Source organism: Heloderma suspectum, chromosome 6 (assembly GCF_057233095.1).
Source record: "Heloderma suspectum isolate Gila_16-S chromosome 6, 16-S_ref, whole genome shotgun sequence".
In the NCBI taxonomy this organism is placed as follows: domain Eukaryota; kingdom Metazoa; phylum Chordata; class Lepidosauria; order Squamata; family Helodermatidae; genus Heloderma; species Heloderma suspectum.
Genome location: NC_139463.1, coordinates 62722900 through 62794463, shown reverse-complemented (window position 1 = coordinate 62794463; position 71564 = coordinate 62722900). Strand labels below are relative to the sequence as shown.

Sequence of the window (71564 nt, the reverse complement as noted above, 5' to 3'; positions counted from 1 at the left end):
AGCTCCTTCCTGTTCATTGGTCGACCTATGAAGATAACTTGTTTTCTCCAACAAACTGCTTTTGGCATTATTTTCTCTGTTGCCATTTCTTCCATTTTGGCAAAAACTGTCACAGTGGTTCTGGACTTCATGGCCACCAAGCCAGGAAACATGGCCAGAAAACTCTTGGGGAGACAAGTGACAAACTCCATAGTCCTGGCCTGTCCCTTCATCCAAGCTGTGATCTGTGCTGTCTGGCTGGTGACTTCTCCCCCATTCCCAAATCTGGACTTCCACTCCCTAACTGGAGAGATCATAGTGGAATGTAATGAAGGCTCAGTCGCCATGTTTTACACTGTCCTGGGCTACATGGGTTTCCTGTCTCTCATTAGTTTCATGGTGGCCTTTCTAGCAAGAAAATTGCCTGACAGTTTCAATGAAGCCATGTTTATCACCTTCAGCATGCTGGTGTTTTGTAGCATTTGGGTCTCCTTTGTGCCCACCTACCTGAGAACTAAGGGGAAGTCCATGGTGGCTGTGGAGGTCTTCTCCACCTTGGCCTCTGGTGCTAGTCTCCTGGGCTGCATCTTTCTCCCCAGATGCTACATTTTTGTGCTAAGACCTGATCTCAATTGCAGGCATAAGCTCATAAGGAAAAAATAATCTGTGAATTTTATGCTTTTGGAGAATTTCCTGACAATTCATTTGCCAGCCTGCCAGTCATAATTCCCTGCCCTATTTATCAAAGCAGAAGTTACTGTGATCTTGTCTGCTTCATTTAAAAATAAAACTATCCAATCAAATGCATTTTTCTCATGTGCTTCTTTTTTTGCCTGGTGTATTTACGTTAAAGGCAAAACTGAAGTACTTTGGCCACATAATGAGAAGACAGAATACCCTGGAGAAGATGCTGATGCTAGGGAAAGTGGAAGGAAAAACAAAGAGGGGCTGACCAAGGGCAAGATGGATGGATGATATTCTGTAGGTGACAGACTCGACCTTAGGGTAGGGATGTATGAAAATCACTTACCTTTCGGGGATTATGCTAATGGTTGGGGGGGAGGCGCTCCGTTCCTCCCCCTCTGGAATCCTGGCCGGCCGGCTCTGCTCTGCAGGGATTCTGCGGAGCTGCCGGCCAGCTCCGCCAGCGGCCAGACATCCGGCCACTGGCTAGCAGGGATGCAAATGGCGGCGGCCATAGCCGCCGCCGTTTGCGTCCCTGCAGTCAGCTGTGATAGGCTACATAAATGTTTACGTAGCCTATCACGGCTGATTTAAAAGAAAAAAACCCCCGCGTCTATGCTATTTGCGTTCCCCTTATTTTCGCCATCTTAGTCTACGTAAATGTTTACGTAGACTAAGACATGCCAAAATAAGGAATGCAAATGGCGGCGCCCATGGGTGCCGCCATTTGCGTACGCGTGTTTTCTTTTTTTAAAATCAGCCGTGATAGGCTACGTAAACATTTACGTAGCCTATCACGGTGTTTTTTAAAAATCTAGCCATGATAGGCTACGTAAATCTTTACGTAGCCTATCTCTCTCTCTCTTTTTTTTAAACTGGAAATGGCGGCGGCGGCCGCCGGTCGGAAGACTGGCCGCCACCGCCGCCGCACCGCCGCCGGAACCGCCGCCGGAGCTACCGCCGCCTGGAAGATCCGCCCAAGGTAAGTCCCGTCCCAGGGGGGGGCGGGGGGGCAGACCGTTCCGCCACCAATTTTGGGGGGCCGAATGCACTGGCATTTGGCCTCCCTGAGATCCATGGCGGAATTCTCTGACATCCCTACCTTGGGGGAGCTGGGGGTGGTGATGGCCGACAGGAAGCTGTGGCATGGGCTGGTCCATGAAGCCACGAAGAGTCGGAAGCGACTGAGCGAATAAACAACAACATTTACTTTAGGTGACGCAGTTCTAAAAATCCAGAGAAGGAGTTCTTTTGAAATGCTCTCATGTGTGTATTGGAAGTCATTATAAAGTAATAATTAGCCACAAATTTTAGATGAAAGAAGCAGTATAGCCGTTAGAAAAAAATATACCATTTGAAAATATTTCTTGGAAGTCTGTGGACAATCCCCTTCTTCTGTTATATCTTATGTTAAGTAGGGCTGTGCACAGACTCCCCATGTTGCTTTGGATGTTGCTGATTCTGACCTTCTGAAATGGCCCCACTTCACTTAGGACTAGGGGTGCACGAAAGTCACTTACCTTCGCTGCTCCCCCTGAAGTTCAGGCCGGGGGGGGAGGCTTCCCGCCTCGCCCGGCTGAAATTCAGGCTGGGGAGGAGGCGCCTCGCCTCGTCCGGCCGCGAAATAAAAAGTAAAAAAAAAAACGCCCCCGTGATAGGCTACGTGATAGGCTATTTGCGTTGTCCTTATTTTCGCTGTAGTCTACGTAAATCTTTACGTAGACTACAGGGACCAAATAAGGAACGCGAATGGCGGCTCCCTATGGGGGCCGCCATTAGCCGTACGCGCTTTTTTTTTTTCCTTTCAAAGTCACCCGTGATAGGCTACGTGACGATTAACGTAGCCTATCACGGCTGACTTTGCAAATCTAGCCGTGATAGGCTACGTTAATCGTTACGTAGCCTATCACAGGGGCGTTTTTTTTTTTTAACTTTCCTTGTAATGGCGGTGGCAGCCGGTCGAAAGACCGGCTGCTGTCCCTGCCCCTGACGAAGACCTGCCGAACCGCCGCCGGGACCTGCCGCTGGGAGGGACATTCGTGAAAGGTAAGTCCCATCCCGGGGGGGGCGGGGGGGGCGGAAAAGTTCTCCCCAAATAACCTTCGGAGGACCAAATGTGTTGGTGCTCGGCCCCCCCAAGTTTCGGGGAGAAATTCTCCCCCATCCCTACTTAGGACCAACTCGGACCCCCCAATTTGACTTGGATTTGAATACAAAGTGAGATTCGGATATCTGAATCACTTGTTCTTGGCGTTTTCCCATTGACTTGCATTAGAAAACACAAACAGCCACTACATTTTCAGTTTTCATGATAAATACATGTAATTTGGGAACCTGTCAGCCCCCATGGAGAGGATCCCAGTTGTCAAATTTCAGACAGTTTGGTCTAGTAGTTTTTGTGCTCAGCACAGGTGAAATGTGCTGTTCTCAGAAACTCAAACCAAACTCAGAAGGGATAATACAATCAGAGAAGTTAGGTGTTGAAGTGGAGGAGGTCACTATCCCTTATCTCTGCTGTAGGTTTTTTTTTTGAAGTGCAAATAACCACTCTCCCCTAGTACTAGTTTTCTATTCAGCTTCACAGTGGATAATCTCAGGCTCTCTTTGGCTGAATTTGGAATATACACATTACCTGGCAGGCAGGCTGGCAGAGTATTTTTTGTAGTAATGTGCTTTTTTTTTTTTTTAGGACACGCAAAATGAATATTTTATATATATTTATTTATAGCCACACCATACTTGCCAAGTTTCAAACAGTTTTAATTAAAGAAATGATGCAAGTGAACTGAAGGAACTGAGAGTATAGCAAAGTGTACATCATTGTCCAGTTTATATTTATATATGTAGCTGCTGATCTGGTTGGGTACTGGAAACCTCCACCTGGTGGACCCATACTTCCAGCACGCCATCTCCTCCATGGTGGCCTGCCTCAGCCTCTTGGGGGTGAGAGATGGAGAGCTTCCAGGAATTCCAGCACTACCAGCCTTCTGCTTGCCCCTGCTGCCTGCCTGCTGGGATGTGGGGGCTTCCTCCCCAAGCAAGACCAATTTGGTGCTGCTTCCTTAAGTACAGGAGTGGGCTGTTAGTGGTGCAGTGCCCTGGCTGTTTTCCTCTGCTCAGTGACACCTTGCCGCCTCAGTGGCGGCAGATGCAGTGCTGGGATCCACTCCCACCTCAAATGGTCCCACACAAGGCTGTGGAGATAGAGGTTGAGTCTCAGGGGTCACCACATGAGCAGGGGGAACAATGGAAGAGGGGTCAGGTGCTGGAGCCTCTGCCTGCTGCTCATCCTCCACCATACCTGGAGGATATTCTCATCTTGACCCTCCACCATTCTGAGGACATCAGACATTTCTGATGTAATGTCCATCAGAGGGTTCCCTCTCCCACTTCAGAAGAAGATGGTGCTCCTTTGGCAACAGTGCTACTTCTGCTGCCTGCACCAGCCTCCTCGAACAGTGACCTCCGGGCAATGCGACTTGCCTCTGCACTCTGCTTAGGGATGTCAGATAATTCCGCCATGGACCCCAATGAGGCCGTATTCTAAGAATCTGGCCCCATTGGGGTCCATGGCAGAATGGAGCACTCACCTCTGTGCCCCTCCGGAATTTGTCCAGGCTAGCTCCTCCATGTGGTGAACCTGCAGAGCTGGCTGCTGGCTCTGCAGCGCTGGCGATATGGCTGGCCACCATTGCCGTGCCGTATCGCTGTGCTAAGTCCGGACGCAAATGGCATCCACTACGCCATTTGCATCCCTGTTTTCACGCGATAGGCTACGCAAGTTATATTTACGTAGATATCTCTGTAGCCTATCACATGAAAAAAAAGAAAGACGGATCACCTCCCCCCCCCCCGTGGACCCCCCTACCCGGAATGGGGTAAGTGATCCGCCCATCCCTAACTCTGCTGCCCTACTACACCTGGACACACTATCCGGACTGGGGGAGAGCCAGCTTGTCTACCAGTGCAGCTAATCCCAGCGGCACCTCGTTCACCCCTGCCCCGCCAACAACTCCCTGAAGATGTCTCAGATTGGGCTTGCTTGCTTTGTCACACAGCATTGTATTATTTTATTTAAATAACAGCTGTTGTTAACTTAATGTGTGTGTGTGAAGTGCTTTGCCCACTATGTTTGGAAATGTGGCCTGTTCGCCACACACTGTTTGCTTGTCCACACGGCATGAGCACGAACACACACTGTTGTATAGGTGGAAGGAATGACTGCAGAATCAGCAGGCCTCAAACACAACTGTTCTTTAATTCAGCACACACAGAAGACAACTCAGCATAAGCTCCACCCGCTGTTGCTACTCTCAGCTCTATAGGGGCTGCCAAGGTTCAAAACAATAACTAAGTCACAGTACCCACCTACCCCCAGGATACGTAACACACACAGACACACAAGAGCAAAAGAAAAGCAAACAGTGAACTACCTACAAGCAAAAAAGAAAAAAGGGGGGGTAACTATAATCCTAATAAGATAACCCTAATAAGGGGCGGCGGTGGCTTACTGTTTAAGACGCTGAACTGCAGACCGGAAGGTCGGCAGGACAGCAGTTCGAGACCTGAGTGCCGCGTGACGGAGTGAGCTCCCATCTTCAGTCCCAGCTTCTGCCAACCTAGCAGTTCGAAAGCAAGAAATTGCAAGTAGATAAATAGGTACCGCCTCGGCGGGAAAGGTAACAGCGTTCCGTGCACCTCGGTGTTCAGTCATGCCGGCCACATGACCACGGAAGCGTCTTCGGACAGCGCTGGCTCTTCGGCTTAGAAATGGAGATGAGCACCACACCCTAGAGTTGGACACGACTGGTTGGGGACACCTTTACCTTTTAACTATAATCCTTCCTAACAGAAGAGAAAAGGATTTTATATTTATATATATCTATATCTATATTTTGAAAAGAGATCAAAAATGGGAAGGGAAGGAACATAGGAATTGAGAAGGGTGGGTGGAGGGGAGCCAAGAACAAGGGAAAATTATCCATCCATCCATCCATCCATCCATCCATCCATCCATCCATCCATCCATCCATCTATCTATCTATCTATCTATCTATCTATCTATCTATCTGCACTAGACAGAATCAAAGTAAGGGCAAACTTATGGTTGAGGGGGAATAGAGAAGGGCAGAGGGAGCTAAAGAATGAGGCAAAGTGAAATTTTCTGGTTTTTTAAATGAACAAACAAGAAGATTGAAAAGGTAAAACCTATTACAGAAGGGTGGGGTTAGGGGGAGACCCAGGGAGGGAACTCCAAGTAAGTACTAAATGTTTTTTTTTTTTAAATAAATAATCTAAAAAAGAAAGAAAGAGAATTGGGAAGGAAGAAGAGCACTAGTACAGCCAACCAACACACACATACACACACACGCGCGCACACACCTCTAGCCAAGTTCAGACAGAGTCCTCTCCAGTAACACCACCTCTCTCACAGTGAGCAAACGCAGCCATTCCTCCAGGTGTATTCAGTATTCCCCCCCTCCCACACTGCCACTGATTGGAGACTGCTGGGCTCCATTCAGCCCTAAATTGGCAACTAGAGTTGCCATTCACCAAGCTCCCTCCCTCCTCCTCCTCCACCCTTCCTCAGTCCCTCCTCCTCTTCTCCCCCTCCCTGATCTCTTTGAAATTGATACCTTTGGAACCAGCATGTCTGGGCTGCTCAGAAGGCATCAGAAGACCTACGAATCTCCGAGGCAGATGAGGCGCCTCATCGATGAGCTGCTTCACTTTGGGGAGCCTCGGTGCCATTCTAATCTGCCTTGTATAACACTGAGTCACCTCCGAATCAGCCTGCTTTGCCTCGTTATTTGGGCTTCGGACCGAAGCGGTGCACAGCCCTAATGTTTAGTACCAAGAGATGTTGAATTCTCTACTCCTCTTACTATCACCCACCCTCTCAGCTAATGGAGAATTCTCAGATCAAAAAACTTTGGTTTAACCTTAACTATTATTTATTTATTTATTTAATCTGTGGTATTTATATGAATATAATAAAATCTCTCAGCGGTTCACAAAATTAAAATGTAATATTAAAAGCACAACAGTAAAACACAGCATTAAAGAGCTACCAGCTACAGTAAAAAATCAAGGAGCAGTAAATAGGGATGTATGAAAGGTACTTACCTTTCGCGAATTATGTTTATGGTTGGGGGGGAGGCATTCCATCCCTCCCCCCGGAATCCTGGCCGGCTGGCTGTGCTCCGCAGGGATATGCGGAGCCGCCGGCCGGCTCCATCAGCAGCCAGACATCCGGCCGCTGGCTAGCAGGGACGCAAATGGCGGCGGCTATTTGCGTTCCCCTTATTTTCGCTGTCTTAGTCTACGTAAATGTTTACGTAGACTAAGACATGCCAAAATAAGGAACGCAAATGGCGGCGGCCGTGGCCGCCGCCATTTGCGTATGCATGTTTATTTTTTTTTTAAAGTCAGCCGTGATAGGCTACGTAAATCTTTACATAGCCTATCACGTTTTTTGTTTTTTTTTAAACTGGAAATGGCGCGGCGGCAGCCGGTTGGAAGATTGGCTGCCGCTGCTGCACCGCCTCCGGAGCCGCCGCCGGAGCCGCCGCCGCCAGGAAGATCCACTCAAGGTAAGTCTTGTCCCGGGGGGGGGGCGGGGGGGCGGCGGGCCATTCCGCCACTGATTTCGGGGGGCCAAATGCGCTGGCATTTGGCCTCCCTGAAATCCGTGGTGGAACTTTCGTACATCCCTAGCAGTAAAATGGAGTGGCATAACTCATTTACAGCCCAGAGTAAGCCTGGGTGAACAAGTGTTGTTTAGGAGGTGTTTAAAAGATGTCACATTTTCTGCCTTCTGAACTACAGGATGGAGGGCTTTCCCGATGGTGGGTTCCACTGCAGAGATGGGACAACCATGTGACTAGCATTTGTTTCAAATAAATATTTATTTCAAATAAATATTTCAAATCTTTATTTATTTCAAATAAATAGCAACCAGGGTGGGTGGTGGATCATGACCATGGTAGGGGGAGCAGAGTTATTATTTCATCCTTTGCCAGGTCTGGATTGAAAGTCCTGATAGCTGTTCTTTGCTGTGAAATGAAAGTTTCCATTTGTGTCTGAGGGCGCTTCCCTTCTGGTGCAAACTGCAGTTTCAAGGGGATGTAAGATGTGGGCCATGTCCCTTCTCACACACCACAGTCCCAGTCCTACTTGGCTCCCCCTCCCCTCATCAGCTGCTACCTGCGATGTCAGGTGTGGTCTGGCCCTGATACATCCATTTGATTACCAAAGCATTTTGGGGAGTGGTGATCGCATATTTTTCTCAACACACAACAAGACTAGTGGTGTTGCAATAATAATTTTAAATACAATGTTCTTGGGACCTCAAGGAACATTAAAATGAGGATGAAGGCAGGTATCTTTTGAACAATGATAAATTTTAAGTTAACCATGACAGCATCTGTCGAGGCTCCCAATCAAAGCCTCCCAAATTCTTTAAACAATTATTCACAGTAATAGGAGTCCTGCACAAAAATCCGTCAGGGTTTGCCCAGGTGACTGCTGGACTTTCCTGTCTGGAGCAGAATGGATTAGAGGCATGAACTCTCTTTGCCTCCTGTCTCCTTTAGATCTCTGGTGAGCACTTCTAATGCAGCAAAAGGGACCCCAAGGGACTCAGTTCTCATCTGACCAGCTGGAAAGGTGGGCCTTTTTTTTAGAAGTTATGGCATCAAACAGATATCCCCCAGCTCCACCTTCTGAGATCACCCGCCCAAGAAGGACTGGAGCCACCGTATAACAGTGCCTCCCAGCCCCATCAGAGGTAGACCCCTCAGAAAGATGCCATGGTCAATGGTATCAAAAGCCACCAAAAGGTCCAGCAGAACTAACAGGGGCACACTCCCTCTTTCCGGTTCCCAGGGTAGATCATCCGCCAAGGGAACCAAAGAGGTCTCTGTCCCATAACCAGACCTGCAGCCAGATTGAAATGGATGTAGATAATCTGTCTCATCCAGAAATCCCTGGAGCTGAGAAGCCAAGGTGCACTCCAGCACATTGCCCAAGAATGGAATATTGGAGTCCAGCCAGAAAGTGTCCAATACAGTGGCGTTCAGGGAGTTTAAACAAACAAAAAAAAGCAATCGAACGTCTTACCACTGCCTCTTATGGTCAAGACGGAATCACAACTCGCCATAAAGAGGTGCTCACCACTACCCTTACCTACTCAGCCCCCCTGCCTCTTTTGTGAGCCAAGAAGGGCGAGGGTCCAGCACACAATAGCAGGCCTCACTGTCCAAGGATCTTGTTCAGATCCTCAGACTGGAAAGACTGAAAAGTAACTGGACCAGCAGGGGCCAAAGTTACATCCACCAGATCTGCATCAACTATGGCATCCAAGTTGGCAGGGATATCATCAATTTTATCTGCAAAGTGTTCAAAGCAGAATACCCAGAGGTCCACCTCCTCTTCTTGCAGACCAGGTGGTAATAGGCTTCTGACCACCCAAAAAGTGCAGACACAGTGGTGGTGGAGCAGTGCAATTTCCTTGCTGCCCTCATTGCCACTGAGGAGCCTTTCAAATGAGCTCTAACCCATGTTCAATCGGACTTGTTCTGAGTTTTCCACCAGCATTGCTCTAGTTGATGTCCCAATTGTTTTATCACCCACAGCACCCTGGAAAACCAGGGGGCTCATTTGGATCCACTTCATCGGAGAGGACGCAAAGGAGCGATTGGGTCGACTGCCTGGGCCATCTCTCAATTCTAGAGAAAGTTAGTTTTGCTTCCTGCCCCCTTTGCTGTTAAAGAAATCCTAGTTCTTGTTTTTTATACCCCAGGTAGTTTTTCCCCAACCTGCTTTCTGGGAACAGGGATCCCGGGGTGCTGAAAGCACAACACACTAGGTTGTGGGTCAGCATTTTTCTCCCTCACCCATGCCACTATCCAGGTCCCATGGTTTCCACCAGCACACAGAGTTTCTGGTAAGAAAAATGGGGTTATATCCAGAACCATAAGATCTGGGATCTTACACTATTTTTAGAGAAAGGACCATAGCTCAATGTTAGAGCTTCTGCTTTGCATGCAGAAAGTTCCTCCTGCTTGCCACCCCGGATGCCACTCACCGAGCCACAGGGTGCTCGTGGATGTGCTCGTGAGCACCCCACAGAGCACCCCACAGCCTCCCGCTCCTCGATGCGAACTGCCATTTTTACGCAAGATGGCAGCTCCGTAATGTCCATATTTTTAATGTTGCGCAAAATGGCAGCTGTACAGGGCCATCTCGGCAACATCAGAGGCATGAAGAGGCAACTGTAGAGGCATTTACGCCTCTACAGTTGTGGAGATGGCCATGTATGGCTGTCATTTTGCACAAAATTAAAAATATGGAAATTACGGAGCTGCCATCTTGCACACAAATGGCAGCTTGCATTGAGGAGCCTCTAGGTCTTGTGCGGTCCGGTGAGTAGGGATGGGCAGCAGCGTCAACTTGGCAAGTGCCCGCCAAACGGGGGCATGGGTTAATCCAGCCATCCCTAGGAAAGACCCTCATCTGAGACCCTGCAGAGCCAGTTAGCATGGTCAGTGATGGGCTAGTCTGGTTGGGTATAAGGGAGCTTCCTTATCCATCATGTTACCTCAGAGGGCGCAACTGCCCAAGGTTCAGTTCTGTCTAGTTGAGGGAATTTTATCTTTGGAGACTTTCTTTCTTTCTTTCTTTCTTTCTTTCTTTCTTTCTTTCTTTCTTTCTTTCTCTCTCTCTCTCTCTCTCTCTCTCTCTCTCTCTTTCTTTCTTTCTTTCTTTCTTGTTTATATCTGTAGAAATACTGCAGGACTCAGATCTTTTTCAAGACTAATTTGAAGTGAGATTCCCACCTATCTGTCAGAATTTGGACTGTCTAGGGCACTGCAGAGGCTGCTGCCAGTCAGTGGAGTTAATACTGAGCTATATGAGTCGTTCTGACTGGATAGAAGGCACTTCCTTATCAGTCTTGTTACCTTAGAGGGAGCAACTGCCCAAGGTTCAGTTTCGTCCAGTTGGGGGAATTTTATCTGTGGCGGGGCTATACCACTCCTACCATGCTCCAGTTGTGATGGTGCCAAAGCACCATCTTTGGCTTTGGTGCCAAAGCCTGGTGGATTGGTCTGTGCCTTCACTGGGCAAAGTAGGTGTAGGAGAGGAGGGAATGTGGCCCCAAGCGGCCCCCCAGTGCACCTAAGCAGCCCACATTGTCTCCCTCAACGCACATCTTGAACAAGCCTCTTTCCGCCCTCCTCAATTTACTCTGCTATAAACCTCTGTTCACATTGGAGGGGAGACCAAAGGAGCTGAACTCTTGGGACAGGTGAGCAGGAAAAGGCCATAGTTCAGTGGCACAGCACACACTCGGTATGCAAAAGGTCCTGGGTTCAATCCCCACCATCTCCAGGTAGGTTTTAGAAAGGCTCTTGTTTGAAATCCTGGAGAGACACTGCCAGTCAGTGTAGATCAGCAGTATACCGCATGACACCCATTGGCACCACTGCACTCTTCGAAAGCTTTCCTGGCCCCCACTACGTTGTCCAACCCCTCTGGTTTTTAACCTTATTTTTCTTAAAATTGCAGGATTTCTTTGTGGCAGCTGGGATTCCTTCGAAGCCTAGTGAGGGCTTCCAGCTGCTCCCATCCTCTTTCCCCATGAACACCCCTGGGCCACACGTCAGGCTCAGAGACATTCTTATCAAATGAAGATGGCAGATGGCATCAGCCTTAGCAGTGGCAGCATCATGATTCTGCATGGTTGTGTGACTCTCCCCATCCCACTGGCCACTCAGGAACGTAAGGTCACTCGATTCTTTTTTTTCCCACGTGTCTATGGCAATTAACCCCCTAGGGTTCGATCCCTAGCTAGGGTAGGGAAAGGCCCTTGTCTGAAAACCTGCAGAGCCACTGCCAGTTTGTGTAGACCAGTGGCAGGCAACGTGGCACCCATAGGAACCGGTGTGCCTTCAGACACCTCAGGAAAGGAAAATGGCAGGTGTCTGCAGGCTGATGCTTTTGTCTGGTGGGTGCACATTCTGTGGTGGTGCCCAGAACGGTCTCTCAAATTGCCTAATGTCCCCATTGGTCAAAAAAATGTTGCCTAATCTTGGTGAAGACAATGCTGAGCTTGATGGATCCATGGTCCGACTCGGTCCAAGGCAGCTTCCTTCAAATCTTTTTCTCTCAGAGGGGGCAACTGCCTAAGTTTTATTGTCATCAAGTTGAGGGACTTTTCTCTGTGGAGATATTAAGAGGCCCAGTTCTTCTCTATAAAGACTTGTGTGAAACGGGCTTCCCATCTTCCAGTCATAATGTGGACCTCTAACTCTTCAGATATTGTGTTAGTCCAATACGCTAACAACTTCCAGAATCTTGTAATATCTGTAATCCTTCAGATATCATATTAATCCTGTACGCCATCAGATTCCAGAAACTTCCAATATCTTTCTCTAATATGATAGCTGCAAAGTATCTTTTTTTCAGATGCCTATGGCAATTAAACCTCCACCTCAGTCTGATTGGGGATTGGTGTCTTAATGGTGGTTCCCCATGTGGCCAGGAGGACTCCTCTGGTTTGAGGAATGGAGTGTTGGTGTGGATCATGGCCCAGCACCTAGAGCAGAACTTCTGAACCCAAGAGGTACCAAGTAACCATCTCAGAAGCTGCCAGTCCTGGGACAGGCACCTTGGAAGGCAGAAGACACTAAAGCCGATTATGAAGATACTTTCCTAGCCTGAGCCTGTTCAGGTCAGTCCTGACCTCAGTATGAACTGGTCTGTTGCAGAACCGCAATGATGGAGGAACCTTTTGAACAAGCAGCTATGGGCATGTAGTGGGGCCCATCTCTCTCACATACCAAGGCTATAGACTCACCCTAATGGTGATAGATGGCCTGGGGCCTTCTCCCTTCAGTTGTGAGTGCAGTCAGGGTGTCGTCTTGGGGATGTTCCCCCATGAACTGCTCACAGGGCAAGGGCCACTTCAGATCATATCACAGCTGTGCTGCTCTTTCCTGTAGTCATTGGGATTCAGGCCAAGATAACCTCTCCCTTACACAGATTGTCGCACTGGCTGCAAAACCCGCACCTTGAAAATGAAGCTGTGGAAAGTTACATGGTTGACTGCTGCATGGTGTCCTCCAGATGCACTATCTGAGGATGATGGTACATGTAGTCCAACATACTGTGGGTCATTCTGTTGGGGAAGGCTGAGCTAGTATGACATGTTGCCTGCCCTGGTATTCTCGGAAGTCCCAGAAGCCTGGAAGGTGTTTCATCCCATTGAACCATTTTCAATTCCTTTTGGGGTAAAAGGGGTGCAGAGCCTGTGTTAGGCTTAGGGATGTATGAAACACTTACCTGGTTTCGTCCAGGGACATCCGTGGTGGTGGGGAGGTGCTACGTCCCTCCCCCCAAAATCCTCGACGGGGGGGGAGGCGATCCGTTCCTCCCCCCTGGAATCCTGCCTGGCTGGCTTCACTCTGCAGCCAGGCTGCGGAGCTGCCGGCCAGGCCAACCAGCAGCGGGGCCTCCAGCCACTGCTGGGCTGCTGCGAATGCAAATGGCGTCCTGGGTAGTGGATGCCATTTGCGTCCCTATGGTAGCCCGTGATAGGCTACGTAAATATTTACGTAGCCTATCACGGCTAAAGCGGGAATGCAAATGGTGTCCCCTACGCCATTTGCGTTGCTGCTTTAGCCATGATAGGCTACGTAAATATTTACGTAGACTATCATGGGCTAGGGACACAAATGGTGTTCCCTACTCAGGACAGCATTTGCATCCGCAGCAGCCCGGCAGCAGCTGGAGCAGCCGGAGCCACAGCCAGGTAGGCTCTGTTTCACGGGGCTTTCGTGGGGTGGTGGGGCGGGTTGCTCCGTTCTGCCATGGATTCCGGGGGGCCGAATTTGCCCCGCCGGGATCCATGACGGAATTCTCTAACATCCCTAGTTAGGCTTTGCCCTCTCGCACCTTGGAGAAACCAGTCCCAGTGTTTCTGACCAGTCTGTTAGTTGCATGTCTGGACTGGGAAGTGTTATGGGAGGAGTCAGGAATTGGGAGCCAGGTCCAAGGAGCAGATAGGATCCACGAGCAATCAGGAGTCAGGACCAAGAGCAAAGCCAGAAATGCAAAACAGACCAAGGTAGGTCTTACTGCTCCAGCAAGGCTCAGCTGGAAAAGGAAGTCCTTTATACTCCTTCCTGCCCAGGAGGAGCCAATGGCTAGGCTGCATGGCTGGGGCCAGGTGAGATCCAGAAGTTTCTTCTCTGAGAGGCTGCAGTTACATGATGTCACCACGTGGGGTACTGGTCAATCATTATGTATTTAAAACATCTTTACCCTTCAGGTGTTTGGGAGATGTATCATTTGGGGCCTTAAAGGTAAGTGCCAGTACCTAGAACTGGGAAACAAAGAGGCCGGCCCTGGAACATTCTCCTAGGGCAGTGGTCTCACATAGGGCAATGGTCAGCAGTTCCCGTCTCCTCATTGCAGGCCCAAGGACATATTTCTCTCTCTCTCTCTCTCTCTCTCTCTCTCTCATCTATCTACCTATCTATCGGACCTTGATCTTTTAGGTATTTGGGACATGAACCACTGAGGTCTTGAAAGTTACGTAGCAGCTCCTAGAACATGGACCAGACGCAAGCCAGCCTGACGGTAGCAGCCAGATGGGCGGTTGCCTTTTTTAGCAATTCCACCAAGCAACCACCAGATGCCAGGCGTCCCCTACATCTCCGTCGGCCTTTGACTCATCATGTCCTGGGCTCCTTCCTTACACTCCACACGGTCGCATGAGGTGATGCAGCAGATCCGTGGTCAGGCCTGCTAACGTATGAAGAAAGGGGAGCTTCAAAGCATCCCCAGGAGTGGCGGGGAGGGCTGCCGTTGTCTTCCACGCAGAGGCAGTATGAGTGGAGGAGTTTCAAGCCCTTTGGCCTCCACCATTGTTCTGCTCTAAAGGCCCATCACAAAAGTTCTTATGAGCCCAAATGGGCAAACAAACACGTGCATGACAAATTGACGTGTTCTCACCACCACCACCACGACCGACTCTAATTGCAGCTTGGGGCACTGGGTGCTTCACATCTCTGACTGCTCAAGCCCAGTTGGCTGAGTGACCCACAGACACCCGAAGATATTTTGCTGCCTTAGCCAGAACAGCAAATGGCACACACAGCACACACACAAACAGAACCAGTGGTCTGGCCCATTTATTTGTGCAGCTGTGGCAGATGTCTGACCAACACCTTCCTGGAAACACAAGAATAACTGTCCTTTGAGAAGGAACGACTTGTTGCCTTTTCCTGACACCCCAAACGAGCAGCCTGAGGCGGCTGCCTCACTCTGCCTAGAGGCAGGACCAGCGCCTGGGGGACAGGGTCTTTTTAGTGGTGGCACCTAGGTTGTGGAAAATATTCCCCAGAATGCTTGATTGATCCTTCCTGGATTTAACTGGATTGTGGGGGATGATGATGATGAATAGCTTGCAACCTCAAATTTTCCTCAAGGACATGAGCAAGGACACACATACACACGGTGCCAGCTCCAGGTTTGGGAGGGCCCTTGGGCAAGACACCCTCCATGGGCCCCTCCCTCACTGAGTATCCGTTCTCTGCCCCATTGTCACCAGCTGCTCTTCCTCCTCCTCCTCCTCCTCCTCCTCCTCCTCCTCCTCCTCCTCTTCCTCCCCCTCCTGGCTCCCACTTGCTTGCTTGTCAAGCAGAGAGCCAGGGAGCAAGGAGGCCGTGGCATCTGCTTCTCCTCCTCTCCACCTCCCTTGTCTGGTCTGGAATGCTTGGCGGTGGTCAAGCAGATTGCAGCGGTGAAGAGGAGGAGAAACTCTGGGGGCCTCTTGTCAGTGGGCTGACCCTGCTTGGCTGTGGGCCCTCAGCCAGTGCCCAGCTATGCCTACGCTTGATGCCAGCCCTCCACTCACGCACACAGCCATCTCCGTTCTTCCGCCTGGAGCTTCTAGCTCTGCCTCGCTGCTGTTTGCGGGAGCTACAGAGTGCACTTCAACAGCATCTCCTTGTGGCTGGGGGCTCGGAAATCCTTGGCCATCATACCTGAGGCCAAGGACAACTTTGACTGTAACGCTCCTCTGGCCAATGTCGGGTGAGCAGAGAAGACTGAAGCCAGGCAGAGGCGCTGCCTTGGGAGTCATACTGGGGGATGGAGGAAGAGCAGAAGTCAAGCGACAAGCCAGCCATCCTCTTGGCATGGCTGTGTTGGAGGTGACACTGGGATACCATCTCATCCTGGCTCTGGAGACAACTCTTTTCCTACATGTCTTCTTCTGGTGGGGAAGAGGATGGACGCTCTGTTGGCTCTGCTTGGCAACCACTTGTAGCCACTGCAGTTGTTTGCAGGTTCTCCACCTTTGCCCTGGGCTCACAGGGGACCTCTTCCACTTCTGCTCCTGGAAATGCTGGGAGGGGAGTGCATCCTGAGGGTGGTGGGGGGCAGTGAGATGTGTGGACAGGAGGAATCCTACAGGACGTGGGCCAAGAAGGTCTTCATAGCAGCCTTCTTCCATGTGGCCTTTTGGGGGAGGAGGGGAGCTTTGAGGGAGGTATTTTGGCCTCAGGACCAGGACACTTGGGGGAAGTTGCACGGCTAGCACTGTGAGGCACGAGCTGCCTTCGGTATGGTGTGTGTGGACAGTACTGCCAAGCTGTCCTTCATAAAGCAAAGCGGTACCTCCCTTTCGGTGGTGAAGCAGGGCTGCAGTATCTATTGAGCTGATGATTCCGGTGGGGAGAAGGTGCTCGTGTCGAAACTGTGCAAAGCTAGTGAATCCTAAGGCCTGGTACTCACTCGGGAAAACCTGGGAGGAGAGTGTGCCTGAGACACTGTATTTGCCGGAACTAGGGAAAGTGGAAGGCAAAAGGAAGAGGGGCCGACCAAAGGCAAGATGGATGGATGATATTCTGGACGTGATGGACTTGACCTTGGGAGAGCTGGGGGTGGCGACGGCCGACAGGAAGCTCTGGCGTGGGCTGGTCCATGAAGTCACGAAGAGTCGGAAGCGACTGAACGAATAAACAACAAAAAGTCAAATAAGAATATACCAAGAACCTGGCTCAGAGAGAAGAAAGGTCAGTCCAGTGCAGTCATCTTTTTCCAGGGCTGTAGCTCAGAGGGAGAACATGTGCTTTGCCTGCCCAAGAAGCCAGGCTCAATCCCCAGCAGCTCCAGGAAGGGCTGGGAAACGCCCCCAGTGACCAGCCCTGGAGAACTGCTGCTGGTCAGTGTAGAGCAGTGCAGAACCTCAGCCCCAAGGGATAAATCCAGGCCTCCTGAGGGCCAAATCCAGGCCTCCTGGGGTCCCAATCCAGCCCTGTGGGGTTCCCCAGTTGCCTGTGCTCCCTCCCTGTGGCTGCAATGCCCTTCCCCTGAATGCCAATCATTTAGTGGTTTCTGCGTGCTTGTGCAGAGGGCCCCTCCCCACTCTAAATGGTTGAAAATGCATTGCCAGGACATTGCTGGCCATCAGCATCCCTTTGCCTGAGTCTCTTTGTGGTTGGAGATCCTGGGCTGGCAGGGACCCCCTGAAAGGTCATCACACCAATCCCCGGCTCAGAGCAGGATGGGACATGGACAGGAAGTGGCCCACCTGCTGCTCGGTTTGTGGCCAAGGTGGCAAGAGTGGCTTTGCACAAAGCGTCCCCCATGATGAACAGCCCCCCGTGGCTCTGCTTCTCAAAGGACAGCACTTCACAAAGGAAAGGCAGACCCTCCCTGTTTCACCCTTGTTCTCATACCAACAATTTCTGCCTAAGCCCTGCCCTCCCCAGATCACACATCGCTAGGCCTTTCCCCCCAAGCTCCGTTGGCACTGAATCTGCAATCCCCTGTCCACTGCTGTGATTTTTTAGAGCCAAGAAGGAGCTTGTTGCTTGAGTAAAAGATATGCTAGGAAAAAATGTCATTATCCATGTTTGAGGCCTACAGAAGCAAAGATCAAAAAAGTTCAAGCTTAGAGGCCTGGAGTTTTCTGTGGGGAAGGGATAAACCTGAGAGGAGTCACTTCAGTTCTCCAGTAAAATGTCAGTTTCATTTCTCCACTTAAGTTTTATATCTTCAGGTCTTTTGGTTTTGAGGGAGGCAGTTATAGTAAGAGAGTGAGAGAGCCAGTAAGGGCAGAGACAGCCAGAGCCTGAAGTGAGAGCAGAGTCTGAAGAGTGAACAGGAAGCAGCAGCCTAGAAAAGTCCACAGATAGCTAGTGTAAAGGAACTTGTGTTTTGCAACTTTAATTTTCTTTTGAGGCCTTTTGTATCACTAAGCTCTATTGTGTAAATACCTTTAGTTGTGATTTGCTTGTTTTAATTCACTAGTAAACTGTTATGGTTAAACCCTGGGTCTAGAATGTCAGTCACCCACATCTACAGCCTAAACCCCACATTACTGGAAAGGGGAAGGTAAAATAAGGAAAGTGGGGCTCAAGGAAGCAAGAGATCCTTAAGGAGTTGCTCTGGGGATCCAGGTCATAAGGGGAACCCTGACAATCCAACAGTCTGTTATCAATATTTCCACACAAGTTGCACCAGCATGTGAAACATGATGAGATGCATGCGCAGTAGATGAAAGATGCAATCTCCTCCCCCACCCCTCGCCCCTGGTACCACTCTGAGATTTAGCTCCTAGAGACCCTGGGTATAGAACTGCACTCAACAGAACTCCAGCTCTAGCAGCACACATGGACAACTTTCACAGCCCCCAAACCACAGTCAGTCAGTACCAAACACAACATCACAAAAGAGTGAGCAAGCTTCTGAATTCTCCAGAACTCTTCATTCCAGCCGGTGGGCAAGCCAAGAAACTGATGGAATGTTATAACCATGGATTTTAAACTAGCTAAAAGGTGGAGATGAAGATGAAACAGCAGACTTACCTGTAGGAAGTAAACAGGAGGACTGGGGGCTATTTTCACCATCAGAGGAGCAACACCCCCTCCCCGGGCAGCACTGAGAGGAGAGAAAATAAAAATTAAAAGAAAATTGCCAGTTTGTTGCTGAAACTTGGTGGGAAACCACTGCATAATGCTCTGAAGTGATCAAAGTGTTCAATTTATCTTGCTATCAAGAAAAATTGGTCCCCTTTAGTGCTCCATAGCCATTATCCCCTGAATAGGGGGTAAGAAACAGTAAGACACAGTAAGAAAGAAACAATAAGACAATATAACAAATGTAGTATGACATAAGATTTCATGGACTGTAGACAACTTCAGTCCAGCAAAGCTTATAATATAGTAAATTTAATTAGTAAGGTGTCACAAGGTCATGTGCTGTTTTTGCTGTAATGGACCAACACAACTATTAACCCTCTGGAAACTGTCAACTGGATGAGACTCTACTAGTTTTCAGGTTGCATCCAGGACAGCTGCAGCAGAAGAACATCATGGCCGATCCAAGCTCTGCCAGTGCCCACTCCTCCATCTCTTTGGGTGGCCGGCCTTTCACGTAGCCCCACTGATGTGGGGATGGGGGCACGTCCTGCAGGATGCTTCTGTCATCACACAGGCCTTCTTGACCCATCCCAGCTCACATTGAAACGCATCAACAGAAGGTTACTGGCTGTCAACTGTCTATTCTCAGGTCTTTGAGAGGTGTTACCGCTATGCCCCTACTCTGTTTATTGAAATCTTAGACTCAAGAGTGACAGAGCTGGAAGGGATCCTGAATCTCTTTGCAATCAGAGTCTTTGGGCTGTAAGAGACTCAAGAGACGTTGCCTCCAAACCCATAACAATATTACAGGTTTCCATTACTTGAAAAAAAATAACAAAACCCCATTCCACCAAGTCACTATGAAAATATACAGCAATAATGTAGATGCTTTGATAGTTTTATTTTAAAACAAAACAAATTTGGATCACAATTACTCTTGTAAGGATAAACAGCATAGTAAATTGTGACTGGCTGACTGACTGGAAAATGATTTTTTCTCCCAATATATTATACTCACAGATTCTTTCTCCTTATTAAATGGTCTTTACAATTAAGATTGGGCCTCAAGAGAATAATGTAACATTTGGGGAGAAAGATGCAACCCAGGAGACCAGCAGTGGAGGCCAAGATGGAGAAGACCTCCACGGCCACCATGGACTTCCCCTTGGTGCTCAGGTAGGTGGGCACAAAGGAGACCCAAACACTGCAAAATACCAGCATGCTGAAGGTGATAAACCTGGCTTCATTGAAACTGTCAGGCAATTTTCTTGCTAGAAATGCCACCATGAAACTAATGAGAGACAGGAAACCCATGTAGCCCAGGACAGTGTAAAACATGGCGACTGAGCCTTCATTACATTCCACTATGATCTCTCCAGTCAGGGAGTGGAAGTCCAGATTTGGGAATGGGGGAGAAGTCACCAGCCAGACAGCACAGATCACAGCTTGGATGAAGGGACAGGCCAGGACAATGGAGTTTGTCACTTGTCTCCCCAAGAGTTTTCTGGCCATGTTTCCTGGCTTAGTGGCCATGAAGGCCAGAACCACCGTGACAGTTTTTGCCAAGACAGAAGAAACAGCAACAGAGAAGGTGATGCCAAAAGCAGTTTGCCGCGGAAGACACATGACTTTTGTGGGTCGGCCGATGAAGAGGAAGGAGCAGAGGAAGCAGAGCAGGAGGGAAATGAGGAGGATGTAGGTAAGGTCTCGGTTGTTGGCTTTCACGATTGGTGTGTCACGGTGTTTAATGAAGATTGCCAGCACTACAGCTGTGATCACAGAGAGGAGAAGGGATAGAGAAGCTAAACCAAATCCCAATGTGTCTTGATAGGAAAGGAAGTGGATCTTCTTGGAGATACACTGGTCTTGGTTCTTGTTTGGGTGTTGATCTTCTGGGCATGGGGCACAACGATCTGCATCTGGAATGAGCAACAAGTATTGAAGCATCTCAAACATGACACAGGTGTCCTTTTTGTGGGGCCAGTTCAGCCCTCAAAGAAGGAGATGGAAATATCCATTCTCTAGCTTATTTTAAACCTTTGGGTTTTTTTCCCTTTAAGCTTTGGAAATCATGAGTCTAGAGTCAGAAAAGGTGCAAAACCGGTTTAGTTTCATATGACAGGCCACTGTAACAGATAAATGTTCAATGTTTCAAAGAAGAAAATCCAAAATTCTTTTGCTCAAAATGAAAACTGGGTTAATGTAGGAACTGAACCACATTTGTTGCCTTCTGAATGGGCAAACAAACGCTATCTGTCATTTTCTGAAGATTACGCACTGTCCTCTGAGAAGATATTTGGTGCAGAGGCTGGTGAACACGGTACAGAAATCACTACAGAAGAAAAGGGCAACCTGTTAGACATTGGAGTAACATGCTCAGTTGTTAGTCTGCAAACAAGTAAATCACATTATGCCATCCAAAATGGTATTTTTATTGAAAATATTGCATGGGGGAAATGACAGACTCTTCTCATTGGCTATGAACTTCTCCTTGGCCCAGTCCAGTCTGACCCCAGTATATTATGCACTTTTATATGGCTCAGAGTTTGAGGTACCTGTCCAGTTGGAAATTGTCGCTACTGGACAACCATCACATCTGTAGCAGCAAACAGGCTTTCCCTCTGGAACTGTTTTCTGGTACCCCGGAGAACACCTCTCCACACACCTCGCAAAGGGCATCTTCTAAATGGGAAAAGTCAAACAGCTGATGATCTCTAGAGAGAGAAATCACACTAAAAAGAGTTATTCAACAGATTTTCCCATTACATGATGGATGTTATCATCTCTTTAGGAGTGACAAAATCTCTTCTGGATGCCAGCAGGTTACTAAGAGCAATGATAAAAGAGGCTAATATAAAATATATTTTTAGGTAGAAACAGGATCTTTAGAAGTCGCCTCCTACTGAGTCAGATGCTTCGTCTACCTGTCCAGTATTGTCTACATTGACTGGCACCGCTTCTCCAAGGTTTCAGACAGGGGTGTTTTTACAGCCCTACATGGAGATACTGGAACCCAACCTGGGACATCTCCATGCAAAGATTGTATCTTAGAACTGGACAATTCCCCCCCCCCCCATCTTGATGCAACAGGCCTTTGGCCTTATCTAAAAAGTCAACTTGTTTGAAAGAACTGCAGTATCCTTTAATCTGAAATATTTGCATGAAAACATTGGTATTTTTTTTTTTTTTAACCACTGGATGAGAACCCCTTCCTGGACTTAATAGGCCAGGATCTCTTCTCGATCATCCCAGAGTGCAGGACACGGAATAATGGGCTGAAGTTACAGAAAGCCAGATTCCAGCTGAACATCAGGAAAACACTTCCTGACTGTTAGAGCAATACGACAGTGGAACCAATTCCCTAGGGAGGTGACGGGCTCGCCCACACTGGAGGCCTTCAAGATGAGGCTGGACAGACATCTGACAGGGATGCTCTGACTTGGATTCCTGCATTGAGCAGGGGGTTGGACTCGATGGCCTTGTAGGCCCCTTCCAACCCTACTATTATATGATTCCATGATTCTATGGCCTTTGGTCTGTTCTAGAAAGACAAATTCTGTTCTCAAGGGATAGAACTGCACTATTCTTTAGATCTCCCATGACCCCAGAACATTCACCTCAACCTCACCTCTGTAGGCCACACAATTGCATCAGCTTGAATGATGAAGTCTTGGCCTGGGGAAGCTCCTGAATCCACCAGTCCCACTTTCACAGGAGCAAACGACCAATTGGGGGAGAAGATCCAGTTCAGGATATCATATCTCTTGCCATTTTCAGTGAAAGAGAATTCATGTCCAGCACTGTTGTTAAACCGGACGTTTGTCAAAGAGGCAAGAATCTGAGGTGGAAGAGATGCTTAGAAAATGGGGTGAATGTGAGTGAGTCTGGTGTCTTCTGGTATAATATGCCTGCCATCAAGTTAGGAAACAGGGTCCCCACCCCACTCGCACTGTAGTCTGTTTAGTTTAATGCTTAAGTTGCTTCTCCTTTGAGCACTCTCTGCTCAAATAGGCTTGCCAAGTGGTTTGGGGGGTTTGTCTGGAGTCCACCTGCTACAACCTGCTCTCGTATCTTGGAGTGGGAGCTGGAGGGAGTTTGCTCAAAGCCGTGAAGAGACCAACATCTGGGGGTCCTCAGCTGTCTGTCAAGAAGGAACAGGGGATGTGGGGAGCTGCCTGCTGTTTGCTTCTGGGTTTTGCAGGGAACAAATACTGCTCTGTAGACTAGAACTTCGTTTGGGGTGGGGGCTTGCCTGATTCCTCCCTCCTCAATATGCAGAATTATAAATACGTAAGTATTACAGAAGCAGTATAAGTCTCAGCTACTCGTTACATACTTCCTAGTGCCCGTTAAGGGAAACAATGGCTAGGAAAGAATACCCCAGGGGAATGTCTCTCTTTGGAATGGGCCAATAGGCTTTATCTAGGTTCACCCTTTGCTTCCAGGATCAGACCACTGAGAAACCACCCAGGTATCTTTTATAAGATTCCCAAATCTGAAGGAGGATGTTACCTGCCATGGCTGGATATCCAGAAGCCTCTTGCCTTCCCCCATCATTCCAGGCTTGGCTTCAGATATAGCACGGAGAGCATGTGCCACGGAATAAACACCATTGTAGACGCTGTAGCTGTGAGTTGACATGCTCATGTCAAACAGAGAGTATGGCATGTCCTCTAGCCTCTCCTTTCCAGTACAGTTTCTCTCTCCCCATGGAGAGGTTTGGCCTGGTTTCAGAAATTTACACTTAAATGCCCATTCCCACCAGTAACGGAGAAAGACGTCTCCTTGTGGTCGTAGTGGATCTAAAGTCCAGAGAAAATGTGTGAATTCTGGTATGTCCCTTGTGTAGACTCTGAAGTGCAAAGCACCATGGAAGGCATCTAGATCTCTCCTGCCCAAGGGGGATCCTGTCACAGCAATTTCCCACTGGGATGTCAGGATCCAAACTTTCCTAAATGGGGTGTTGTTCTTTTCTTGATGAACACCCAACAAAAATTTTAAGTGTCCTATAACAGTGAACTCTGCAAACACAATGATCACTTGGGGATCAAACCAAGAACTAGGAATAAAGCCTGTTTGAACGCGATGCAAATGGACTGGGTCCATTGACTTGAACATCTCTGTGACAGCCACACAGACGTCCTCCTGCTTGAGCATCGGTGTCAGTGTCTGGATGAAATTTTCACCACGGTCATCACTGGGAGCAACCAGCCCAATCCAGTTCCAGCGGAAATGCAGGATGAGCCAGACTAAGCCTTCATATTGAGCCATTTCATTGGGATCGATCCGGTAGAAAAAAGGAAATGCCCTTTTCTCTCCCTGAACATCATTCAATAAGGCATAACCAAGCTGAAGGAAGGAATGTCTTGTTAGTCTGTTGCAGCAGAATTTTGTGACACTGTTAAAGACTTTTAGGGTGCAATACTATGGAAGTTTAGACAGAAAAAAGGCCTACAATTCCCGGCCAGCTATACTTGCTGGGGCATGCTGGGAGTTGTAGGCTTTTTTCTGTCTAAACTTCCATAGGATTTCAGCCTTAACAAATTTTATCCTGAAGAAAGGGATCCATTTTTAAAATGGGTGAAGCTCTGTGCTGTCTTTAAAGTTTCCCACTATTGTTGATACCTCCACAAAAGTCAGGGCTGCCATGAAGGTAACCCTGACACAATTTCGAAGCATTTAAGTCTTGTCCGTCTGTATTGAAGAAATATTTCTTTTCGTATGAGTCTCGGGGCCTTTCTGGCTTTAGGGCCCCTGCTCAAATACATAGTTAAATCCAAATGTTTCCATTCTTTTGGAAATGCACCAGCACACACAAAATAGGAAATGTGACACAATGTTATTGGGGTTAATCAGACACCACCAAAGTGGCTGTATTCCAAATACTTCCTGTTTACATCCTAAGGCCTGTGGCTGAAATGAGAACATAAGAATGGCCCTGCTGGATAGACCAACGGTCCATCTAGTTCAGCATTATGTTCACACAGTGGCGAACTAGCTACCTGTATGAAACCCCAAATTAGGACATGTTCCCCAACCACAGTTCTACATAGGCATAATGCCTCTGATTGCTGAAGGCAGCATATGGACATCAAGAATAGTAGCCATTGATTGCACCATACATAAAAGATTGATAAATGTTGTATTGCTGTCAAGGGGTGGGGGGAACAGCAAGGAGTCTTGAACAATTTTGTTCAGTTGTGAATCTTTAAGTGTCACAAGACTCCTTGTTATTTCTCCTGTCTGAAACCTTTTCCTACATAACAGACCCATTGCTGGCTGGGAATCGTCACTCAATACCCACCTGAGACGATTGGCTATTTTCAAGGAGAAGGATCCTGCTGGGACTGGCCCCAAACTCCCTGCGAGGGAGGACCACCCAGGACCCAATCCTGGGACCCCCTTCTCAAAAACAGGACTGGCCAAACCTGGCCTTTCAGTCCCCCCAAATACCCAGTAGCCACCCTCTTAAGCCAAGAGGCACTGAAATTAGCACCAAGGTTATGCAGAGAGATCACACCAACTGAAGGTTGGATAAAGGTTTATTAAGATCAGAATAGAAGGGTAGAGGGAAAGTGAAGAATGGAAATAGCAAGTTACACAGAGGGTACAAAGCCAAACCACTTTACTATAAACAGAGAGCTTCATGAAGGCACACCCAAGCAAAATCGTTACGTAGCCTATCAGGGGGCGTTTTTTTTTCTTTCTTTGATTGCAATGGCGGCGGCGGCGGCGGCAGCCGGTCGAAAGACCGGCTGCCGCTCCCGCCCCGCTCTAACACCCTCCGAACCGCCAGCTGGACCCGCCGCCGGGAGGGACATTCGGCGAAGGTAAGTCCCGTCCCGGGGGGGGGTGTGTGCGGGGTGCGGGGGGGGGGTTCGGAGGATTTCTCCCCGAAACTTGTTCAGGGGGCCGAACACGTTGGCGCTCGGCCCCCCGAAGTTTCGGGGAGAAATTCTCTGCCAACCCTAGCTATCATGAAGGGAATTGTGTGGCAGGTTAGCCAAAGTCAGAAGCCTCCTGTCATCCAGGATCAAGGCCATACATCCACTGCATGGGTAAATGTGTTTTTAGAAATTGGTCATTCCATTTTTGTGTTCCTGAGCTCTGCAGATCCTCCCCCCACACACACACACAAACACACACCTCTCCCCACTTGAATCCCCTAACCTGTGGGATCTTGTAGCTGCCCATTAAGGATGCAATTTCCCTAGAGGATTTGGAGTCGAGGCCCCCAATAACAGAGAGTAGTTTATCCTGCCGGTCACATTTATAATTGGGAATCATTCGCCCCCGAGTGGAAAGCAGAGAGAGGCTGTTCTCATGCATTCTCCTGGCAATGTCCCTGTGTTCATAGATGCGGAAGCCGAGCGTTGTGTTGGGAAGGAGAGTTGGATCCTTGTTGATCTCAGTGATGGCAAATGCCAAGGCCAGGAAGTGCTGGTAGTTCTTGATTATTGTCCTGCAACCATGAGAGTGACATTGGGAGGTTAGTGAGGATCCCAATGGAACTTCCAGGAAGGCTAAAAGTTCCAGCTCTTTGAACCAGGAAAAACGTCTAGAGCGCAGACATCTCCATGAAGGATTCAGAGACAAGTTCAGATTGTTCTATTGACACACAGAGACACAAAGTCTTGCTACATGCATTTCGTAGAACACCTGCTGGATCAGAGATCAAATCCAGTATATTTGGAATTCATTTGTTTATTCTCTATTTTCATTATTTATGCTCAGACTTTCAGGATGCAAATGCTTCCAAGGTGGCTTCCAGGTTCAATAAAAATACAATAATAAAAGAAAAAATAGACCATCAAGGAGACCAAAACAACAACAACAACAAACCTTGGCCAGGATACTTCCCACAGTGCAGTGCAGGGTCAATTCTTGGGATGTACAGACAGCCCAGGCAGAGAGAGACCTGGTCTCTCATCGCGGAGAGACTCTGCTACATACGGAGCTGAGAGGACAGATAGTCTGAGTATGAGGCAGCTCTCGCTATTCTTGTTTAAAGCATCCCTTTATTCAGGCCATGAGGACTGGCATCCTGCTTTAGTTTTAGCCAAAGCACCAAAAGAGTACCTGCCTTGCACATGGAAGCCCCCAGGTCTAATTCCTGGCAGAGCAGGACCAAGAGTAGGGATGTACGAAAGTCACTTACCTTTCGAGGATTATGTTGATGGTGGTGGGGGGAGGTGTTCCGTCCCTCCCCCGGAATCCTCGCCGGAGGGGGAGGCGCTCCGTTCCTCCCCCCTGGAATCCTCCATGGCCGGCTGTGCTCTGCGGCAGCTTCGCGGAGCAGCCGGCCAGGCCCAGCCCAGCCCAGAGCTGTCTGCAGTCGGATTTCCGGCCGCAGAGGGCTCTGGGAAAAAACAAAACAAACCGCGTACGCAAATGGTGGCGGCTACAGCTGCCGCCATTTGCATTCCTTATTTTTGGCCGTCTGAATCTACGTAAATATTTACGTAGACTATGACGGCGAAAATAAAGGGGAACGCAAATAGCGTAGCGGGTGCTATTTGCGTCCCATTTTGATTCACCGTTTTAGCCTACGTAAATCTTTACGTAGGCTAAAACGGCAAATCAAAAAGGGACGCAAATAGTTCCTGCTACGCTATTTGCCATCCCCTTTATTTTTGCCGTCATAGTCTACGTAAATATTTACGTAGATTCAGAGGCCAAAAATAAGGAACGCAAATGGTGGCGGCCGTAGCTGCCACCGTTTGGGTACGCAGGTTTTTTTTTTTTTTAACCCAGCCATGATAGGCTACGTAAATCTTTACGTAGCCTATCACGTCGTTTTTTTTTAAAAACCCAGCCATGATAGGCTACGTAAATCTTTACGTAGCCTATCATGTCGTTTTTTTTAAAAAAACCCCGGCCATGATAGGCTACGTAAATCTTTACGTAGCCTATCAGGTCGTTTTTTTTTTTTTTTTACAAGACAAATGGCCGTGGTGGCAGCTGGTTGGAAGACCAGCCGCCGCAGACGCCGCTGGAGCTGCCGCTGCCCAGAAGATCCACCCCAGGTAAGTCTCATCCCGGGGGGGATCCACGAGGGGGCAGGGGGGTGGCAGGCCATTCCGCCACAGATTTCGGGGGGCCGAATGCACTGGCATTTGGCCTCACCAAGATCCGTGGCAGAATTCTCTGACATCCCTAACCGAGAGGGAAAGCCACTAACAGTGCAGAAGAGAGTGAACTAGGTGGACTGCTGCTCTGTCTTGGCAGAAAGAAGATTTCTGGGCTGCTCAGTCAATTTTGTTTTGCTGCCTTTACAGAGTACCTACAGAGGAACTGATAAGTGTTTTGTGGTCCAAAAAATTGCTTAACTTATAGATCAAATGTTATGGATAGATGCATAATTTTAAAAAGGGCCCAGTTGGCTGTTTTAGAGGCAAAAGGACTTTGTATATACAAATGGGGAAGGAGATAGAGTTTTTCCTCTCTTTTCCCTTCTTGGAGTAGGGATGTACGAAACACTTACCTTGTTCCTTGCCGGGCAATCCGCGGTGGGGGGGAGGCACTCTGTCCCTCCCCCCAGAATCCTCCCTGGCTGGCTCCACTCCGTGGAGGCTCTGTGGAGCTGCTGGCCAGGGCCGGACACAGCCGGAGTTCCAGCTGTGGCTGGGCTGCTGTGGCTGCAAATGGCGGCCGTTGTAGTGGTCGCCATTTGCATGCTTGCAGTCAGCCGTGATAGGCTACGTAAGTATTTACGTAGCCTATCACGGCAAAGAGCAGGGACGCCAATGGCAAATTTGCGTGGCTGCCTTTACCGTGATAGGCTATGTAAATACTTACCTAGCCTATCACGGCAAAGAGCGGGGGCACAAATGGTGGAGCGGCCGCCATTTATGTCTGTTAGATAAAAAGTTCTTGCTTTCGGTTGGAAGAAAGGATGCCAGGCAGGCAGCAGTGGATCCAACAGTATTTTATTAATCGTTTTGCAAAACGAGTGCAGAGCAGTCTGGACCCCGAGGTACATGTACAAAAACTTTTTATACTTTATTACTTCTATTGTTCTTGCCAGTAACCAATGAAACAGACAGTACATCAGCTTACCAAGCCAGTAGCCAATAAACAGTCAGTACATCAGCTTACCAAGCCGTTAGTCATGGGCGTGTCAGTGTGGTTCTTGTCTGCTCCGCCTACATTTTTCCCGCCACTCGGGCTCTACATGACTGAGGCACCAATCGGTTATGGAGTCTCTTTTTCTAACAATTCCCTCCTTTAAGTCTTTACTCACGTCTTAAAGCGTTTTAAAGTGGAGTCTCCTTATTAGCACAATAAAGCAAGAGCATCTGTTTTGACAGAGCGGTTTCAATTAATCGTTGGGATAAGCCCCTGACGCAGGGGATAATGCAACAACCAAATAATACTAAAACTCCTGCTGTTACTGCAAGCGAGATAAGGATTGAGGCCACTAGGTGTTTCCATTTTTCAAACCATCTCTCTAACCAGGCGGTCACGGGGCTGTTAATTTCTGAATTCTCAGCTAACTCCTCGGATAAGGCGGTGAGGCCCCGCAAGGCCCTTGTTACTGTGCTGTCTGGAGCAGTGTTGTTAGGGATGAAGGTGCAACATCGCCCACCTAGCATAACACATACCCCTCCTTTTTCTGCTAACATCATATCAAGAACACGCCGATTTTCCCAGGCCATTTGGCTAGTGGCATCTAGTTGCTCAGCCAATCCCTTTATAGCATCATGGGAATAGTTTATAAACTTTTGTTGATTATAATAAATGTAATTGATCCAATCTACATTTTTGTTAATTGTTACCCACCAAAACAAGGTAGATTCAAATCCTGCAGCGATTTGATTCCTCCCTTTGAATTCATCCGGTACTCCCCTTGGCACCCCTATAGAGTCAATGTATATTCGATCATCAAAAGGGGTTACCGACCGCTTCCGTCGGGGTTGGCTAGTTCTCTCTACTGGATGATATGCAATTGAAAAGGGGACTGCCAATTGAACTAATTCACAAGCTCCGGACCAATTGGAGGGCAACACTTCATATAACTCTAGACCCCCACAGTACCACCAGAGATCAGCCCGTGGGATTGGAAGGGAATTATTCCTAAAGCGGGTGGAATTAACACATTTTATTTTGCTTGTCAGGTTCCCCAACCACTCCCCCATCCCTGTAAGGTCTCGGTGTATGCATCCAGTATGGTTTCCTTGTTGCAAAAAAACTATGGAGGGTCTAGCGTGATTTTTTAATTTGAGAGGAGGGTATAGCTTATTGAGAGTTTGGCACTCCTCTTCTCCCCACGCATTAGGGTGTTGGAACAAACGGATCACACAGGTGAGGAGGGAAGGAGTGTCCCACCCCAGAGGAAAAGGCAGCACCCTCACTACCGATCTTCCTGCGGCACAAACAAAACAGTCAGACTTATTTAAGGACTTGGCGGTATACTTTACCCATTCTAACCACACATTATCAGTTTCTTCTGTTATTGGGATCCCTAGTCTGGCTTTCCAGGGATGCTTCTCTACCTCAGAGATTTGCACCAAAGGTGGTTTGGGAGACGCAGGTGGTTGAGGGTCTCTTTTGATGGGGATTAGTTTACCTTCTTTTTCTTTTGCCTTCCGTATTAGCTGATTGACGGTTTGGTGAGCCCGCGATGGGCTCCACTCACCTAACCCCCATTGAGGAATAGTCCTCACACTCCCTGGTTCTGGTAGCTCCCCTCTGCGGAGGCAAACTGTGCTACCTACTGGTAGAGTGCCTCTCTTTTCACCAGTGTAAAGTGGCTTAATCAATTGTACTTCATAAACGCCTATCCCATTACAAGTGGTGGGTTTCTTGGACTTATAGTACTCCGCTCCCAAAGAGGACCTGTAGAATGCCTCTCCCCAGTGCCCATTTTCTTGGCAACAGTTCCTTGTTGCCCCGGCTGTCATGCAGGAGAGCAACATCAGGGTCCATAGCCACTTCATTTTAACAATAGTGGTTGTGTTATCAAGCCCAATTGAGTCGGATCCTGGCCTGTCCTAGGTGCTGAGATTTATAAACAAGAGGCGATTGTGGCTCCTGGATGGCTTCTTCGCCTGTGTCCCTGGCAGCTTCTGGTGGGGTGCCAGGGAGCAGAGGACCGTTGCCCGTGTCCTCCTGTTCTCTCCGGGTGACAGGAGGAGGCAGGGGTCGTCTAAATGGCTTCAACCGGCTGCAATGTGTCCATTTGCTAGAACCTACAAGTTTTACACATGAATGGCTGGTTGGTCCCACTAGGTAGGGTCCTTCCCACCCTTCCTTTAAAGCTTCTTTATTCCACTTTTTCAGCAATACCTCATCTCCCGGTTGGAAAAGATGGATGGGAGCTTCTAGCGGCAATCTCTGGAATGGGACAGAGTAGGCCCGTAGCTGTGAAAGAACAGACTGTAGAGAAGTCAACTGGCCCCTTAACATTTGATCTCCCATCTCCCATTTGACCTCCTCCCTCTTTCTGCAGTGTACCCGAGGTGGGAATCCAAACATTAGCTCAAAGGGGGACTGCTTTATGTCTTTTCTTGGCATTTTTCGAAGCTTTGTTAGGGCTGTTGGCAGAGCCTCAACCCAAGTGAGTCTTACCCCTTGCTGGAGCTTGGTTAGAGTCTCCTTGAGACTCCGATTGGTTCTTTCAACCTGCCTACTCGCCTGGGGCCTCCAGGGGCAGTGTAAGTGCCACTCTACCCCCAGAGCTCGTGCCAACCCTTGCGTAACAGCTGAGGTGAAATGTGAGCCCTGGTCGGACTCTATAACTTCAGGCAAGGAGAACCAGGGCACCACCTCCTGTAACAACTTAGCAACTACAGTTTTTGCTTGACAGTTTCTGCATGGGAACGCTTCTATCCACCCCATCATTTGACACACTATTACAAGCAAATACCTGTAACCCCTACACAGTGGCATTTCAGCAAAATCAATCTGTACCCTCTGGAAGGGATAGTACGCCCATGGTCACCCTCCTTTCGGTGGAGGGGGTGCCCTGGGGGAGTTAGTTTTCTGGCAGACCTCACAGGTTGTGGCTAGTCGATGGGCGCGTACAGTTAGGCCAGGAGAGACAAACAGCCTTTTGCAATAGTCAATCATGGTTGATGCCCCAGGGTGTCCAAGAGAATGATGCCCTTGTTCCAGGATAGCTCCCTGCAGGGTCTGCAGGAGAAACAGTCTTCCATCAGTCATCTGGATCCATCCGTCGTTGCAGGGACTCACTTTGTGCTCTTGTGCCATTTGCAACTCGGAGGGGGAGTATGTGGGGCACTCTTCCCTTCTGGGTAAGACAAGGAATGTCCCTTGGATTCCTTCCTTGGCTGCTCTCTTTGAGGCCTCATCTGCTCTTTGATTTCCTTGCTTCCACTTTTCCTCTTTTTCTCTTCCGTGGGCTCGGACGTGGATAACAGCCACTTGTAAGGGTAACTGGAGGGCATCTAAAAGGTCCACAATTAAGCCGCCATTGGCAACTGGGGATCCATTTGCTGTAAGGAATCCCCTCTCTTTCCATAACTGCCCGTGAGCGTGCACAACGGCAAAGGCATTTTTACTGTCAGTGTAAATGTTTACCCGCCTTCCTTCGTCTGCCTGCAGAGCTCTTGTCAGGGCCAGCAGTTCAGTGGATTGGCCGGAGAAATGAGGAGGCAGTTGTTCTTCATGAACACTCTCGCTTTGGGTGATGACAGCCGCCCCTGTGTAACGCTTTCCGTCCAGCATGTAACTGGACCCGTCTACAAACAAATCTTCCGCTCCCTCTAACGGTTCATCTTCAAGATCTGGCCAACCTTTGGTATCCAAGTCTAGTACTTCGAGACAATCATGATGCGGGAGCCCCAGCCCACGCGTGGCCTGTATTGCCAGTAACAGGGTGGCGATGTTGAAGCTAGAGCAGGCCTTGAAAGTGAGGTTTTCGTTCGTTAGCAAACCTATTTCATATTGGGAATGCCGAGCCGGGTTGAGGAATTTGCTTCCTCCCCCTGACCCTAAGATTTGTGGTACCCCATGTGGCACCCAGACCTCGATGGTCCCTCCCATTGTCATTTTTTCAGCTTCAGTGCAGATTAAGGCTGTCGCTGCCACTGCTCTCAAGCAGCTCGGCCATCCTCGTGCCACAACATCAAGGACTTTGGAGTAGTAGCCCACTGGCCTCCAGGAAGGGCCCATCCATTGGCAGAGTACTCCCGAGGCTATGCCCTTATTCTCATGCACGTAGAGTCTAAACGGTCGACTGGGATTTGGCATAGCGAGGGCCGGTGGTGACACAAGGGCAGCTTTAAGGCTGAGGAAAGACTTATTCATTTCTTTAGTCCATTTCCATTTGTCTAATTTATATTTCTGCAGCGCCTCATATAGTGGCTGTGCTATTTCTCCATAGTCGGCTATCCATAGCCGACAGAATCCAGTCAATCCCAGGTAGGCCCTTAGTTCACGGGGGGACGTAGGGACAGGGGTGTCATGAATGACTTCGACTCTTTCTGATCCCAAGCTTCGGGTCCCCTTGGCTAAGTGATAGCCTAGGAATTTTACAGTTGGTCAGACTAGCTGCACCTTTTCTCTTAACACCTTATAGCCCCCCTCCGCTAGATGATTAAGGAGGGAAATTGTTCCACTTAGGCACATATCCTTGGCCTTGGCTGAAATGAAGAGGTCATCACAGTACTGGAGGAGATGCACCTCAAGGTGCTGATGGACCCAAGGTTCGAGGTCCTTTTGAAGCTGCTGGCCAAAAACGACCGGTGAAAGATTGAGCCCCTGAGGGATCACTGTCCATGTTAATTGAACCTTTGACTCACCCTCTGGGCTCTCCCACTCAAAGGCGAACAAAGGCCTTGAATAAGGGTGGAGTGGGATGCTGAAGAAAGCGTCTTTTAGGTCTATGACAGTGAACCATGCATGATCTTCTGGAATTCTTATAAGGAGGGTGTGTGGGTTAGGGACCACAGGGTGGGGGGCCTCGATCTGCTGGTTAATGAGGCGGAGGTCTTGCACCAGGTGAAACCCCTTGCCCCCCCTTTGGACACAGCGAGAATGGGCGTGTTGTAGGGGGATATTATCTCGATGAGTCAACCCTCCTCTCGGAGCTTCATTATTAAAGGTTGTAGACCCATCTTCCCTTGGCGGGAAAGGGGATACTGTTTCACATGAACTGGTTTCGCCCCTTCCTTGAGAGGAATTTTGTACAGTGCTGCCGATTTGGCACGAGAGGCCCCTCCAACTCCGGCCCAAACCAGAGGATTGACTCTGTTTTCTATTAAGCACCATTCTTCATTTGCCTCTGAGGTGGGTTCCTCTATGGCTTTCAAAAGGGCCATTTGATAGTTACTGCTCTGTTGCTTGGGGAGTCGTACTTCCATTCTTCCATCAGGAGTGAAAGTGATCTCAATTTGGAGCTTAGTCAATAAGTCCCTCCCTAACAATGCCACCGGACAGGAGGGGGTACAGACAAACGCGTGTTCTAGGTGTGTTTTCCCAACTTTGGTGAACAAAGGACAAGAAAGGGGCACCCGCGTTGCCCTTCCCTCGACCCCCATTATGGTGGTAGATCCCCCATTTCCCGTTGGTGGCTTGCTAAGGGGGAGGATGGACAAGGCCTTGTATCTACAAGGGCATCGTAGGAGCGGCCCCCAACTTTAATGTTGACCATGGGGTCCCGTCTTGCCTCAGAGACAGCCAAGAGGGGGCCGGGCCCCGGTCTGTCCTAATCTCTTTCTTGTTCATACAACACTCTTTGCTCTTCCCCCTTGCTTTCTTTCTCTTTCTGTTTTAGGGCTTCACAGTCTTGCTTCCAGTGTCCAGTCTTTCTACAAAAAGTGCACTGATCCTTTCCTAAGGGAGGCCCTTTTCTGTTCCCCTTTCCACCCTTCTTAATCCCTCCTTGCTCTGGCCTGAGAACAGCAGCAAGTAATTTTGCCTGCCTCTTATCCTTTTCTTTCTCTTCTTCTTCCTCTCATCTTTAAAGACCTTCTGGGCTACTTCAACTAGGACTTCTAAATCAGCCGCTAGTCCTCCTTCGACTTTCTGTAACTTCTTTCTGATATCTTGGCAGCTATTTCCTACAAACTGCGTGGTGAGAACTCGTAGGTTATTTGGGTCATTCAGGTCGATGTCAGTATATTTGGCAAAGGCTTCTCTCAGCCTTTGGAGGAAGACGGCGGGGGGTTCACTTTTGTCCTGTTTTAACGTCAAGACCTTTTGCAGATTGGGGGCCCTTCAAGCGGCCTGTTTCATGCCCGCTAAAACAAGCCGAAAGTATTCAGCATGTAATTGCCTTTGCGCCACCGTGGCCACTCCCCAGTCAGGCCTCCCAATGGGCAAAACCTCTGCCACCCGCTCTTCAGTCACCTGGGGGTTCTCCTTTCTAAATCTAGTTCGTGCCCCCGCAAGAATAGTCGGTTTCTGACTAAGGAAACAAGTGTTTAACAACATTTGTGTGTCGTCCCAGGTAGGATTGTGTGTGAGCCTCACATTTTCCATTAAGGACAACAATGGACCGGGGTCCTCCTCAAAGGGAGGATTGAACTGTTTCCAATTGTACAAATCAGATGTCGTAAAGGGGACGTAAAGAAACATTGTCCCCTGATGGTGTTGGGCGGTAGGATCGGGGACCTCTCTAATAGGGAAGGTCAATTTCACTGGTGGCTGAGGCTCCTTTCGTAAATTGTAATTAGGCCCTCCTTTAGTTTCCCCCTCTTTATCAGGCGCCTTTTCCTGGGTTCGAGGCCCCCAAGCACGCTTCATCTCTTTGAGATTTTTCTCAAGGGTGTCCAAACGATCTTGGAGAGTGTCCTCAAACTCAGTCATAGACCCGGGGCCGGACCTTGGCTCACGAGGGGGGTCTTCCTCAGGAATTTTTAATGGTTGCAACTCTTGGGCAGGCTCCCTTGGAAGAAATGGAGGCTGGGGCGGGCGTGGTCCCCCCGTGACAGCCGTCCCATAGGGAGGAGGAAGTAATGGATCCTCGGGGGCCGTAGCTACCACCCTAGGTGTTCCCGTCCTTGTCAGTTTTTTTCCAGTTATCACAGGGAGGGCCAAGGACATACATTTAACTACCCACGGGGTGGGCTTGCTGCCGAGGGGTACGCAAGTTGCCCATGAATCAATATAAGGGAACTGGTCCCAACTTCCCCTCTGTGTTATTATTATACGTACATCAGAAACCAAAGTCGGGTCAAAAGACCCCCCCAGGCGGCCATTTGGGCTCCAATATCGGCCATTCCCCGGTACAAAGAAGGACAAGATGATCCTTCATCATCTTAGTCCCATAATCTTGTTTGAAATGTGACCAGTTGCGCAAACAACACTCCAAGGGCGTATGGGACTCTCCCATGGGCCTGGATTGGGACCCGCCCATGACGGTGGGATTTCACCCAACGATTCTCGCGCTTCGCCCTCCTCTGACCCAGCCCGTCGCCGGGGTAGGGAAATGCAGATCGGGGCTCGTCACTCACTTCGCCCGTAGGCGTCTCACACAATCACAAACACACCACCGTCCCACGTTTATCCCCTAAAGTAAGTTGTTTCACTTACCCCAAAAGCCTCTTCTGTCCCACCCACAGCTGCATCCAGCTGCTTATTGATCCACTGCCGGTGCCTAAAAGGAGTGATCACATTTCCCTCTCCCTCTGGCGTTGGTCCCCAAGCGCCTTCACTGCCGCTGGCATGAGGAGAAGGCAGTGTAAAACAACCGCCTGTGGCCACTCCTCCTCCGCGGCCCCTTGGCTCAGTGCGAAGGGGACACGCCCCGAAGCAGGATCTGAGTCACGGCACCAAATTGTTAGATAAAAAGTTCTTGCTTTCGGTTGGAAGAAAGGATGCCAGGCAGGCAGCAGTGGATCCAACAGTATTGTATTAATCATTTTGCAAAACGTGTGCAGAGCAGTCTGGACCCCGAGGTACGTGTACAAAAACCTTTTATACTTTATTACTTCTATTGTTCTTGCCAGTAACCAATGAAACAGTCAGTACATCAGCTTACCAAGCCAGTAGCCAATAAATAGTCAGTACATCAACTTACCAAGCCGTTAGTCATGGGCGTGTCAGTGTGGTTCTTGTCTGCTCCGCCTACATTTTTCCCGCCACTCAGAGTCTACATGACTGAGGCGCCAACCGGTTATGGAGTCTCTTTTTCTAACACGTCCCTGCTCTTTGCCGTGATAGGCTACGTAAATACTTAGGTAGCCTATCACGGCTGGCTGCAAGTACGCAAATGGTGGCCGCTACAATGGCTGCCATTTGCGGCTGCAGCAGCCTGACAGCGGCCAGCCAGGAGACCAGCCAGAGCCACCACCACCACATTCGCCGCCACATCTGCCACCAGGTAAGCTCCATTTCGGAGGGATTCTGAAGGGTGGTGGTGGTGGGGGAGGCCATTCTGCCACGGATTCTTTTAAAATCCGGCCTCACTGGAGTCTGTGGCGGAATTCTCTGACTTCCCTATCTTGGAGTTTCTCCTTGGAGAGGGGAGCTAATCTGTCATTGTGGCATATTTCAGTCATTTTTGTGCACATTTTATTTCTTGCATTAAATATACTACTGTGTAATTGTTAATTACTTCAGCCTTTGATTCTCTGAGCCCTTATTTCTGCAACTACGAAGCCCACGCAATTATTGCATACTACAATCTCATCCACACCCTGCAAATTGCTTGAATTATCCAGATAAGGGGAACTCCCATTTTCCCCTGCATTTGGCCATGGATGATGGGAGCTGTGGTTGAACAATATCTGGGAATACAAGGTTAGGAACCAGATCAGGAGTGGACCGACCACGAGCTTGCAGGATTACTTTAGTTTTTACAAGCATCTTTGATCCCCCAACTGAAGCCTGGTACAAAATAGACACACACATAGAATGACATTATTATTCTGAGTTCAGGAGTTTGTTTTTTGAACCAGAACTGAACAGAGCTAACAGGCCTTGTACACAAACCCCACTCCTGGTTACTCACAAGTTGTCTTCTTTTGAGCTATATAGTTTGGAGTGGGAGGGAGTCCTTGTTGCTGCTATTATTACAAAATTGGGAGCCAGAAATGCTTGCTGAGCCTCTGCAGTTCATCCAGAGATCTGCTGCTAGATCCCATCCCTGCCTTAGAAGAAGTCCATTTGGGGCATGGGTTAGTGGACAGTTCATTACCAGATTCTCCACATGAAACCAAATTGTTTTTGTTTTCTCCACATGAAACCAAATTGCCTCTGCTTCTTGCACAAAACCCCTCAGAATGAAGCCAGAGAAGAACCCTCAGGTCTATAACAAACCAGTAAATTTTGAACATCAGCGACATCACTGATGTGTAGCCCTTGAAGGAGCCCTCTAATATGTATGCCGAGCATGCAAGCATCCATCCCAGATCCCTCTTGTGGAAACTTACTCATGGAAAAAGCCCAACTCTGATGAGGCTAAACGATGAAAGTCTTCTGCCTTTGTGTAAAAATAATTGCCAAGAGGTAAATTCCCACCGACAGTGAGGTCTCCTGACCTGTAGTACTCTACATTTTGTGCAGAAGTCCTATCCATGGAGTATGTGGTCCATAGCATTCTCTTGGTGACCTGAGACAGGAGCCAAAAGAGATGCAGCTTCAGCTGCAAAACCTTCATCAGGGTAGAGAGACCTTCCCTCTTAACTCAACGACAAAGAGAAATAGAAAAAAGAGCCTTAAAGGCTCCAACAGAGGGAATAGATCTTAGCAACAAATGACCAGACACCAAGTAATCAGACACGGCCCCATTCCCACATGGAAGGCCTCTGGGCGTATTTAAATTAAGCATATTTTCTTCAGGATGTCTTTGTTATTGACTAGCTGGATGGAAATCCATGGGGATTCCTCAAGAATTATTGTCATTTTGATAATTCCAGGCTACAGAAAGAACCACAGCCCCAGAACGCTGGGCTCCCTTTGTGCTTTGGGGGGAAGAAAAGTAAGTTTGTGTCAGCCTTTGCTTCTCCATGGGCCAGCTGGACTTTCGTTGTTAGGTTATGGCCTTTGCCCTTTATAAATCAGAACACCTAAATCTGAGATGGAGTCCAGGCTTGTGCTAAAGTCCACTGGTCCAGATTCATGGCTGAGAAAAGGGAGGAGCTGGGGCTTGGTTATATCAGTGCAGGGCTGGGCAAGAAGGCTTTGCTGGATGAAATGACTCATCTATCTGCAGTTATAACATCTTGCAGGGACAGAGGACCTATTAGGATAATCTGCCACCAAAGGACTATGGAACGGGAGGCATTCCTGACTGCTTTGGGGAGTTTTTGCTTGGCATGGCAGGCACTTCTGTTGGGGCCCTAGTCTCCATGCATGCCTAAGCACAGTGGAGCCCAGATGAGTACCTGAACTGAATGGAGCCTACTGGCCATAGACACAGAACACCATTCCCTATGAAAGCCCTATGAAGAGAGACTGAAAGAACTGGGCATGTTGTAGTAAAAATGTAACCTAAAAGCCATTGTATGTGTCTTAAGCAGCACATAGTACTGTAAGAGCTGCGCATGCCTGGAATGAGCAGACAGTAACCCTAAGATAAGGTTGCTAAGCAAACCGCTGGCAACCAATCAAAAGTAACACGCTGGCTGAGGAATGCAAGCTAAGTGATAAAACTGTAGCGCGGAGGTTGCCCAGGGTCGACTCTGCTTTGAGCGTGAGCTCCTTTGTCGAACTGTTTGCAAACAATAAAATCGAGTTGGACCCAGCCTGAAGTTGACTCTCCTCTTTGGGGCAAATTGGACTAGCCTCCAGGGGGCGAAACTAGCATTTTGTGCAACAAACTGGCGAGCTGGCAGGAGTCCCTTGGACCACCCTGGGGTCAAACGACAGAACCGGCGAAGGTGCCTGTGGGGCGCGCCGGACCGCCTTTGAGGTCTGCCACGGCACCAGAGAACGGGGGTCGGGACACCCAGGAGGTTAAAGGCATGGACTCCATTGATTGAGTCAACCAGGCTGAATGGGTCTGAAGAGACGGCACTAGGGTGTTGGGCAGAGTAAGTACTTGATTTCCCTTCTGTCTTTCTGTTTGAGTTGCCTTCGGAGCGTCTGAGGTTTGTCAGACTCTGTGTAAACGTCTGAGGTTTGTCAGACTCCGTGTAAGTGTCGGAGGTTTGTCAGGCTCCGTGTATGGTTTCAAATAGAGGCAGGCACAATGGGGGCGGGTAGCTCCCGTTTAGAAAGCTCTGCCACTCCCTTGGGATGCATGCTAAAGAACTTGAGCAAAGTCAAGCGCCTGAGGTTTGTCAGACTCCGTGTACTAAGATGTCGAAAGGCAAGCTGGTTACACTCTGTCAGTTGGAATGGCCGGCATTTGGAATTAGTTGGCCAGACATAGGATCCTTTGGTGTAAATCTTGTGAATGCTGTATATAAAAATGTGGTGAATAATGGGCAATGGGATCAATTCGCCTATATTGATGGGTGGTTGAATTGGTGCGGAAAGAATCCCCCTTAGTTACAGAAGTGTAAATGTGTAAATGTGTTACTGGCAAAGGACCACAGGGGCAAGAGACCCCGGGTGGTGTCTGAATCAAGTAGTAAGAGATAAATTTGCCTCAGGGAAGGTGAGGTTATCAGCATTTGGATGAGTGCCAACCAAAATCCACTGAAGGTGAGAAAAGGTTGAATATAAAGTTCAATATTGTAAAGTCATGATGGTATGCTCCGAGGTGAAGCCCAAAGCCCCTGTTCCCCCCGATTCAAGCCCCACTGAAGGAGCTTGAAGACTGGGAGACCCTGCCCAAGGTGCCCTGAGCTCCCCCCGGTCTGATTCGGCCTGTTAGGTTGGGAGGAGAGGTTGTTGGGGGGAGGGAGGGGGCCCTCCAGAGACAGTTTGTCTGCCACCGTATCCAAGTTTGTTAGAAGAAACAAAAGCAGTTGAAAAAGTTGCAACTTCTGAAGAAAGAGATTTGTTTGACGACTTAAAGACTGTGGCAAAATCAAGAAACAAAGACAGAGCAAGTTCTTAAAATATCACGGTCTGTGTAAGCTTATCTCTGTCAGCCTGCTCAGAGCAGAGCCAAGGGGGACTTGCCTAACCCCCCTTCGCCGCGGCTGGTTTAGCCTTAGCAAGCAGAGAGGCTGGAAGGTGTCTGTGAGGACCTGACAAAAGAGTGAGATTTGCAAAAAAAAAAAAAGCATCACAGCTGGAAAGCTGAGCAGCACTGCTCTGTTCTTATCTGTGGAGGAATCTAGAAGAGGTGTAAGGTTACACCTTCCCCATTCGAACTGATGAAGAGACACAGAGCTTTTGTTAAAACGCATCCCTTCTTTATGGCCCAAAGCCTTCTTTGTTAGAGGCACTCTGCACATGGACTGGAACTTTGGCCAGTTAAAGACTTGCCGTAAAAAGTACTGTGAGGCTTGTCATAGCCTTAAACTCCCGTTGTTGTAGATTGTGTGTTTGTTTGTGATCAGCTCAGTGTACAGTTTGATTTGTGATTTCAACACTCAGATAAAAAGCTGCATTTGACTGAAAGAACTGGGTATATTTAGCCTTGAAAAGAGAAGACTGAGAGGAGATCTGATAGCACTCTTCAAGTACTTAAAAGGTTGTCCCAGAGAGGAAGGCCAGGATCTCTTCTCAATAATCCCAGAGTGCAGGACACGGAATAATGGGCTCAAGTGACAGGAAGCTGGATTCCGGCTGAACATCAGGAGAAACGTCCTAACTGTTAGAGCAATACGACAATGGAACCAATTACCTGGGGAGGTGGTGGGCTCTCCCACCCTGGAGGCATTCAAGACGAGGCTAGACAGCCATCTGTCAGGGATGCTCTGATTTGGATTCCTGCAGTAAGCAAGGGGTTGGACTCGATGGCCTTGTAAGCCCCTTCCAACCCTACTATTCTATGATTCTATGATTTCCAAGGCTTTGATTTCATTTACCCTAATGAAGCATACAGACACAAATTTCTAGAGATTCATAGACTACAAAGGAAACAGCCTTCAAAAAGTTCAAAGAGAAACTACGAAAGTTAGTTTCCCTTTAAAAAGGGGGCAGCAAATTCTCTTAACTTAAGAGGTGAGAGAGAGAGAGTCCCCCACTCTCCCGTGATACTTCTAAGCCCAGCTGTGTTTCTGAAGCCTAAGAAAGTTCCTGCCCCATGTGTTCCAGCTCTTTCTCAAAATCTGAACTGTTCTGACGTTCCATTTGCTCAGAGGCAAACCTGACACTCTGCCAAAACTCATGCAGTGTGGAGTTGCCGATGCAAAAATGGTGGCTTGGAACTCTTTCCACATATGAGAACGCCCTTCCCTTAATTTTGATGGGCCCTGACCATGCAGTCAGAGGAGCAGTATAATGGTTAGATCTGCTCCACCATGCCCTACTATACAAAACAAATGTTTTCCAGTCATGGTGTTAGATTTTAATGATATGAAAAAGGTATAAAAGAAGGCAGAAGAAAGTAGCAGACAAAAAGGCTTAAAAAAAAGAAAGAAAGCTTATTCCAAATTTGTGTCGTTGAAATTAGTAAGATCTAAGCAAGCAAGTCTCTGTCGAAGCAATGGCAAACAGCCTAACTTGCAGAGAAAACAAAGAGTTAAAACTGGTGCATGGCACAGAGAATTTAAAACATGATTTGCAGAACAGGCAAGCCAAAAGATAAGTGTGCCTGTTACAAGAGGGAGGCTATAGTAGCCATAAAAAGGGGTGAAGCCCCCGTATGAAGCTTTAACAAAAATATTACCCACTAGAAGTGGACAATTAAAATAAAAAAAGGCTTTTCTTAAATTGAAGCAAGCCTTAATATCACCGCCTGCTTTAGCCTTATCAGACCCCAGATCATGAAGTTTTTAGAGCTATGGTGCACATGAGAGCACATAAAAAAGTGCCATTCCTGGAAAAAGGAAAAGGCAATGCTGGCAGCCACCATGGGCGGAGATATAAACAGCAGCTTGAGAGCACAGAAGCGACCAGAGGGGGGGGGGGCAGAAAAGGAAAGGGCCGACCGAGGCTCAATAAATGTGCGTATTGCCGAGAGAAGAGACATTAAAAGAAAGATTGTCCAGAGCTGAAAGAAAAAAGAAAAGAGACTCACCCTGAAGGCTGCCAAATGCTGGCAGGGTCCTCCAGTGGGGGGGAGTCTAGCTGAAGGGCCACCACCCTACGAACAAATGCTCGGGAGAATCCCAAGGTAAAAGTAAGGGTTGGTGGCGAGGACTGTAAAGCCCTAGTAGATACTGGAGCCACATTTTCTATGATCCCTGTGTAAGCCCCTCCTCACGAAGACTGGAAATAACATACTGGAACATGCCTTTGTAGTTTCATCTGCATACCTGGTTGCCCTCATGGAGCGGGACTTGTTAACAAAACTGCAAGCTAAAATCTTCTTCCGTGATAATCAGATTGTAGTACAGCTGCCAGCAATGCAGGGCTCAAATTATCGAATGGCCCTTCAAGCAATTAAGATTGTGTCAGAGGCCAAAGGGACTGAGATTTTAGAGAATGTTAATCCATGTGTGTGGGCAGACAGAACCCCTGCCCGACCAAATGCATAACACAAATTAAAATCTTCTTTAAAAAGGGAGAGCCCTGTGTGCGTGAGGCAGTATCCTCTGAAAAAAGCCACCTGTGCAGGCTTGAAGCCGCTCATTGAAAAGTTCAAAAATTATGGTTAGCTAATAAAGGGATCGTCCCCCTTTAACACCCCAATTTTAGGTGCGCCCGAGGCAGATAGCACCTCCTTCAGGTTGGACCAAGACCTGAGAACAGTGGCTGACTGCCCTTTGTGCCTCAAAAATGATTCAAAGATGTTTGAGCCCCCAGCTCAAATGAGAAGTCGCCCATGTGCTTACTATCCTTTTCAGAGATTTCAAATTGACTTTTCAGAGTTGCCCCAGACTCATGGCTATCGGTACCTGCTAGTAATGATAAAAGCAATTGACTGCACCGCTCAGACAGTAGCCAAGATCCTGTTAAAAAGTAATCCCTAAGCTCTTGTTACCTAAAGAGAGTGAATCAAATCAGGGGCCCCATTTTGTTGGACAAGTGACGCAAGTAGTGGCCCAGGCATAACAAACTAACTAGAAGCTACACCCCCCTTGGAAACCTCAATCTACAAGTCAAGTTGAGAAGATGAACCGCACCTTAAAGACAATGCTCATTAGAATTTGTTGAAAGATTAAGTTGAAAGGCCACAGGCCTTGCCAATCACCTTGACTTGAGTATGGTGCGCCCCCAAGGGAAGTATTAAATTGACACCTTTTAAACGTTCCATAAGTGCCCACCTCGAATATTACCTATGGCTGATAGCTTAAATGTGAATTTAAAAGTAAAAGTTTTAAGATTCAAGGTTATGTTACTGCTTTGCAGTCTGTTTTGTTTTCACAGGTTTGCGACACCGCACCAATCCTGGCCTTTAGATGCTCCAGTGCATAATCTCAATCCCAGCGATTGGGTGCTAATCCAGTCCTAGAAAGATGAACCACCTACCAAGAAGCAGAAGGGTCTGTTTCAGATCCTACTTACCACTCCCATTGCTATGAAAGTCGCCAAAGAAAAGAAGTGGATTCATCACACTGAATAAAGGCATCACCTGCACCAGAGAGGGTCACACCGGAAGCTGACCCACCTGAAGGTCACCGTTGTAATAATGAACCCCTGAAAGGACTCAAGTAGCTCTACAGAAAGAGGGTGCTCTCGTCTCAAGGGTTCCTGATGAACGGAACAATACTGAGTTCCAAAAGTTCAAAAAAAAAAAAGTGTTTTTGTTGTCAGCATTCTAGTAGCTAGAACAAAGGCGTCCCAGGCCTCACTTGCTGTTTAGAGAAAACCGTCAATGCCACAGCAATAATAGTTTGCGCCTTTAAGTGCGTAGTCCACCGCTGGACCAAAGAGAGTATAAATTTGAGAAAAGCCTTTTGAGGGGGGAATTGTAGTAAAAATGTAACCTAAAAGCCATTGTATGTGTCTTAAGCAGCACATAGTACTGTAAGAGCTGCGCATGCCTGGAATGAGCAGACAGTAACCCTAAGATAAGGTTGCTAAGCAAACCGCTGGCAACCAATCAAAAGTAACACGCTGGCTGAGGAATGCAAGCTAAGTGATAAAACCGTAGCGCGGAGGTTGCCCAGGGTCGACTCTGCTTTGAGCGTGAGCTCCTTTGTCGAACTGTTTGCAAACAATAAAATCGAGTTGGACCCAGCCTGAAGTTGACTCTCCTCTTTGGGGCAAATTGGACTAGCCTCCAGGGGGCGAAACTAGCATTTTGTGCAACAATGTTTAGCCTGGAGAAGAGAAGACTGAGGGAAGACAGGATAGCGCTCTTCAAGGACTTGAAAGGTTGTCACAGAAAGGAAGGCCAGGATCTCTTCTTGATCATCCCAGAGTGCAGGACACGGAATAATGGTCTCATGTTACAGGAAGCCAGATTCTGTCTGAATATCAGGAAAAATGTCCTGACTGTTAGAACAATATGACAATGGAACCCATTACCTAGGGAGGTGGTGGGCTCTCCCACACTGGAGGCATTCAAGACGAGGCTGGACAGCCATCTGTCAGGGATGCTCTGACTTGGATTCCTGCATTGAGCAGGGGGTTGGACTTGATGGCCTTGTAGGCCCCTTCCAACTCTACTATTCTGTGATTCTATGATTCTATAATTCCTGGTTACCCCCAAGTTTCCTTCATTTCAGTAGGATAATTTAGGGCATGAGGGAGTCCTTTGTTGTTGCTGTTATTACACAATTGGAAGTCAGAAATGCTTGGGGAAGTTTTTCTTGGCATGGCTGGTGCCCCTGCTAAGGCCCAAGCCTCACTGTTGTGCCTAAGCATCCTCTTTGGTGCTGTGAAGCTCAGGCGGCTCTGTGGATTACAGGAGAGCTTTGAGCTATGAAGCATGCTGGATAACGGCCAGAGCTCAAGTGGTGAGAGGATCAGAACAGCTGCAACTGAGCACAGCTGAGAGCACAACATCATGCCTACCATGTGCCAGTTTTGGCAGCGAAGGTCTGCCTCTTGGCCACCATTGCATCCCCAAGTCCGTAAGGTCAACTTTTGTTGTCAGCATCTGTTCATGGGCCCATGTGAACCTGAGCTCCAGCATTCAAGAGTCATATCTCATTAGTCAAGGCAGCACGGAACTCTGCCTCTCCTTCCTGTGACAGATCTTCTGGCTGAGCGCTAGAACCGCAGCCTGAAATCAGTCCTGTGGAATGTTACCTGGGAGAACCCACAGAGCTAGGATGACATTTTCCTTAACCCTGTCTCCGATGACCCACCTCTACGCCATCATGGAAGCCTGGAATTCAGTCTTTTTGGCCATCCCTCAGGCTACAGATAGCATTGTTTCTACCAGCCTTCTCTAGCCTGGTGCGCTCCAGAAGTTATGGAGTTTGGAAGGAGGAGTCGGGTGTGGCAGAGGTGTTCTCGATTATGACAATGAAGCACAATAGCACCATTTCCCATTTGTCTGCACTTTTATCACATGGAAGTACCAGTACCAGTAGGGACCAGAAAAAACAGCTGTAAGGCTAGAAACCAACATCAGAAAAGAAACAGCTGCACCAGTCAAATTCCCCATGCATTTCGACACTGGTCTTTATCAAGAGAAAAACTCTTCGAGATTCTTCTGGAGGATTCCCTCTCCCTTGCTTCTTCCCAGAAGAATCTCAAGGAGTTTTTCCCTTAATAAAAACCAGTGTTGAAACACGTTTGGAATTCAGTTGGTGCAGCTGTTTCTTTTTTGACTTTGGTTTCCACTTTTATCACATGCCCCTCAGTGCCTATTCTTGCCCTGGGCATACTGTTTCTGACCTTTCCCAAGATTCTTTGCATTTCCCGGGAGTCTTAGCATGTTCAAGGCTGGGTCGGAGTTAGTGGGTCCAGGGACAAAGGTGAAGACCCTTTTTGGATAGTTCCCCAACCAGGCTAGAGTCTTGCAATAGGTCTCAGGGAGGATCATGCCCCCCCTTCACACTTGCCTAGGAGGGAAGGAATTTTTAAAATTATGTGTAGTATTTATATACTGCTAAATATGATAACATCCCTAAGCAGTTAATTTTCCACCCAGGCCTTTGCAACAGGGATTGTCTCCAGCCTGTGACAATTACCCATCCACCCCAGTCCCATTGGTATTCAATGAGTTAATGGTGGCCCATGAGGATTCCCCAAATTTGGGAACAGGGAGGGGTGCAAGTGTGGATCATGGCCCAGCCCCAGGAAGGGATCCCCTGAACCCAAGAGATACCAAGCAACTGTCTTAGTTGTGCCACTCTGAGGCAGGGCATATTGGGAGGAGGATGACATTTAGATGGTTTATGAGGAGGTGTTCCTGCCCTCAGCTTGTTCTCGTTGGTCCTCCCTCCTCTGGGGAACTGGGAGTTTCCAGAGGCCCATAGAAAGGTCTTGCTTGGGGTCCTGATGCTATGGGGTCAGGATGAAGCTTTTGGGTCACTGTGCTTGGACATCCAGTGAGGCCCATCCCTCTTGCGTCTCAGGACTACAGAATCTACAATGGGATATGGGTAGATGATGCCACCAGATACCAGGATGAGATGGGTAAACCATTTCCGCTCCATTTCTCTTCCCTGAGCGGGTGTCGTTCAGCTTCTTCGGGTACGTCCTGGCCCCAGAGTGCACTGGTAGCTTCCAGAGGCCCAGGGAAAGGCCCCACCTGCCCCAATATTGGGTGAGGTGGGGAGATGAACCTTTGGGGGGACTAGGTTTAGACATATAGTGGGGCCCATCCCTCTCTTGTTCTAGGACCATAGAATCTACAACTCAGTGAAAGCAGATGAAGCCACTAGATATGGTGAGGCCCTCCTCCCTCATTGAAGCACAGCAGCCATTCTTCGAAAGCTCACTCAGGTTTCTCCCTGGGGATTTTCCTCCATGAGCTACTCACACACCAAGGAATGTCACTTGCAGCACAGCTCCAGCAACCTCCTGCTCTGGGAACAGATGCCCCTTTTCCATCCACAGGTAGATGGGCTAGCTGAGTGCTAGAATCACACCCTGAATATGATCCTGTGGAAGGTCACTAGAGCGAACGCAAAGGTCCAGGACAGGGGTGGGAGAGCTCTTTCAGCTCGAGGGCTGAATTCCATTTCAGAGACTCTCTCAGGGCTTCATTGCAGTGGCAGGTGAGGCCCAAACACAAGAAATACCAGCATATTGCAGCTTAAAGCTCTTACTGACGCTAACTATGCTGGAGAAGATGAATTTCACCCTTCAAAAATGAGGGGGGGGGGACCAAAACTGCACCAAAGCTGGAAAACCTCCAAACCAGAAGTTGTGGGAAAGGGAGTGGGGGAACCACAGAAGGCCTGACAGGGACCCCGGAGGGCAGATTTAGCCCCAGGGCCTGAGGTTCCCCACCCCTGACTGAGGCTGACACATTGCCTGGCCTCATAATCGCCCTTCGGGAAGTCCCGTGGTCTGTGAAGTGGTTTGCCCCCTTGGAAGTGCTCTGTTGGAATAGAAGTGGTGCAGGACGAGCGATAGTCCTTGCTGTCTTGCCCACTGGAGAAACCCCTTGTGGTGCTGGCCATATTGCAGATCTAAGAGAACATGTGAGAGACGAGGTTCTCATCCTCCTACCATCTAGTGCAAAAAGTCTGAAAATCACCTGTCAGTAGTTCTGTTTCATCCAAGCGCAGTACAAGATGCCTTGTGGGTTAGATGTCATCCAGACCTAGCACAGGTGGCTCCTCATGATCAGCCACATCGACCTACTTTAGCATCACATCACGTCCATGGATTTCAGCTTCCCCATGCCTGAGATGCAAGCCCAGGTGGCATCTCATCATCCTGATTGGACCGCTAACCTTGCCTCAGATGATGCACCTCTACCCCACCATTGACAGGTGGCAACCAGTGTCCTTGGCAATCCCTCAAGCTACAGATATCATCACCAATAACCACACATGCCAGGGATGAGAACCTTATCCAGGCCCCAGGTGACATCAGGGGTTCTGCCATTTTGGTTATGGGACTCATTTCTTCTCAAAGACTGATTTGAAGTGAGCCTCTCTCTCACCTTTTGGTCATCATTTGGGCCTGTAATTGTTGAGATACTGTGGGAGCAATCATTCTGGATCGACGGTCACCTCTGATCCTGTGGGCAACTGCCTATCCAATGCAGGGTGGGAGGAGTGGTGAGGAGCAGATGTCCTCTGTGCTCTCACCGCCTTGCTGTCATAGCTAGACAGCCAATTTCGGCTGTCTAACTGCAAGACCTTGGAGAGCGAAAAGGGGCAGCTCGACGACACATAGGAAGTGTCGTACTGGCACTTCCAACCTCCCTGCCCTGGCCTGCCCCTGGGAATGCCCCATTTTCCCCACTCTGTTCTGCTCTTCCAAGTGTGGATTGCAAGGCTGATCCATGCTGCCTACGAGGCAGTATGGGAGGGGGTGGAGGTCAGTTCTCTGGGAACCAACCTCGGAGCATGGGCTCCAACCAATCCCATGGCCATCTAGCCACTGACTAGCGGCCATAGGATTGCTCCCTGTGTTAGTCCTATACGCTAACAGATTCTGGATTATTGTTGTATGTTTCTCCACTCTGTCAACTTCTTAGTCTGCCCACAGCTGTATCTGATCTCTGGATTTCTTTTGGGCAGCAACTGCTTATACTAAAAGTGTACACTGACCACAACTATAGACAATACTGGGCTAGATGGACCAAGTTCTGGCTCAGTATAAGGCAGCTTCCTATGTTCATATTCAGAACCATGAGGACATTATTTTTGGAAGTTCAGTGGTAGAACACATGCTTTGCATGCAGAACTTCCCAGTTTCAATCTCCAATATCTCCAGTTAGAGCTGGGTAGGACCCCCATCTGTGAACCTGGAGAGCCTCTGCTAGTCAGTGTGTAGACAATCCTGAGCTAGCAGGACCAACCTTTTGCCAGTATGAGGCTGTTTCCCCTGTCAACCTACCCCTGAAAACAGTGTCAGACCCATACACCATCTGAAGACTACGATGTGCTTGTTAATCTATATCAGCCAGTTCCAAATAGCTGATGGCTGTCAAAATTCTGTTATCTTGTATTTTGTTGGTCAGGTTTTGTTTAAAAGTATCTACAAAAATTAAAATTTTAAAATGCAAGTCTTAGAAGAGAGGAGATGGAACTATTGTCATGTCTTAGCTTCTGCTTTTTTTGCTGCCTTCTAGTATACCCAATGGTACAAAAATGTCAAAATTGACTTACTAGCGCATACTGGGTGGGGGGCTCGGGGGGATAAAAAGAAAAAGCAAAGGCACAAAACATGTTTACAGCAATTAAAATAGAGAGACAACATAATGCAAAAGGAATATTAGAATTATTGAGCTATTTTATCACATGCATGTAAAAATAATTGCAGCATAACAACAATATAATTGAAGAATGAGACTTAAGATATAGTCTTATACCCACCTCTCTGGGAGTAAGCCACATGGAACTGAATGGGAGTTACTTCTAAGTACAGATGTATAGCATTGCTTTGATTTTTCCTAATATTCAAAGGACCCCAGTTTTGAAGGAATTGGTTATACTGTTGCCCTCTCTCGGCCTAATTATCAGTTTTGCCATGATAGCGTACTCATACATTATCCAGTTTTGCCTAGGGATGTCAGACAATTTCGCCACGAATCTCGGGGAGGCCGAATGCCAGCGCATTCGGCCCACCGAAATTGGTGGCGAAACGGTCTGCCCCCCCGCCCCCCCGGGACAGGACTTACCTTGTGCGAATGTCCCTGGCAGCAGCGGCTCCGGCAGCAGTTCGGCAGCGGCGGTGGCTGCAGTGGCTGGTCTTCCGACCAGCTGCTGCCGCTGCCATTTCCAGTAAAAAAAAACCAAAAACCAAAAAAAGTGATAGGCTACGTAAACATTTAAGTAGCCTATCACGGCTAGATTTTAAAAAAATACTGTGATAGGCTACGTAAATGTTTACGTAGCCTATCACGGCTGAGTGGAAAAAAACCTCCAGCATTCCCCTTATTTTTGCCGTAGTCTACGTAAATGTTTACGTAGACTACACGTGCCAAAATAAGGAACGCAAATGGCGGCGCCCATGGGCGCCACCATTTGCATACGCACGGTTTTTTTTCTTTCACTCAGCCATAATAGGCTACGTAAACATTTACGTAGCCTATCATGGCTGACTGCAGGGACGCATATGGCGGCGGCCTTGGCCGCCGCCATTTGCGTCCCGGCCGGCAAGGATTTGCGGCGGGAGGGACGGGGCGCCTCCCCCCCGGACAGAATTTCGGGGGGGAGGGACAGGGTGCCTCCCCCTGGCCAGAATTTTGGGGGGGAGGGATGGGGCGCCTCCCCCCTGGCCAGAATCTTGGGGGGAGGGACAGAGCGCCTCCCCCCCACCGCGAATCAAGTTTCGTGAAAGGTAAGGGACTTTCGTACATCCCTAGTTTTGCCATGATAACGTACTCGTACATTATCCAGTTTTGCCATGATAGCGTACTCATACATTCTATGTTCCCACACTGCAAATGTGGAGGTAGCTGATGTTTTCCATAATTTAGCACAATATATTCTTGCTGCTAGCAGCACTCTCTCTAACAGCAAACTCGGGTGATGAGTGCTGACAGAAATCCAGACAAAATGGGGCTGCTGAGAAACAAGAGGGAGGTATCATCATGCTCAGAGGAAACCAGAGATTTGCAGAAATACAAAAAATAATTCAAAATATTTTGGGGTCACCCCCGCAGAAATAACACAATGAGAAGAACTCAGCATGCTCAACAGCCACAGAAGGTTGTGTCAGTTGCAAAGGAAAGTCAGAAAACTGGGGTCGGGGTGGGGACACTGTAATGTGCTCATGTTATGGGTCTTGTGGCAGCAAATGAGACTCAGATATGGTCATTTTCAGTGAAACACCACAGACATAACTTTTCTTGAAGAACTTCGCACAAAAAGGGTTAAAGCAGTAAATGTATTCCTAAATCCCTAAGCTATAGTCTTAACAATCACTTTCATACTCACATTCATGCTTCTTGGAGAGGAACACGTGGGGGTGAGGGTGAGACAGGAGAAGGAAGCTGTGTGCACACAGAATCACGGAATCATGGAATAGTAGGGTTGGAAGGGGCCTATAAGACCGTTGAGTGACTGTCTGGGAGACTGGTCAGATGGGCGATTAATAAATTTAATAAATAAATAAATAAATACCCCCCCCCCCGCTCAGTGCAGGAATCCAAGTCAGAGCATCCCTGACAGATGGCTGTCCAGCCTCGTCTTGAATGCCTCCAGCGTGGGAGAGCCCACCGCCTCCCTAGGGAGTTGGTTCCATTGTAGTATTGCTCTAACAGTCAGGATGTTTTTCCTGATGTTCAGTCAGAACCTGGCTTCTTGTCACTTGAGCCCATTATTCCGTATCCTGCACTCTGGGGTGATGGAGAAGAGATCCTGGCCTTCCTCTCTGGGACAACCTTTCAAGTCCTTGAAGAGCGCTATCATATCTCCCCTCAGTCTTCTCTTCTCCAGGCTAAACATGCCCAGTTCTTTCAGTCTCTCTTCATAGGGCTTTGTTTCCAGGCCCCTGATCATGAACAAACCCCCTTGGTTGCAGATGGAGGCTTCTCTTCAAAGTTCTCATCCAAGGTGGGTAATTATTCTTGTCTGTCCCTGATATATGCCTTCAATTAGTTACTAAAAGTAGCCACTCCAGAAGCCTTTTTTATCTGAAGAGTGGGGTAAAAAATGTTATCAATAGATAAATAAATCATGGCACCCAAAGGTTGTTACTTCACTTACTACACCACACAGCACTCACACCACTATGATGTTCTCTCCATGCAACGACCACGCAGTTCCTTCATGCCCTTGGGGTGTGCTTACTTCACAACAGTCAAGTTCCTTTGTTAGAAGAGGGCGATGGTGTCAGGAGCGCATCTCATAGCTGCTTGCCTCTGAGTGGTTTCAATTTCTTACCCAGTTTGCAGCTCCTTCCTCTTCATTCACCCATAATCCTCCCTTCAGGTGACTGTTCTATTATGACATTCACTCATCACGTGTGTTTATTTTAAGCAAAAGAGCTAAGTTAGCAGATTACACCAACTAGACATTTTAAGCCCAAAACTAAGGCCTTCATCAGTTAATGAGAAAAACTGAGCCTCCTCAAGAGCCACAGAAAGTTGTGTCAGCTGAAAGAGCAAAACAGAAGCCTGGGAAGCATGGAGGGACTGGAATGCCCCTGTCTGAGCTCTTTACAGCTCCTAGTTCCCAGAGGAAGACATGTCTAGCCCTGAACTGAGTTTAAAACATGAAATTCTGCACATGCTTCTGAACTCTATTTTTTTTATCAGAGTTGTCAAACTTGTTTGGGCCATCTAAAATGGGAGCACGTAAGACTGTACGTCCAGGATCTAAAATTACCCCCTGCGCTGTTGTTCCAAGCACTACCCGCCAAAAAGTATTGGGCAGCTATTTCCGACTTCATCTCCTTAGTGGATTTTTCTTTCACAGTACACCCGATGCATAAAAAACCCATTTGGGAGGTTTCTAAATTTTGTACAGAAGCCAGCGCCTGGACTGATGGAGTCAAAAGGGTCTTTGGAGGTCACGTAGTCCAACCCCTCCTGCTCAAGGCAGGCTCTGCAATGCATGAAGCAGTTATGGCATTCCTTACAGGTAGCCATCTGGCCACTGCTTAAATCCTCCCAGCGAAGGAGAGCCCCCCCCCCCCCCCGCTCCTAAGACAGTCTCTTCCACTGCTGAACAGCCCTCACAGTTAGGAAGTTTTTCCTAAGGTTTAGTGCTGCCTTCTGGTGCTCCATGGCTCATGTTTCAGAATCACCCTCAGCAACTGCCCAGTGGTGCTGACACCAGCCCCGAGCGTCAACACCAGAGACAAGTTGCTTGGACCGAGAGGCACCAGCTCTGAAGGGTAGGCTTTATAGAGCCTGTTGCACAGGGATTGGCTCTCATGGGGGTCAGCTGATGACATGCTCAGGCCACCATGTTTCGTGCTTTGAAACATGTTCCATTGATGCCTGTGGGGCTTGTTCGCAAGTAAATGTGCTCAGGAAAGCAGCCAGAGGGAGTGCTGCCATGTGCTGGCGGTGGCCGTGAATAAGGCCCACATTTTGGCCACCACTGCATCCTCAAGTAGATGGATTAGATTTCAGTTGTCAGGATCTGCCCTTGGGCCTGTGTGAAGCTGAGCACCTACATCCAAGTTTCACAGCTCAGGAGTCAAGGCAGTAGGGACTTTACCTTGCTGCCCCTGGATAGATGTCCTGGTTGAGTACTGGAACTGCAGCCTGAAACTGATCCTGTGGAAGGTTACCTGGGGAAACCCTAAGACCTAGGAGGGCAAGTTGCCTTGGCCCTGTCTCAGATGACTGTATTGCCCCTGCAGTAGACTTTGAACTCTTAATTTAGAGGTGCCCAGATAGTGCTAAATCAGATCCAGGTTTACTTACAAGGAGTACTTTATTGAGTACAGTCAGCATGCAGGCATACCCAAGGGTTGGATCAGACAGCTTCTCTGAACCCAGAACCATGGGGTACAATGGGTCTTATACTATACATGTTGGCAGTGAGGCAGCACGACACTAGCAAGTGCCCACTAGTGCTCATTCCTAGCATAGACTAGCAGTGCTTGGTTCCCACCACAGACACCTGCAGCTTTAAGACAAACTTTGCTTCCCAGGCACATCTTGATAAGACCCTCTACTCATTAGTATGGAATGTGCTTGGGGCTGCTACTAATCACCCTTTGACTCATCCTGGTAAATCAAGAGGCTTGTTAAGGAAAACAGCAGCCTTCTGAACCAAAGTCAGAGAGCATTATGGATCTAAGCCACTCTAAAACTACTAATAGCTTGGTTCAGGCCTGGGGCCTTATAATGACCCACCTCTACACCGTCATTGGCACCTGGCATTCCATCTTCTTGGCCATCCCTCAACCTACAGAGAGCACTGACTATACCAGTGTTCTTCTACCTGGTGCCCTAGGGATGTTTTGGGATAGAACTACCATCTCTCCTAACCAGTATGGCCATTGTCTTTGGACACTGGGAATAATGGGAGTTGCAGTGCAACACATCTGGAGGGCACGAGTTAGAGAAGGCAGGGCTATACCACTCCTCCTTGTTCTGACTGTGATAGTACCAAAGCCAGGAGGATTGGTCTGTCCCTTCAGTGGGCCAAATAGGAATGGGGGAGAGATGGCATATCACTCCAAGTGTCCCCCAGTACACCTAAGCAGACCACATTGTCTCCCTCAACAACTCCCATTAGCCTCCTTTCCCCCTCCTCAGTTTACTCTGCTATCGACTTCTGTTCACATTGGAGGGGAGGCCAGAGGAGATGAGCTCGTAGGACAGGTGAACAGGAAAGGGCCATAGATCAGTCTGGCCCATTTATTTGGGCAGCAGTTGCAAAAACCCGACCAATGCCCATCCCCAGGAGTAAAAATACAAGAATAACAGTACTTTGAGAAATAAAAATTTGCTGCCTTTTCTTCACACCCCAAATGAGAGCCTGAGGTGGCAGCCTCACTTTGCCTAGTGGTAGGACTGGCTACCACTAGCGTTTTTTTTGGTGGTGCACCTAAATTGTGGAAAAAATTCCCTAGGATGCTTGATTGCTCCTTGCTGAATTTAAGTGGGCTATGTTGGGAAACAACAACAATGTCAGGAGTGCCCTTGCTGCCTTCTGAAATCCTCAAGTAGCCAGAATCAACACACAGATGATAGGGCTCTTTTCCAAGGCTTTATTTCCATTCACCCTAATGATACTTACAAAGCTAATTGCATGAGCCTAATGAGGGAAACTTAAGAGAGCTGCCTACCAGAGGTTTCTAGCCTTAGTGAATCAGTTGATCTCCGTTTGGAGGGCAGAGGCGGGAAACCTCTGCATTTAAGGGCTAGGAGGCGAAAGTCCACCCCTTTCCCGTGGGGCATCGGGGCACAGCTGTTGACATTGGGCCAAGCGGACTGAGTGCCTCCTCTCGGTGCCCTCCATCTCCCACTTGTCCCTTTGCCAGTGCCTAGTGTCCTGAAGCTCCAATTGTCCCTCCCCCTGCCTTCCAGGGTCGCTACCACTCTCATGAATGTGAGCAGGGAGGGACTCTCCCTCTGGCAACACCTCTGAACAGCGTGCAGGTTCCTCTCCCACAGTTTCTATCTCTTGCTCAGAATCAGAACTGCTTTGGGGCTCTATGGGGTCCGATCCAACCCTGACATCCAATGACTAAGACAATAGTTTGAGTCTTCAGAGTGCCCTTAAAGACATGAACAGGGACATACATATACACAGCTCCAGGTTGGGGAGGGACCTTGGGCAAGACACTCTCCATGGGCCCCTCCCTCACTGAGTCTCATTGCCCCATTGTCACCAGCTGCTCCAATTTACTCTGATTTCAACCTCTGGTCACTTAGGAGTGGAGGCCAGAGGAGCTGGGCTAGGAGGACTGGGAAACGGATGGGCAGGGCAGGGCCATAGTTCAGTGGTAGAGCAAACATGTTGCACACAGAAGGTCTTGGGTTTGATCTAGGGATGTACGAAAGTCACTTACCTTTTTGCAGGGGTGCTTCGCGGTGGGGGGGAGGCACTTCGCTTCTCCCCCTGAAGTTCAGGCAAGGGGGGGGGAGGCATCCTGCCTCGCCCGGCCAAAATTCAGGCCAGGGAGAAGTGCCCCATCTCCCCGGCCGCAAAACAAAAAGTAAAACAAAACAAAACAAAAAAACCCCGTGATAGGCTACGTAACGATTTACGTAGCCTATCACGGCTAGATTTCCAAAGTCAGCCATGATAGGCTACATTAATCGTTACGTAGCCTATCACGGGTGACTTTGAAAAAAAACAAAAAAAGTGTGTACGGAAATGGCGGCGCCCTATGGGCGCCGCCATTTGCCTTCCTTATTTGGTCCCAGTAGTCTACGTAAAGATTTACGTAGACTACACCGTAGTCTTTAAATCTACGTAAATCTTTACGTAGACTACTGGGACCAAATAAGGAACACAAATGGCGGCGCCCATAGGGCGCCGCCATTTGCGTACGTGCTTTTTTGTTTTTTTTTTCAAAGTCAGCCATGATAGACTACATAACGATTTACGTAGCCTATCACGGCTGACTTTGGAAATCTAGCCATGATAGGCTACGTAAATCGTTACGTAGCCTATCACGGGTTTTTTTTTTTTTTACACTTTACTTTGTAATGGCAGTGGCAGCAGCCGGTCGGAAGACCGGTTGCCGCCCCCGCCCCTGACAAAAGGCCGACGAACCGCCGCCGGGACCCGCCGCCGGGAGGGACATTCGCCAAAGGTAAGTCCCATCCCGGGGGGGGGGCAGAGAATTTCACCGCTGATTTTGGGGGGCCGAATGCGTTGGTGCGTACTCCCCCCCACCGCGAATCAATTTTGTGAGAAGGTAAGTCACTTTCGTACATCCTTACCTTCATCTGCTGCCAGGCTGGTGCGGACACAATTGGCGTCCTGTGTAGGGGACGCCATTTGCGTCCCTGCGCTGGCCCATGATAGGCTACGTAAATATTTACGTAGCCTATCACGGCAAAAAAAAAAGGGCTGCTGTGGACGTCCTTCCAGGCTTCCGTCCTTCCAGTCCTTCCAGGCTGCCATGATAGGCTACGTAAGTATTTATGTAGCGTATCACGGCATGCCCCCCCCCAACCAACACAAAACAGCATACGCAAATGGCAGCGGCTATGGCGGCCGCCATTTGCATTCCCTATTTTCGCCGTTCTAGCCAACGTAAATATTTATGTAGGCAATTATGGTGAAAAAAAGGGAACTGCAAATAGCGTAGTGGGCGATGTTGCTTGGGCTGTGACATTCTGGCAGCAGCATCCATTGGCCGCAAAACCCAGGACGCGAATACAACACCTTTAGGATCACAAGTCGACATTGTGACACTATCCCCTCACCCCCCAGGAAGAACACTGCCCACCCCACAGGAAGAACACCAAATCCAGGCCTACTGGGATCCCCAATCCAGCCCTGTGGGGTTCCCCGGATGCCTGTGCTCCCTCCCTGTGGCTGCAGTCCCTTTCCCCTAAATGCCAGTTATTTAGTGGTTTCTGCGCATTTGTGCAGAGTCCCCCCAACACACACACACTCTACAAGGTTGAAAATGCATCACCAGGACAAAAAACTCACGCTAAAATTGCCCGTATTTTGTTCTGTTTTGGCCTTGCCCCTTTTGCCTCCAGTCCCATGCACCATTGGATTGTGGCGCTCAAGCCCTTCTCCAAAAGGTAGTTTGGCCCTTGGGCTGAAAGAGGTTCTGCACCCCTGGGGTAGACAATACTGAGCACGTTGACCCAGTGGTCGGACTCAGTATGTTGTGGCTAGGGAGGGTGTGGGCTCCCAATTCTGTCTGGGAATCCAGCAGAACCCATCTGCTGCACCCCTGAGCCCCGCTCACTGAGCCCCTGCCCCTGCTCACCCCCTGCCCGAACCCGGTGAATGGCCTATTCTCACCCCGGAGGCCTCATCAAGCTCCGCAGTCACCATTTTTTGAAAAACAACGTGATCGCAAAATTGCATGTATTGGCGTATGTGTGAAGATATGCATCTTCCCCAAAATGTGCATTCTTGTGCGTACACAAATATGTGCATTTGCAAAAATGCGTATTTTTCACACATACACAGGCAGATTTTTGCAGTCAATATTGTATTTTTTTAAAAATGGTGACCGTGGAGCTTGATGATGCCGCCGGGGTCAGTGCGGGCTGCTTGCTGTGCACAGGAGGGGCTCGAGCGCGGTCTGGGGACTGGCGAGTGGGGGCTGGGCGGGAGACCGGAGAACCCGGACAGGGGTAGGTTCACACATCCCTATGGCCTCCTATGTTCCTCTTTTGTTATGGTCCTCCATGCCTTGCCTTGCTTCCATTATGTTCCTCATTCTGAACTGATTCATGTGGTGACACATGTGTATCCCACAGCTGAGGGTTGGGAGGTTTCATAGGTTCCAGCGCTTTCCCAGGATTCCGCTTCCTTAGAAGGAGGCCAGTGGAGCCTTCTGGCATTCCTTGATCGGAGGTTTATTTACACACACACAGGCAAAGGTCCACAGCATTAACAGTCCCAACAGATTCCTGCTCCCCATCAGAAGTCTAGGGAAGCTCAAAGTGCCACTGGACTTCATGGGGAGAGCAAACTCAGCTCTCTGCTTCTTTTTCAGAATCACTCTCAGCACAGGCAGCCTCAAAAGACACGGGGATAAGCTAGTCCCCTTCCCGTGGGGTAGTAAAAGGAGGAGTCCTTGTCTTTTTATCACCTGATCTTTTTTGGCCCATCTGGACTGCCTTGCAAAATGCATCACCAGAACAATACCAGCTATCAACTTCCCGTTGCCTTAGAGACTTACATTACGGCACCTAACTTGGTAGCCTGACTGACAGAAATCTTACAGTCAAGGGTTACAGAGTTGGAAGGGATCCTGAATCTCTTTGCAATCAGAGGCATGCTGGGCCGTAAGCGATTCCTGAAAGGTCATTCAGACCAACCCCAAACCATAACAATATTACAGCTCTCCAAAGGTTGGAACAAACAACAAGACACCATTCCGCCAAGTCAGTTTGAAAATATACAGAAATAATGAATTTGCACAGATCATTTTATTTTAAAATACAGCAAGTTAGGATTGCTATTTGCGTTGCCCTTATTTTCGCCGTAGTCTACGTAAAGATTTACGTAGACTACAGCGACCAAATAAGGAACGCGAATGGCGGCTCCCTATGGGGGCTGCCATTTGCATACGTGCTTTTTTTTTTTTTTAAAGTCACCCGTGATAGGCTACGTGACGATGTACGTAGCCTATCACGGCTGACTTTGCAGATCTAGCCATAATAGGCTACGTTAATCGTCATGTAGCCTATCACGGGGGCGTTTTTTTTTTTTAACTTTTAATTTCGCGGCCAGGCGAGGCGAGGCGCCTCCTCCCCGGCCTGAATTTCGGCCGGGCGAGGCGGGAAGCCTCCCCCCCAGGCCTGAATTTCAGCTGGGTGAGGCGGGAAGCCTCCCCCCCAGCCTGAACTTTGCGGGGAGAGCAGCGAAGCGCCTCCCCCCCACCGCAAAAAGCTGTGAGACCAGGTAAGTGACTTTCGTGCACCCCTACTCACAACCCAGTGAGATAGGTGAGGCTGGGAGTCAGTGACTGGCCCAAAGCAGCAGTGAGCTTCATGGCTTAGTGGGGACCAGAAGCCAGATCTCCCGAGTCCCAGTCGTCACTCTCATCGTGACACTGGCTCTCCAGCAGCTGTGCGTAGGGTTGTAGCCTTGCAGTGGAGTCCTACTCATCTTTATTCGGAGGGAAGTCCCACTGCATTGAATGTCGCTTACTCTCTTGTAAGTGTGATTCAAATCTCAGCCTTAATTTGCCTTTTTGCCTCCACCCCAGCTTCCCTAGAATGTTTTGGCCCACGAACCTGAGCATACTTCCTACGGTGTCAATTCTGGGGCAATTCAATGGGATTTGCTTGAGAACATATACGTGCAGAGGATTGTGCTATAAATAAATATTATTTCTAGCCTCTGGTTATCCCACTCAAGCAGTTTTGGTTCAGTTAGTAATTCACGGTTCATGTATTTTTTAATCCCCTTATCTCCTATTTTATCCCCTATGCTGTTCATCATCCACATGAAACTGATGGGGGAGGTTCTCTGGAGGTGTGGGCTGAGGTGCCATCAATATGTGGAGGACACCCAGCTCTACCTCTCTTTCTCATCAAACCCAGGTGAGGCAGTGGCTGTTCTGAATCAGTGCCTGGGCACAGTAATGGACTAGATGAGGGCCAATAAACTGAGGCTCAGTCCAGACAAGATGGAGGTATTGTCAGTGGGTGGTTCATTTACCCGACTAGGTGATGTTCAACCTGTTCTGGAGGGGGTTGCACTCCTCCTAAAGGATCAGGTTCATAGTCTGGTTCTCTTGGACCCAGAAGTGTCCCTTGAGGCACAGGTGAACTCAGTGGCATGGAGCACTTTCTATCAGTTTAGGCTGATATACTAACTACACCCCCATCTGGACAAAGATAGCCTAGCTACAGCTATCCGTGCTCTGATAACCTCTCGTCTGGATTACTGCAATGTGTTATATGTGGGGCTGCCTTTGAACACAGTCCAGAAACCTCAGCTAGTCCAAAACAGGGCAGCAAGATTGTTAACAGGGACTGGCCACCTTATGCCAGTACTTTTCCAGCCACACTGGCTGCCAGTCCATTTCTAGGCCTGATTCAAAGTGCTGGTATTAACATTCAAAGCCCTTCATGGCTTGGGGCCAGGTTATCTGAAGGATCGCCTCCTCCCATATGTGCCTGGTTGGACCCTAAGATCATCGTCAGCGGTCCTTCTCTGTGAGCCCCGCCAAAGGAAGGATGGCAGGTGGCCACCAGGAAGAGGGCCTTTTCTGCTGTGGCATCCCAGTTGTGGAAGGAGCTCCCTAGACAGGTTTGCCTGGCACCTACGTTGTATTCCTTCTGGCGCCAGGTGAATACCTTTTCATTCTCTCAGTATTTTAGCATTTTAGCTTCCTAATCTTTTAGCTCTGCTGTTTTAAATTTGTCTTTTAAATCTCTGCTTTGGTGCTAGATTTTATACTGATTGTGCTTTTATGTCATAGTATTAAGCTTTCATATTTTATATTGTTTTATGTTGTATTTTGTGGTGTTAATTTTTGTGAACTGCCCAGAGAGCTTTGGCTATTGGGCAGAATATGAATGACGATTATGAAGATTAATTATTCTGGCCTCACCTTTTTTGCACTATCAATTAAATTAAATTAAATTAAATTCCAAGTAATGGTTCCCAACTGGATAATTCTCAAGGATAATTTGCTATATAAGTAATTTTGGTACACGTATTGTGGATTATGTGACGATTTCTTATTCATTTCAATCAACAATTCTATTTTCTAAGTTGATTCAGTAGCTGGTAGCAATTACCAAGCCACTTAGATTTTGCTTGCAATGGTCTAATAGTTCTACTACAAATCCTGATACTCACTAAGGATGGGGGAGAATTTCTCCCCGAAACTTCGGGGGGCCAAGTGCCAACGCATTCGGTCCTCCGAAGGTTGTTTGGGGAGAACTTCTCCGCCTCCCCCGCCCCCCAACCCCCCCGGGATGGGACTTACCTTTCACGAATGTCCCTCCCGGCGGCGGGTCCCAACGGCGGTTCGGCAGGTCTTTGTCAGGGGCAGGGGCGGCAGCCGGTCTTTTGACCGGCTGCCGCTGCCGCCATTGCAAGAAAAGTAAAAAAAAAACAAAACGCCCCTGTGATAGGCTACGTAACGATTAACGTAGCCTATCACGGCTAGATTTGCAAAGTCAGCCATGATAGGCTACGTTAATCGTCACGTAGCCTATCACGGGTGACTTAAAAAAAAAAAAAAGCGTGTACGGCTAATGGCGGCCCCCATAGGGAGCCGCCATTCGCGTTCCTTATTTGGTCCCTGTAGTCTATGTAAAGATTTACATAGACTATGGCGAAAATAAGGGCAACGCAAATAGCCAAATAAGGAACCAAATAAGGACCAAATAAGGAACGCGAATGGCGGCTCCCTATGGGGGCCGCCATTAGCCATACGCACTTTTTTTTTTTTTAAGTCACCCGTGATAGGCTACGTGACGATTTACGTAGCCTATCACGGCTGACTTTGCAAATCTAGCCGTGATAGGCTACGTTAATCGTTACGTAGCCTATCACAGGGGCGTTTTTTTTTTCTTTTGAAGTTCGTGGCCGGGGAGACGGGGCGCTTCTCCCCGGCCTGAATTTTGGCCGGGCAAGGCAGGAAGCCTCCCCCCCGGCCTGAATTTCGGCCGGGCGAGGCGGGAAGCCTCCCCCCTGGCCTGAACTTCGGGGGGAGCAGCTAAGCGCCTCCCCCCCACCGCCAAGCAAGCTGCGAGACCAGGTAAGTGACTTTCGTGCATCGCTAATACTCACCTAAATTTTGATCAAGCATTACTGACATCAGATAGGCAAATTAAATGGAATCCCTTGTTACAAGTGGACTTGGAACAGAGACTTTATGCAGAAGAATTTTTGAGATTAAGAAACGTTCTGGTCCAAGTGTCCAGTATCAAACTGGCAATTCAATTATACATACAACTAATAGATTCCCTCAGACCTTTTTTCTTAAAAGGGTTACCCCCAGCAGAGAGCTATCAAATCAAAAGGGGTAATGCATGGTTTGATGAAGATTGTAGGAATCTAAAAAGGCAGATGGGAAAAGTGATAAGATTGTACCATACCAGTGGTTCTTCTATAATCTCCTCTCAATTTTATGAAATGTGCAAAAAGTATAAAAGATTATCGGCGAGAAAATAAAGATCTACTATTAGCAACAGTGGAAGGAATTAGGCCTTGCACTCTTACAAAAGAATCCAAGAAAATTCTAGGAATCCAAGAACATTCTAGGAAATAATTGCAAGGTTGGAAAAGAGATCAGCTCCCATTCTAGAGGGCAGTTTTGTTAAGACCGAATGGGAAAGCCATTTGAGGAGGGTATTTAATGAGCCTAACCTTCCTCGTTCTTCTTCTGAGGTTTTTATTGAATGTAACTGGGAACTCTGTCGGGAACACATTTCAGTAGATAGGGCCAAGTCATTAATCTGAAGGCTAAACAATGGTAAAGCTCCTGGAGAAGATGGTCACCAGACCTTTTTACTACATTCCCTGATTGGTGGGCTCCAATATTTGCATCATTATTTTCTTTAATTAACATCACAGGGATTTCGCTGCCCTGCTGTGAAAAGGGTCGTCTTTTCACAGCAGGGTGAAAAGTCGCCCTGCTGTGGTCGTCGGCTATTGTGGTTCCGATTTATAAAAAGGGGCCGAGGAATAATCCGGGCAACCTATAGGCCAATTAGTCTAGGGAAGCTTTATGCTAGGTCCCTTCTTGAAAAGCTAGAGGATTGGGTGGAGGATCACATTCTGCTTGCTTAAGGACAGGCTGGCTTTTGTCCAGGTTGTTCAACTTCAGATAACTGCTATATTCTGAAATATATTATTGAAAAATATTTGGCTGGAATTGTAAAGCTTGTCTGTCTGGCTTGTATTGATTTGAAAGCTGCTTTTGATTCCATTTCTCAGGAATGTCTTTGGAGCAAATTACAATCTATGGGCATTGACTGACAACTTCTAAAATGTATAATGATTTCATACTCTGGGACATCCTTGCAAGTTAGAATTGATGGAGGATATCTGTCTGACTCTGTACCAGTCACAAGAGAAGTAAGGCAAGGGTGTTTATTTGCCCCAGTTCTCTTTAATGTATTTATAAATGATGTAGTGGAGTTCCTAAGAGGTGATTGCTATTTTCCAGTTAAAGCGGGAAACCGGAAATATTCAATCCTCCTCTATGCAGATGATGCAATCTTGATTTCTCACACTCTACGTAGTGTGTTGGGCCTACGTAGTTAGTTGAACCGGTTCAGTTTATGTTGTAGGAATTAGCTTCTTTCTATCAGTTACCAAAAAAATAAAATAAAAATAAAATTATGCTATTTGGTAAATCCTAGCAAGTCCTCAATGGGTCACTTGATGGGAATACCAGTGCTCTCTTTTCAGTACCTTGGTGTGGTCTTCCAGTGGACTGGCGCATGGTCTTTGTAGGTTCAGTCAAGCACCTTGCTAGCTGGTAGAACATTAAATGGATTATTACCATTTTATCATACAAATGGGATAATCTGGTTCAGCCCACTTTAGAACTGTATAAGATTAGACTTCTGCCAAAATTGGGCTATGGGCTATGGCCAATTGAGATCATTAAGAAGCGCTCAGAATAATTTTTGGCATAGACTTTTGGCAGTTCCCACTTCTATAAAACTAGAATTGGTTTATGCAGAACTGGGCATAATGACTATTAAAGCTGAAGCTCTGCTTTTTCTGGCTAAAAATCATCTTTAAGCAGGTATCAGAATTTATTCTAATGGTATTGGAAGAGATGGGCCCAAACTGATGGAAGCAAAAACTGCAACTGGTTGTCATGAATTTGGGATTTTCTACCTCCTTCCTTTTAACTCAAGGATGTGATAGAGCTAAAGTAGTATTGCTTTAAAGACTTAAAGATACTGAGATGCAATCTCAGGTGGCTGGGATCAAGGCTTGTCAGTCTAACAACTTGTATGCCTCTTTTATTCCTTTGTACCTATCTCTTCCAAAATACCTGTTAGATTTACCAAATATTCAGATGAGGGCAGCCTTCACTCAGGCAAGATTAAATGTTCTTCCTCTGGCAGATTGGGTGGGTTGGCATAAGGGGTCCCTAAGAAGGACAGAGTATGTGGTTGCAATTCTGTATCAACTGAAGATATTATTCATGAACTTCTAGAGTGCTGTATTCATAAGCATCTTGGAATCAAATATATTTATCCCTTGTTAAAATCATTGACGGGATGGTCCTCTCTTGTAAAGGTTTGTTTTTTATTGTCTAATGCTGACAGATATGTATCTTTCAGAACATCTCGATTTCTTATCAGTGCTCTACAGATGCATGTCACAAAGTTTAAAGGCTGAATGGACAACTATGCAACCTCTGATGGCTCATTAGTACAGTTTTAATTCTATCATAATCTTTCTTTCACTGTAATTGTGTATAATGGCAATTTGCTAAGATACAATACATTCTGTGGAATTACTGAAATGCAAGATCTTCAGGAACTTGTGAATAGTTTGCAAACAAGTAACCCACAGAGGAATGCCATCTAAAATTGATTTGACAGATAAATATATCCCCTACAGGGAAATGGTGGACTCCTCCTTTCTATGATTTTCATCTTATCCCCGCTCCACTTTTGCTGCAGTACACTCTGCACTTTTATATGGCTCACAAAGTTTGAGATACCTGTCCAGTTAGAAATCATCCCTTCAGGACAATGATCACATCTGTAGCAGCAAACCAGCTTCCCCTCTGAGACTGTTCTCCGGTGCCCTGGTGAGCACCTCTGTACACACCTCGCAATGGGTGTCTTCTAAGAGGTAAAAGACATGCAGTTGAGGATTTCAAGGTGAGAGAAAATGCAATCAGCAGGGCTCAGGGTTACTCAACAGACTTTCCCATTACAGGATGGATAGGATCACCAGTTTAGGAGGACCAAAGCCCGTATGGATTACTGCAGGTTATTTAGAACAATAGTAACGAAGGCTCATATACAGTTAGGGATGGGTGAACGAGCAATTTTGGAGGCCTTCAAGATTCTACGAACATCACTTCGCTGCTCATCTCGCCTCAATTTGTGCTCATATTTGTGCTCATTTGGTTTTTGCAAACAGGGAAATTGTGAAAAATGAACAGCTATCGGATGTGAAAGTTCTGCAAGCAATTCCCTAGTTTGCCAGAATTCCCGAAATTGCTGAAATTTCTACCATTAGGGATGGCATGGGCACCCATTTCGGTCCACAGATCTTTCGGACCGCTGGTGCCCACGCCCCCCAAGCTGCACCCTCCAAGATCTCCCCCACTTGCTGGCCCTCTGGGCTGCAGTCGAGCCCCCCCTCTCCCTGCTCAGTAAGGTGCCCACAACTTACCCGGGCCTGTTCGTCTCTGTCCAGATCACCATGTTTTTAAAAAAACATAGCGATCTGCAGTGCTTGCCCATAGACTCATACGCAAAAAGCGCTGTGGATCACCTACATACCCTAGTTTCAAAGAGCTATTTTGCGTACAAGTCTATGGGCAAGCGCTGCCGATCGCCATGTTTTTTAAAAACATGGTGATCGGGACAGAGATGAACAGGCCCGGGTAAGATGTGGGTTGCTCACCAAGCGTGGAGAGTAGGGGCTTGACTGCAGCCCAGAGGGCCAGCGAGTGGGGGGAGAGCTCAGAGGGCACCCAGAGAACCCAAGCTGGGATGTGTTCTCACATCCCAATCTGCCATAGGCTAAAGCGTGGGTGATTTAAAATGTGCGCATGCTGAGGAAGTTGTGCATTCTGAGGAAGTTGTGCATTCTGAGGAAGTTGTGCATTTTGAGGAAGTTACACAGTTCACAAGTTCACGTTTTGCAGACATGAAGGCATGTTCAAGAATTCGCCAACATTTTCAGGGACAATGTGCTCCCAGTCACGTTCATGTCTGGGATTGCGAATGGGCATTTCTGAGTGATTTGTGAGCTGAAACAAAATCCTCGCATGTCCCTATATACAGCATAGCCAGAAACAGGAACACTGGAAGCTGCCTTCTCCCAAGTCAAACCCTTGGTCCGCCTAGCTGAGTGTTGTCCTCACTGACTGGCTGTGCCTCTCCAGGGTACGGGTGTGGGACCCTAATCCAGCCCTATCTGGACTGAACCTGGGTTTTGCCGCATAAGATTGTACTTGACCACCAGGCAATAACATGTACACACACAGGGATGGGCAGACTCCCCTCTGTCCAGGGTGGCCAGGAGCTCCAGGAGCCACCCCCCCACTCGCATGGCCCTGACCAGCTTGCCGAGCCTCCATGCTCGCCCACCCCTCCTGCCGAGCCAGGCGAGCCCCCCCCTCTGTGTGAGTCACCATTATGCAGAGGAATGGTGACTTGCTGTTTTTCGTAAATAGAATCTTGCTCACAACGGCTGGCCGTGAAGCTGACCATTGTGCATAATACTTAATTTATGGGAAATCGTGAGTTGCCATTTCTATGCATAATGGCATCTCAGAAAGGTGGGGCACCTGTGGGTGCACAGCTCGGCAGGCAGGGCGGTGCTCCTTTCTCCCCCTCCCCTCCAGCCACCGTGAAGGCAGCGCCTCAAGAGGAGCGTTCCTCTCGTCCTCCTCCTGTGAGATGCTGCCCTCCTCTGTGCGATGAGGACTCCAGCAGTCAAGCCCTTGGGCACACGAGGGCTTCGTGTGCACAGGGGCTTGACTGGTGGAGCAATGGTCGCCACATGCACCCCAACTGCTCTTGCCATCTCCTCCGGGCAAGAAGGAGATGGCGAGAGTTGCTGGGGTGCGCACTGTGCCCGGGCCTCCTGTCCTGCTGCCCCCGCCAGCTGTCAAGCCCTTAACAGCTGGCAGGGGTAGGAGGAGTCTCCCATCTCCTCCTTGCAAGGTGGAGATGGTGAGAACAGTTGGGGTGTGCATGGTGACAAAGGCTCCGAGCTTCTCTTGGATGCTCACCTAGCCCAGAGCACTCAACAACCGGGTCTGTCAGCACACCATGACTCGGCAAGCAGGGGCCGGTGGGGTCGGGCATGGGGAAGTCTGCCGCCTCCCAGACACAACCGGGCACTTGCAACATCCCTACACACACACACATACACACACACACCCCCCAGACTCAGTAGACATTTTGTCTCATCTAGAAAGACATGCTCACTTCTCAAGGGACAGAACTGCAACATTCTTTAGTTCTCCCATGACCCCAGAATATTCATTTAAATCCCCACCTCTGTAGCCCATACAATCACTTCAGAGTGAACGGTGAAGCCTTCTCCTGGGGGAACTCCAGGATCCATCTGTCCAACTTTCACAGGAGCAAAAGTCTGATTCGGGAAAAAGATCCAGTTCAGGATATCATATCTCTTCCCATTTCCAGCAAAAGAGATTTCATCTCCAGCACTACTGTTAAACCGGATGTTTGCCAAAGAAGCAAGAATCTGAAATGGAAGAGGGACTTAGAAAACAGGAGAAATGTGAATGGGTTGTGATGGCTTCTGACTTATTGTGTGACTGCCATCAAGCTAGGAGAGCGCATTCCCCCAACCCCAGCGTGCTGGTACTTAATGTAATGCTTAAGAGTCATCTTCTTTGGGCACGATGTGCTTGACCATAGTTGCCCAGTTGTTTCGGGGAGGGGGGATTGGCTGCAACGCCCACTCATGTCTTTGAGTGGAAGCTGGGGGGGGGGTTGTACTCATAAGAGCAAAGAGACCAACATCTGAAGGTCTGCAGCTGGCTGTCGAGAAGGAACATGGGGCAGGGACAGCAGCCTGCTGTTTGCTTCCGAGACTTGCGGGGGACCAATACTGCTTTACAGAGTAGAACTTTGCTTGGGATAGGGGCTTGCCTAATTCCTCCCGTCTCAATATCCACATCTGTAAGAACATAATTATTAAATGAACCCTATAACTCTCCTCTAATCCTTACTCAGTCCTTAATGCTTCTTGAGGGAAATGATGGCCATGGAAGTCTATCCGCGGGGAATGTATTTCTTTGGGTCTTTAGAATGGACTCATAGCTCTTCTGCCAGACTCATCCTTTGCTTTCCAGATGAGACCCTGAAAAACAAGGAGGACACTTTTTATGAGATTGCAGAACCTGGAGGAGGATGTTACCTGCCACGGCTGAATATTCAGAAGCACGCTGCCTCCCTCCGCCATTCCACCTTTGGATCCAGATGAGGACATGGCACATAGGGCATGCGCCACAGAATAAACGCTGTTGTAGATGTCGTAGCTGTGACTGGACATGCTCATTTCGAACAGCAAATACTGCAGGCCCTGTAGATTTTCCTTCCCAGTTCACTTTCTCTTTCTTGCTGGAGAGGTTTGGCTCAATTTCAGAAACTTGCAGTCAAATGCCCTTTCCCACCAGAAAGAGAGAAAGACGTCCCCTCGTGATTGGAGTGGATCTAAAGCCCAGAGAAAATGGTTGAATTTGGGCACATCCCTTCTGTGAACTTTGAAGTGCAAAGCACCATGGATGGTTTTTTGATATTGTTTGCTGTAGGGGGGTCCCATCGTAGGAATTTCCCAAAGAGATGTCATGATCCAAACCCTCCTAAATGGGGTCTTGGTCTTTTCCGCATGAACAGACAACAGCATTCTTAATTGTCCTATGACACTGTAGTCTCCAAAGACAATAATCACTTGGGGTTCCAGCCAAGAACTTGGAATAGAGCCAGTTCGTACTCTGTGCAAATGGAGAAGGTTCCCTGGGTGGAACATTTCAGTGAAGGTCACACAGATGTCCTCCTGCTTGAGCATTGGCGCCAGCGTCTGGATGAAATGTTCACCGCTGTCATCACTGTGAACAACCAGCCCAATCCAGTTCCAGTGGAAATGCAGGAGCAGCTGGACTAAGCCCACTTACTGAGGAATGTCATTGGGATCAATTTGGAAGAAGGACGGAAATTCCCTTTTCTCTCCCTAAACAAGGTCCAAAAAGCTGTAACCAAGCTGAAGGAATGAATTTCCTGTTAGTCTGTTGCAGCAGAATTTCGTGACACTGCAAAGCCTAGCATTTTGTTATTTATTTGTTTGTGTCAGCTTCCTTGGACTACCTCAGCCAACCTGAGATGCATGAAGTGCAATCCTGAAGGAAGACAACCATTTAAAAATAGATGTATAATATTAAGTGAAGCTTTGTCATCTCTTTAACCGCCACCCCACTCCAGCCCCCACTAACCCTGAGACAATTTTTAACCTTTGCAGTGAATAGGCCCCTTTCTCTATATTCAAGAAATGGGATGCTTTCCTCAAACTAGGGCCCCATCTACGTGGCACGCTCTCACCCTCCACTCCATCGCAACTGCACAGCATTGCAGCTCCGAATGAGCTTCTGCTGGCACACGCTCGCGATTTACGGCATGCTTCCCTAGCAGACTCTGCCGTGCCCCGTTTTTGCGATAATACTTTCATCGCAGCTGTGCAGTCCCGTGAGTGTGGGGGTGCAACCCTTCAGCGGCCGTTTGTCTTTGAGGGGCTCTGCTGTCTCTTTCCATCCCCCGTTAGGTAAAACGTGAGTGTTTGGTGCGCCTTCATTCCCACGCCATCTGTTTTTCAGTTCCCCAGCCTGAGACTCTCGCAGTGGTTCGCACTCACAAGCACGAGTGGTACGTGCTTACGTATCGCTCCGACATGGTGGCCGGAGCGATGTTGGTCTTCCCCCAAGATCCCCCCGGCCCCTGAGTCCAAAAGCAACTATTGTGAAGATACGAAGCCACAAAAATGTGTGAAGCTGTGATGAGATGGATGAAGAAGCCCCTCTGTGCCTCTGTAACTGCGCAGCTACAAAGGGACGGGGGAAGTAAAGGGGTATCACAGAGTGATGCAAGCACTGCTAGGGATGTACGAATCCCTTACCTGGTTCCGGTCCAGGCATCTGCTGGGGGGAGAGGCGATCCGTTCCTCGCCCTGGAATCCTCGACGGGGGGGGGAAGCGATCCGGTCCCCCCGCCCGGAATCCTGCCCGGCTGCAGCGGGGCCTCCAGCTGCTGCCAGGCTGCTTTGGATGCAAACTGTGTAGGGGACGCCATTTGCATCCCTACAGTAGCCCGTGATAGGCTATGTAAATATTTATGTAGCCTATCATGGCTAAAGTGGGGACGCAAATGGCATAGGGGACAGAAAAGGCCGCCGCCACCTCTGCTGCATCCGCCACCAGGTAAGTCCGTCCTGGGGGGATTCTGTGTGTGGGGGGTGGGAGGCCTTTCTGCCACGGACTCTGCGGGGCCGGATTTGAAATTCTCCACCATCCCTAAGCACTATGCACACCTACAACACGCCCACTGAAAAATGTGAAGCCAGTTTGGGGAAGAGGCAGATGGCTCAGCAAACGAAAAGCATCGCAGCAAAAGGCCTCCTTGGAAACCTGCATTTCCCGGGAGAAAACCACGGATGGCCGTGAAGTGGCGACTGCATCGTCTAATGAGAACCATCTTGACTTGCACCCGCCCTGGAGTGAAAGGCTCATGTAGATGGCCCCTGGTTCATTTGTGTGCTGAAATGCATCAGGACTCACAAAACAGGAAATGTGACACAATGCTAGAGGGGCTTAATCAGAAGTGCCCCCATTACAAATACATTCTGTTTATATTCTAAGACATGTGGCTGAAACATAGACTATTTTATATGAGAAAAGGAACATAGAAGAGCCCTGCTGGCTCAGTCCATGGGTCCATCTACTCTAGCGGAGTGTCTCTGTGGCAACAGAAGGAGAAGCTAATGGTGGCTTACCCGGATTTTTCAAGGAGCTGGCTTCGGTCCACACAGGGCTTCACGAGCAAGTGCATCGCTCCAGTATAAGTCGCTTCACAGAAGATACTTCCGGGGGGGGGGGGAGGGTAGAGAGTGAATGTCATCTGACTGGCAGGTGCTGGTCAACCAATAAGAGAGGCGTCCTCCCCATCCATGCTCTCCCCCCTTTCTCCTTTGATAAACATCACTCCCCCCACCGCGCCAC

General features: G+C 48.4%; 1 protein-coding gene across 1 annotated transcript; it reads right to left on the bottom strand.

Moving 5' to 3' along the window:
• Nucleotides 1-19613: 19613 nt before the first annotated feature.
• Nucleotides 19614-36600, bottom strand: LOC146341000 (vomeronasal type-2 receptor 26-like). The gene is made up of 10 exons (XM_084807313.1): nucleotides 36586-36600; nucleotides 34487-34631; nucleotides 32142-32377; nucleotides 30391-30532; nucleotides 29055-29187; nucleotides 25770-26061; nucleotides 23112-23948; nucleotides 22228-22437; nucleotides 21155-21281; nucleotides 19614-20518 (listed from the first exon to the last, which is right to left on the bottom strand). The coding sequence occupies exons 1-10, from the start codon at nucleotides 36598-36600 to the stop codon at nucleotides 19614-19616; spliced, it is 3042 nt and encodes a 1013-aa protein (XP_084663439.1).
• Nucleotides 36601-71564: the final 34964 nt, after the last annotated feature.

Coding starts and splice junctions, on each gene's coding strand:
- LOC146341000 (XM_084807313.1), bottom strand. Junction 29,188..30,390: donor GTCCAAGAAACCCACCACTT/GTAATGGGATAG, acceptor GTGTTATGCTAG/GTGGGCGATGTTGCACCTTC. Junction 22,438..23,111: donor TGGATATCCAGCCATGGCAG/GTAACATCCTCC, acceptor CTTCCACCTCAG/ATTCTTGCCTCTTTGACAAA.